Genomic DNA, 70727 nt, shown 5'->3' on the forward strand with positions numbered 1-70727 from the left:
ACAACACTTATCATAACAATGAAGATTATTTAGCCGTATGTAGCGAAAGCACTAGACTAAAATCCCGTGTGTCCTCGAGAACGTTTGGTCATTATAAGTAAACAAACCGGCTTGTCCTTTGTGCTAAAAAGGATTGGGCCACTCGCTGCAATTATTACTCTCGCACTTTACTTACTCGTACTTTATTCAACTGTTACACCAAAACCCCCTGAATACTTGTCTGTGAGCATTTACAGTGAATCCTTCATCGAAACTGCTTGTCAACACCTTATCGAAGATACTACGATACACCCCCTATACTTGTGGGTCATCAAGACTATTTTCTGGCGCCGTTGCCGGGGAGTGAAGCGCTATTGGTAAGTGGAATTGGTAAGGAAAACCTTCTTTGTTGTGCTGATTTTATTTCTTTCTGCTATAAGTCATTATGGAGAGATCTTCTCTTCAATTTCTATTTGGGAAATCTACTACTACTGCAACGGTAGTGGATGAGGCGCCAGGTGAGGAAGTGATACCATATAAAATACCTATGAAAATTATTGAACGTGTTATGGATATCCGCTATGAAGGGGATGGAACTGTCCATCCTGGTGATCATTTACTGTTTTTGCATGAATTATGCGGGTTATTCAAATGTGCAGGTATTGCTATGGATGAAGTGAGGAAGAAACTATTCTCTTTATCGCTATGCAGTAGCGGCGCATTGGTATAAATTACTGGATAATGGGGATTCTCTTGAATGGAATGATATTGTGCCCCGGTTTTATTCTAAGTTCTATCCTCCAAGTGAAATTCACAAGGATCGGAATCGCATATATAATTTTTGGCCTCATGATGGAGAGAGTATTGCCCAAGCTTGGGGGAGATTGAAGTCTTTAATGCTCAAATGCCCCATTCTTGAGCTTCCTGGTAATGTTATTATTGATAATTTCTATGCAAGACTTTCTTTTCAAGACAAGACCTTGCTGGATACTTCTTGTTCTGGATCATTTACACGCAACAAAGAAGAGTTTAAAAGGGACCTTCTTGATCGGATCCAAGAGAATACTGAAGGTTGGGAGAACGACAAGGATAAAGAATCAGGTATAATTTATGATTATAAATGCATTGAAGCTTTTATGGATACTGATAAATTTCGTAATATGAGTGCTACATATGGTCTTGATTCTCAAGTTGCTGCAAATCTTTATAAAGCTTTTGCCTCTCATTATGAATTGCCAAAGAAGAATTTTGATAAGTATCATGAACCGTATAAAGATAAAATTGATTCATCTATTAATAAATGCGTTGTAGTTGAAACTGCTGATCATGTTATTCCTGAAGCTTATATTGAAAAAACTCCTTTCCCTGCTAAAATGAAGGAGTACTCTGTTATAAATAGTGCGGTTCATAAAAGTGAAAAGAAACCTGTAGAACCTGAAGAACAAATAAAAGTTGAACCTGCTGTTGCAATAATTAAAGATCTTGTGACTGAAAATGTGGAGGATGGTCATATTATTTTCTGTGAAGATGCTTCTAATATTGTTTCCCATCATAATAAACCCAAACAAGCTAGTGTTCCTATGCTATCTGTTAGAATTGGTGATCATTGCTATTATGGATTATGTGATATTGGTGCAAGTGTTAGTGCTATTCCGTATGAGCTTTACACGGAGATTATGCACGAAATTGATTCATGTGAACTTGAAGATATTGATGTGGTTATTCAGCTGGCTAATAGAGAAACTATTTCTCCAATTGGTATTGTTCGAGATGTGGAAGTATTATGCGGTAAGATTAAATATCCCGCTGACTTTTTGGTACTTGGTTCTGCTGCTAGTGATTATTGTCCTATTATTTTTGGTAGACCTTTTCTAAATACTTGTGGAGCTATTATAGATTGCAAGAAAGAGAAAATTTTGACTAAATTTGCTGGTGAATCTTATGAGTTTAACTTCTCTAAATTTACTAAAACTCCTTATAAAGCTGATTTGCCTAGTAATGATTTTAAAATGGAACAGTGTGCATCTATTGTTCTTGTTCCTAACAATCCTTTGCAGCAACATTTGGAGGATAGCGAGAGTGAAGTTTTTAGGAAAGAAAGAGATGAGCTTGAGGAAATTTTTCTCCGCCAACCTATTCTCAAGCATGATTTACCGGTGGAAGATTTGGGTACAACGCCGCCACCAAAGGAAGATCCCGTTTTTGATTTAAAGCCTTTACCTGATAATCTTAAATATGCTCATATTGATGATAAGAAAATATATCCTGTTATTATTAGTTCTAAGCTTTCAGAGATTGAGGAAGAAAGGTTATTGGAAATATTGAAGAAGCACCGAGGAGCTATTGGCTACACTCTTGATGATTTGAAAGGGATTTCTCCTTCTATTTGCCAACATGCTATTAATATGGAAGATGATGCAAAGCCTGTTGTTGAACATCAGCGTCGTCTAATTCCGAAGATGAAGGAAGTGGTAAGGAATGAGGTATTACGACTTTTTGAAGCTGGTATTATATATCCTATTGCTGATAGTAGATGGGTTAGTCCTGTGCATTGCGTTCCCAAGAAGGGAGGAATGACTGTTGTGTCTAATGATAATGATGAGCTCATCCCTCAAAGAGTAGTTGTAGGGTATAGAATGTGCATTGATTTTCGAAAAGTTAATAAAGTTACTAAGAAAGATCATTACCCTTTACCATTTATTGATCAAATGCTAGAAAGATTGTCTAAAAATACTCATTTTTGCTTTCTTGATGGTTATTCTGGGTTTTCACAAATTGCTGTTAAAGCTAAAGATCAAGAGAAAACCACTTTCACTTGTCCCTATGGAACTTATGCTTATAGACGTATGCCTTTTGGTTTATGTAATGCTCCTGCTACTTTTCAAAGATGCATGTCTGCTATTTTTCATGGTTTTTGTGAAAGTATTGTAGAGGTATTCATGGATGATTTTTCCGTCTATGGGAATTCTTTTGATAGTTGTTTGCGAAACCTTGATAAAGTTTTGCAGAGATGTGAAGAAACTAACATTGTTCTTAATTGGGAGAAATGCCACTTTATGGTTAATGAAGGAATTGTATTGAGACATAAAATTTCTGAGAGAGGTATTGAAGTTGATAGAGCTAAAGTTGAAGCAATTGAGAAGATGCCCTATCCGAGGGATGTTAAAGGTATTCGTAGTGTTCTTGGTCATGCTGGGTTTTATAGGAGATTTATTAAAGATTTCTCCAAGATTTCAAAACGTCTTACTAATCTTCTTCAAAAAGATGTACCATTTGTTTTTGATGATGATTGTAAGGAAGCTTTTGAAACTCTTAAGAAAGCCTTAACAACTGCTCCTATAGTTGAACCTCCTGATTGGAACTTACCCTTTGAGATTATGTGTGATGCTAGTGATTTTGCTGTAGGCGCTGTTCTTGGACAGCGAGTAGATAAAAAGCTGAATGTTATTCATTATGCTAGTAAAACTCTTGATGCTGCTCAAAGAAATTATGCTACAACTGAAAAAGAATTATTAGCTGTAGTCTTTGCTTGTGATAAATTTAGATCTTATATTGTTGATTCAAAGGTTACTATTCATACTGATCATGCTGCAATTAGATACCTAATGACAAAGAAAGATGCTAAGCCGAGGCTTATTAGATGGGTACTTCTTTTGCAAGAATTCGATTTACATATTGTAGATAGGAAAGGTGCTGATAATCCTGTTGCTGATAATTTGTCTAGATTGGAAAATATTGCTTATGATCCTGTTCCTGTTAATGATAGTTTTCCAAATGAACAATTGGCTGTAATAAAGGTGAGCTCGCGAGACAGTCCTTGGTATGCTGATTATGCTAACTTTATTGTTTCCAAGTATTTGCCTCCAACCTTTTCAGCTCAGCAAAGGAGGAAATTCTTTTATGACTTGAGGCATTATTTCTGGGATGACCCACACTTATATAAAGAAGGAGTGGATGGTATTATGCGAAGATGTGTTCCCGAATATGAACAACAAGAGATATTGAGTAAATGTCATGGCAGTGCTTATGGAGGACATCACGCCGGAGAAAGAACTGCACAAAAAGTTCTACAATCAGGTTTTTATTGGCCAACTCTCTTCAAGGATGCGAGAAAGTTTATTTTATCTTGTGATGAATGCCAAAGGGTTGGTAATATCTCCAGACGTAATGAAATGCCTATGAATTATACTCTTGTTATTGAACCATTTGATTGTTGGGGATTTGACTTCATGGGACCTTTTCCGTCTTCAGAAGGTAACACTCACATACTTGTTGCTGTTGATTATGTTACTAAATGGGTAGAAGCTATACCTACAAAAAGTGCTGATGGTGAGACCTCTTTAAGAATGCTTTTAGATATTATTTTTCCTAGATTTGGAGTGCCTAGATATATTATGACTGATGGAGGTTCTCATTTTATTCATGGAGGTTTTAGAAAAACTCTTGCTAAGTATGGTATTAATCATAGAATTGCTTCCGCTTATCATCCTCAAACTAGTGGTCAAGTAGAATTATCAAATAGAGAGATTAAATCTATTTTGGGAAAGACCGGTAATAAAACTAGAAAGAATTGGGCTAGTAAATTGAAGGATGCACTATGGGCTTATAGAACTGCTTATAAAAATCCCATGGGAATGTCACCTTATAAAATGGTTTATGGGAAAGCTTGTCATTTACCTTTAGAACTAGAGCACAAAGCTTATTGGGCTGTTAGAGAATTAAATAAAGATCCTAAACTTGCCGGTGATAAGAGGTTGTTGCAATTAAGTTCTCTAGATGAATGGAGAAGTGAAGCTTATGAAAATGCTAAACTCTTTAAAGAGAAAGTTAAAAAATGGCATGATAGGAGGATTATCAAAAGAGAATTTAATATTGGGGATAAAGTCCTATTGTATCGGTCTCGTCTCAGATTCTTTGCAGGGAAATTACTCTCGAAATGGGAAGGACCGTATGTTGTCGAGGAGGTGTATCGTTCAGGAGCAATCAAAATTAGCTCTCTCCAAGGCAATGCTACGCAAGTGGTGAATGGACAAAGACTCAAGCATTATATCTCAGGTGATTCTTATAATGTTGATGTTGATATTATTCAAGTGGAAACACCGGAAGCTTTCATCAAAGGGCAAATTGACAGTCCGCCAGAACTCAACTTTGAATAGGTAACAGTACTGGTAATGAAAAGTACGCAATTTACTTTCCGAACAATATTTTCGCTGTTTTTGGAAAATATGAAAAATTACGAGTTCGAAACGGAGTGGAAACGACGCACGAGGGGGCGCCACCATAGGCCGGCGCGGCCAAGCCTGGGCCCGCGCCGACCTATGGTTTGGCCGCCTCGTCGCCCCTTTCCGACTCTGGTTCGATCTGGTACTTTCCGTTTGTTGTGAAAATTTTTGCTATATAATCCCCCGGACCCCTGGAGGTCCGTATATCGTGTTCTCGACGTGTTTTGTTTCGAGCTGTTTCTGCCAGGATCTGTTTTCAGTTTAGAAGCACCATGGCCTCCAACAACAAGGGCAAGGGGCGTTCGGAGGAAGAAGTGAAGGAGGTGCCCTCAAGACAAGAGCAGCAAGCCGGAGGGAGCAAGCAAATCTTGGTGGGATCTGTTGACACTCGACGTTCTTTTTCTCATAACCTGCAGGGACCTTTACCACCCGCTCTTAGCCTCGACTCCTTCCCCATGTTGGAAGAAGTTCTACGGACTACTGATGAGTTTTGTGATCAATATCGGGCTCTAAGAAGAGAAGTGGAGATACTCCAAGAGGAGAATTGCCGTCTCCGAAGAATGCTGGAATACCACTCGATTCGCATCACAAGGTCGTCATCGCCAACTTCAGATAACAATGAATCTCTTCGAATCTTAGTGCAGAATTGTCAAGCTGAGAAACTGAAGTTGAAGGAGTTTATTAAGAAGCGCGGGAGGAGTTCATCACCACCATCACCAAAGGAGTAATTCATCATCGGTATTGGCATCCCCTTGGTTTGTTCCGAGCTTGGGGGAGTGCCGCGGTATCACATTATCACTACCTTTTACTTTTATTGTCAAGTAGTGTCATATCATGAGTAGGGAAGTTATCATATAAGATGGGTTGCAGTTGGAAGTATCTCGCTTTAGTTGGTTGTCTATGTATCCCTTGGTGTGAGTTATCATTATAGAATATTAATGAGAAGTCTTATCATTTACATATTGCACATCTTATTTTAGTTTGCAATCTCTATTATATGATTTACCTTGTTGTTAGTATTGGTATCACTTTGGGAGCATTGAATAAATCTATTTGGTTTTGGCAAACTTAGCATTGGTCAATAGCAACAACACTTTGAGGTTTAAGTAGAAAAGAGAAATACATGTAGTTGTTTCATTGTCTTTCTTTCTTGTTAGCTCATAGCTTATTATTCTGAAGTTAAAATTGTTTGTGCTTACAAGGAAGATGCATGATTGTTTCTATCACATGTATATTTGTTTGTTTCCCTCAACTCTTATGCTTGCTAATTAACCTTGCTAGCCAAAAACCTGTACTGAGAGGGAATACTTCTCGTACATCCAAACCTTAACCCAAACCTATGCCATTTGTGTCCACCATACCTACCTACTACATGGTAATTTCTGCCATTCCAAGTAAATACTTCATGTGCTACCTTTAAACAATTCAAAACTTAGTATCTCTTATTTGTGTCAATGTTTCATAGCTCATGAGGAAGTATGTGGTGTTTTATCTTTCAATCTTGTTGGGCAACTTTCACCAATGGACTAGTGGCTTCATCCGCTTATCCAATAATTTTGCAAAAAGAGCTGGCAATGGGATTCCCAGTCCCAAACTAATCAAACTAAATAGACACTACTCCATGGTATGTGATTGATGGGCGGCACCCGAAGGATTCGGTTAGCCATGGCTTGTGTAAGCAAAGGTTGGGGGGAGTGTCATCATAATAATAAAACCAAAATAAAAAGGCGCTCCTTCATGGTATGAGATTGTTGGCAGGCACCCGAGGATTCGGTTAGCCATGGTTTGTGAAAGAAAGGTTGGAAGGAGTGCCACACAAAATGAAAATAATATGGGAGCCGCTCTTTGAAGGTTTGTCTGGCAAGGGGGTTAGAGTACCCGCTACCAGTCGTTGACAACAACAAACACTTCTCAAAATGTTACTTTTATTCTCTTATATGATTGCAAAACTGAAAAAGCTCTAGCACATGATTTAATCACTGCTTCCCTCTGCGAAGGGCTTGTCTTTTACTTTATGTTGAGTCAGTAAACCTATTTCCCTCCATCTCAAGCAAGCATTTGAGTAGTTGTGATCAAACCATTATATTGTGATTTGCTACATCATGTCTTCTATTCTTCTTTGTTTAGTACAAGTTTTATCCGAATGAATATAGCTTTGCAAGTTATCAATGATCATGAGAAGACCATTATGATTGAGTATGCAAGTTGTGCCTTATAAACTTTAACATGAGAGCGCTGCTCAATGAGATAAATATAATCTGTTCTCTGACCAAGAACGAAGTTTGCCATCACCAATTATGATTTCTTATGCACCTTTACTTGTGACTACCTTATACTTGTTTCAAGATGAGTTATAAGAGGTTGTTTACTATAATGTCCTGTGTGAATGAATATGATGCTTCTTGTCCGTATTTTATTTATCGACTCTTCACTCCATAAACATGTGGTCCTGTCTATCGAGTTCAGTTTCGCTTGGGGACAAGCGAAGTCTAAGCTTGGGGGGAGTTGATACGTCCAATTTGCATCACTATTTTATATCATAATTTGCTGTTATTCATTGATATATTTCATATTGGGACACAATACTTATGTTATTTCATCTATTTTGCATGTTTCATCATTATTGGAGGATCAAGCACCGGAGCCAGGATTCTGCTGGAAAAAGCACCGTCAGAACGCAATATTTCGGAAGATTAACTGTGGAAGGAAATTATACCAAAAATCCTATTTTTCAAGATGACGAAGGAAGCCAGAAGGAGGAGCCAGGAGGAGCCAGGGTGGGCCCACACCCTAGGGCGGCGCGGCCCATGCCCTGGTCGCGCCGCCATGTGGTTTGGTGGGCCCACGACCCCTTTCGCCTCCTTTTCTTCGCGAAATCCTTCGTCCCGAAAACCTAAGCCACAGGGGGTACCTCGCGAAGAGTTACAGCCGCCTCTGCGGGGCGGAGAACACCAGAGAGAAAAGAGCTCTCCGGCGGGCAGGAATCCGCCGGGGAAATTCCCTCCGGGAGGGGGAAATCGACGCCATCGTCACCGTCATCGAGCTGGACATCATCGCCATCACCATCATCATCATCTTCACCATCATCACCGCCGTCATCACCGCTGGACACCGTCACCGCCGTAGCAATTTGGGTTTGATCTTGATTGTTTGATAGGGGAAACTCTCCCGGTATCGATCTCTACTTGTTGTTGATGCTATTGAGTGAAACCATTGAACCAAGTTTATGTTCAGATTGTTATTCATCATCATATCACCTCTGATCATGTTCCGTATGATGTCTCGTGAGTAGTTCGTTTAGTTCTTGAGGACATGGGTGAAGTCTAAATGTTAGTAGTGAACTATGGTTGAGTAATATTCAATGGTATGATATTTAAGTTGTGGTGTTATTCTTCTAGTGGTGTCATGTGAACGTCGACTACATGACACTTCACCTTTATGGGCCTAGGGGAATGCATCTTGTACTCGTTTGCCGATTGCGGGGTTGCCGGAGTGACAGAAACCTAAACCCCCGTTGGTATATCGATGCAGGAGGGATAGCAGGATCTCAGAGTTTAAGGCTGTGGTTAGATTTATTCTTAATTACTTTCTTGTAGTTGCGGATGCTTGCAAGGGGTATAATCACAAGTATGTATTAGTCCTAGGAAGGGCGGTACATTAGCATAGGTTCACCCACACAACACTTAACATAACAATGAAGATTATTTAGCCGTATGTAGCGAAAGCACTAGACTAAAATCCCGTGTGTCCTCGAGAACGTTTGGTCATTATAAGTAAACAAACCGGCTTGTCCTTTGTGCTAAAAAGGATTGGGCCACTCGCTGCAATTATTACTCTCGCACTTTACTTACTCGTACTTTATTCAACTGTTACACCAAAACCCCCTGAATACTTGTCTGTGAGCATTTACAGTGAATCCTTCATCGAAACTGCTTGTCAACACCTTTCGCTCCTCGTTGGGACCGACATTCTTACTTATCGAAGATACTACGATACACCCCCTATACTTGTGGGTCATCACCACCATAACTACCTACTATGTGGTATTTCTCTGCCATTCCAAGTAAATATTTCATGTGCTACCTTTAAACAATTCAAACTCTATTATCTCCTATTTGTGTCAATGTTTTATAGCTCATGAGGAAGTATGTGGTGTTTTATCTTTCAATCTTGTTGGGCAGACTTTCACCAATGGACTAGTGGCACATCCGCTTATCCAATAATTTTGCAAAAAGAGCTGGCAACGGGGTTCCCAGCCCCAATTAATTAACTTTCATTAATAATTCTCTTCACATGTTTTGCCCTGATTCATCAGTAAGCAACTTAATTTTGCAAATAGACACTCCACCATGGTATGTGAATTGTTGGAAGGCACCCGAGGATTCAGTTAGCCATGGCTTGTGTAAGAAAAGGTTGGGAGGAGTGTCGTCCAAAAATAAAACTAAAATACATGTGTAAACAAAAGAGAAGAGGGATGATCTACCTTGCTGGTAGAGATAACGTCCTACATGGGAGCCGCTCTTTGAAAGTCTGTTTGGCAAGGGGGTTAGAGTGCCCACTACCATTCGTTGACAACAACAAACACCTCTCAAAACTTTACTTTTATGCTCTCTATATGATTTCAAAACTTAAAAAGCTCTAGCACATGATTTAATCCCTGCTTCCCTCTGCGAAGGGCCTATCTTTTACTTTTATGTTGAGTCAGTAAACCTATTTCCTTTTATCTAAGCAATTGAGTTGTTGTGATCCAACCATTTACATTGTGATCTATTTAATCATGTCTTTTATTCTTCCTTGTTTAGTACCAATTTTATTTGAATGAATATGACTTTGAAAGTTACCAATGATTATGAGGAGATTGTTATGATTGAGCATGTAAGTTCTGCCATATAAGCTCTAATATAAAGGCTTTGCTCGAAAGATAAGTACAATATGTTAATCGTTCTTTGACCAAGAACAAAGTTTGCCATCACCAATTATGATTTCCTATGCACCTTTATTTGTGATTTCCCTTTACTTATTGCAAGTTGAGTTGTATGAGGAAGTTGTTTAGTAGAATGTCTTGTGTGCATTAATAAATGTGATGCTTCTTGTCCGTATTTTATTTATCAACTCTTCACTCCATAAACATGTGGTCTTGTTTACCGAGTTCAGTTTCGCTTGGGGACAAGCGAGGTCTAAGCTTGGGGGGAGTTGATACGTCCATTTTGCATCACTATTTTGTATCATAATTTACTGTTATTCCTTGATATATTTCATATTTAGAGATGATACTTATGTTATTTCACCTATTTTGCATGTTTCATGATTATTGGAGAATTACTCACCGGAGTCAGGATTCTGCTGGAAAAAGCACCGTCAGGATACAATATTTCTGAAGATCAACAATTGACGGAAAATATACCGAAGCTCTTATTATTCCAGAAGACGGACACAGCCAAAAGGGGAGGCCGAGGAGGGCCGCCATGGGCCCCCCATAGGCCGGCGCGGGCTCCACCCTGGCCGCGCCGCCATGTGGGGAGGGGGCCCACGACCCCCCTCGGCCATCTCTCCTTCGCGTACTTCATCCCCCGAAAACCCTAAGGCGTGGGGGGCGATCGAGAATAGACACAGCCGCCTCTGCGGGGCGGAAAACACCAGAGAGAAGAGAGCTCTCCGGCAGGCTGAAATCTGCCGGGGAAATTCCCTCACGGAGGGGGAAATCGTCGCCATCGTCACCGTCATCGAGCTGGACTTCATTGGGATCATCATCATCATCATCTCCACCGCCGACACCATCATCTCCACCGCTGCACCTCATCTCCGCTGTAACATCTAGGGTTGAATCTTGATTATTTCATAGGGGAAACTCTCCCGGTATTGATTACTCCTTGTTATTGATGCTATTGAGTGAAACCCTTGAACCAAGGTTTATGTTCAGATTGTTATTCATCATCATATCACCTCTGATCATGTTCCATATGATGTCTCGTGAGTAGTTCGTTTAGTTCTTGAGGATATGGGTGAAGTCTAAATGTTAGTAGTGAACTATGTTGAGTAATATTTAATGGTTTGATATTTAAGTTGTGGTGTTATTCATCTAGTGGTGTCATGTGAACGTCGACTACATGATACTTCACCTTTATAGACCTAGGAGAATGCATCTTGTATTCATTTGCCAATTGTGGGGTTGCCGGAGTGACAGCAACCTGAACCCCCGTTGGTATATCGATGCATGAGGGATAGCAGGATCTCAGAGTTTAAGGCTGTGGTTAGATTTATCTTAATTACTTACTTGTATTTGCGGATGCTTGCAAGGGGTTTAATCACAAGTATGTATTAGTCCTAGGAAGGGCGGTGCATTAGCATAGGTTCACCCACACAACACTTATCAAAACAATGAAGATTAATCAACTATATGAAGCGAAAGCACTAGACTAAATTCCCGTGTGTCCTCAAGAACGTTTGGTCATCATAAGTAAACAAACCGGCTTGTCCTTTGTGCTAAAAAGGATTGGGCCACTCGCTGCAATTATTACTCTCGCATTTTACTTACTTGTATTTTATTTATCTGCTATATCAAAACCCCCTGAATATTTGTCTGTGAGCATTTACAGTGAATCCTTCATCGAAACTGTTTGTCAACACCTTCTGCTACTCGTTGGGTTCGACACTCTTATTTATCGAAAGTACTACGATACACCCCCTATACTTGTGGGTCATCAGGGGGCTACTGTTGTGGGTATACTTCATGGGTGTACCATATCGACAGTGCCTAGATCCGGCAAGCCCTGGTGGCCCATAGACGGTGATGGTGGCATATGGTCTATCGGGCGGTCCAGTTGCTGTAGATCAAGATGGATGAAGTCTAGCCCAGAAACAAGGAGCCGGATCCACCGACCAACTCTAGAAGTCGGATCTGGCCCATCAGGGGTAGCCGGATCCGGTACGATACGTAAGGAAAGGCGGATCCTTGGCGTGCATGGCAAGATAGTATACCGTAATTAGGCGACTTGTATTCCGGCTAGAACTTACCGTGTAAACCCTAGATCTTGGCGCTTTTATAAGCCGGATCCGGGGAGCCCTAGAGGCACAATCACAACTCATTGTAACAACGCGAAAGCGTCCAGATAATTGTAGACAAGCAGCAGTAGGCCTTGTCATCGTGCAGGTGTTCCGAAGCTGGGTAAATCGCGTACCACCGTCCCGAGGACTCTCCGCCCGATGACCCCTACTTCTTCTCCCCCTCGTGAGGATCCCTCCTCCGAGGTACAGTCGAATAGGCAACGACAAGAGATATCACTTGCATCCATGCCTTGTTAACTCGGCGATCTTTGAGACTCTGACATTAACTAACGCTTAACCAATGGGCCATTGCGCCGGAACTATAAACCGATGGAACAATACGGAGTAATGTGCATATCTTGAACGCTTAAACAATCGGCCAATCGCTAAACTTACGTTAGTACGTTACATTGCCTTACAAATTTTGCACGTGGAACAACTTCTCCATCGGAGATATATGGTGGGCGACCAAGTTGGTTTAGTTAGTTAACTAGTTGGTGTCGTAGGCGGCGTTGCTGTTCTTCTCAGGCATCTACAAATTGTATCTCTAGTTGGTAAGTTTTTTTTTTTTTTGCGAAACCTCTAGTTGGTAAGTTTGGGAAGTTGGAAAGCAAAGCCAAAGGAAATCTCAAAAGACATGACGAGACACGCGTGCTAGCGCTATACATGCCAAAGAAATATGGATCGATAATTGAAAGCTCACGATGTCGTACATAGGCAGATTACGTCTCATGGATGGATGCATGAGCTCTAATGTCAAGCTCGACACTTAAAGGATGCGCAGTTTGACGAGATGGTTGAGCAGTCTACGTTCGTTGAGAACCGAGACGGTGGGTCCCTTGCATGTTCCACACAAAAAGAGAAAGTAGAATAACTTTTCGGCAAAACCGCAGATACTAATCTTTACACAAAGAAAAAATTGGATAAATCTTCGCTATATTTTATGGATGGAGGGAGTATTGAATATTGGGTGTGACTATTTCTCAAAATTGACTGAGAACTAACTTCGTTCTCAGTCAGATGATATCATCAAATATCAGTTGCAACTCATGTTGCAAATCATGATTAACACGAATCACAAGGCAAATCAAATGTTGTAGGACTTAACTGAGCACGGAAGAGAACTAGCAAATCCCTTGAATATTACTCGTTTCGAAAAGTTTATCCTGGTAAAGTCAAATAGGTGAAAAAACTAAATTTACATTCGTTGTGTGAAACTAGGCTCTATTTTTAGTTAGTACTACTATTGTATATTTGCAGAAGGGAAACTGGTACAATGGCACAATCATCTCGCCATGCATGCCCTACCCTCGGAAAAGTAAATCGTTTTTGCTAAATTTCACAATTCCTTAATTTTTCGTCGAATTCAGAATAGAGGAGCCAGATCATGTTAATTTCTTCTACGCATTCAAGCAGGCTGGGGGGCATGTATCACTACGGGGAAAATTGCCGTTGTTGTGCAGGCAATCATTTGCCGTGCATATGGGCGTCTTTGCCGTGCGAAATGTCGCACGACAAAGAAGAGTTTTCCCGTAGTATATATGCATGCATGAGCATCTCTTGACTTGTTAATTTCTGTAATTTCTATGCTTGTGGGCTGGGACCGCGAGCACAAATGACATGCATGGTTTTGTGTGATGCATTTAGCCAATATGATTTCAAATATGGTGTCTTGGCTCCGGTTGAGTGGTGTATTCTTCTGTTCTCCTTCATGTGCTCTCCTATGGTCTCGTTACTTTCCGTGCTCTAGGGTGAGCTTCTCCATCTTTTGACGGTACGACGCTCTTCGAACTGGAGCGAGGGGGCAGGGGTCCCCCTTCGGAAGTGGAGACGGACGGTGACTCAACAACTTGGGGGGCGTGCTATGGTGGATAGCTGCAGGCTCTCTTCAGCGGTGCTCTTCGACATCTGGACAAGGCGTTTGCTTCACTAATGATCAGGGTTCGTTGCGGCTTTCTTCGCCTTGGAGCTTCCTCAAGCGGAGTGTCTTGTTTATTTTATTTTATTTGCTTGTAGTTTCTTGGTTGTGTAAGCTGATATCCTCAGAGCGTCTTGTACCATTTGCCTCGTGGCTTTATTAATTTAAAGCTAGGCTAAAGCCTTATGTTTAAAAAATACTCCCTGAACATGCAAATCAGCAAATGTGCCGTGGAATATACTCAAATGCTAAATTAGCTAGCACAGCGCAATCACTGTTTCGAACACTTGGCAGCCAAGCCTCTCCGTTTTTTTTTTCTTCTTCTGCGAGGAAGTGAAGTCAGGTGGCCAGCGTTGTCCTGCTCATGTCATTTTCTTTATTGTTCATGTGCTCTTCTGCAAGGAATATCCCGCTCCAACACGATTGAGACTCTTTTGGAACTCTTCCATCTCCATACTCAACTCCACTCTCAGGGACTGGTGGGGTAGCTAGCTACTGATCTCTATATATTCATATTTATACACATTGTTCGTCTCTCAGTTCTCCCCATCTCGGCGCTAGCTAGCAAGCTGCAGATTAATCCAAGCAAGCGAAGCTAGCGATCGCAAGAGATAGAGAGTTCAAAAGCAACTAACCTGCTATCCGTTGAAAATGGCGGGAAAGATCAAGACGGTGGTGGTGGTGGTGCAGGAGAACCGATCCTTCGACCACATGCTCGGCTGGATGAAATCCCTCAACCCGGACATCGACGGTGTCACCGGCGCCGAGACCAACCGCGTCGTCGTCGCCGACCCTTCCTCCAAGACCGTCACCTTCGCCGACCGAGCTGAGTACGTGGACCCGGACCCGGGACACTCTGCGCAGGCTATCTACGAGCAGGTCTACGGCACGCCCTTCGTCGACAACCAGACCACGCCGATGACCCGGCCTGACGTCCCCTCGCCGCCGATGAGCGGCTTCGCGCAGCAGGCCGAGAAGGAGAAGCCGGGCATGGCGGAGACCGTCATGAACGGGTTCAGGCCGGACGCCGTGCCGGTGTACCGCGAGCTGGCGCGGGAGTTCGCCGTGTGCGACCGCTGGTTCGCGTCCAACCCGGCGTCCACGCAGCCCAACCGGCTGTTCGTGCACTCGGCCACGTCGCACGGTCTGGTCAGCAATGACACCAAGACGCTGGTCGCCGGCTTGCCGCAGACCACCATCTTCGACTCACTCCACGACGCCGGCTACTCCTTCGGAGTCTACTACCAGTACCCACCGGCGGTGCTCTTATACCGGAACCTCCGCCAGCTCAAGTACGTCGGCAACTTCCACCCGTTCGACCTCGAGTTCCGGCGCCATTGCCGGGAGGGCAAGCTGCCCAACTACGTGGTCGTCGAGCAGCGCTACTTCGACCTCAAGATCCTCCCCGGCAACGACGACCACCCGTCGCACGACGTGTCCGAGGGGCAGAGGTTCGTGAAAGAGGTTTACGAGGCGCTGCGATCGGGGCCGCAGTGGGAAGAGGTGCTCCTCGTCGTCACCTACGACGAGCACGGAGGCTTCTACGACCACGTCCCCACCCCGGCCGTGGGCGTCCCCAGCCCCGACGGCATCGTCAGCGTCGCGCCATTCTTCTTCAACTTCGACCGCCTCGGTGTCCGCGTGCCGGCGTTCTTCATCTCCCCCTGGATCGAGCCTGGGACGGTGGTGCACAGGCCGTCGGGGCCGCAGCCGACGTCGCAGTTCGAGCACTCCTCCATCCCAGCCACCGTGAAGAAGATCTTCAACCTCCCGAGCTTCCTGACCAAGCGCGACGCGTGGGCCGGCACGTTCGACACCGTCCTCACGCGCGACACGCCGCGCACGGACTGCCCCGCCACGCTGCCGGAGGCGGTGAAGCTGCGACCGACGGAGGCGGCAGAGCAGGCGCAGATCTCTGAGTTCCAGGCGGAGCTGGTGCAGCTCGGCGCGGCGCTCAACGGCGACCACGCCAAGGACGTGTACCCGCACAAGCTGGTGGAAGGCATGACGGTGAGTGACGCGGCCAAATACTGCAACGACGCCTTCAGGGCCTTCCTGGACGAGTGCGACCGCTGCAAGAAGTGCGGCATGGACGGGTCCCACATCCCCGCCCTGCCACCGACACCGTCGCCGCCGGCGAAGAAGAAGAGTAGCTTCCCTTCCAAGATGCTGGCTTGCTTTGCGTGTGGCCGTTCGTAGGCGTCGCGCGCGATTTAGACGCCTCGTTGGATTGTTTGTTGGAGTTGGACAGTGATCAGGACTGGTCGGTTGCTTGCTTCACGATTGTTAAGATTGATGATGTTGAAAAGGAGTACTATTTAGTATTGTGGAGATTGATATGAATATTGTATACATATACATTAGTGTTGAGTAGTATGCTTATGCTTATCGCGTTCTCAATATTAACTGCAATTGTTCTTTGCACAAAATTTGGGTCTTACCATTCTAAACAAAAGTGTAAGAGAAGGTTTCTGTTTTATTTCAAATGAGTAAAAAGGGCTGCCTTTTGAATCAAGAACGGGGCTTGTCAATATCGCAGTGGACTCAGATTTTCCCACTGTTAGTCACCCAAGAAAAGTGTAACCGTAGTTCCAAGGAAAAGTGCAACTCATTGCAGTTGCACACTGGCAGTAAAAATGCAACTGGAAATGGCTTGCACTTATTTTTAAAAAATGTTGTTGTACTTTTTTTGGTGACTGAGAAATAGCAAATCTGCACAAATCATAAGGCAAACCGGATGTTTGCAATTTTCACAAAACTTAGACCATGTTGGAGGCCTACTATTGAAACATTCTAATTTTTATATTTTCTTTTGCTATATTCGATTGATTAAAATGAATACTTGGCGTTTTAAAAAATTAGATACAAACTGAAATACTACTGTGTGATAGACCGCTTAGAATACCATATTCATAAAGTACTCTATGTTTTATGTAGCTTCCAACCACTTCTCACATTGACAGGTGGATCCTGCATTCCTGGGTCAATATATTCATGACTCAAAGTAACCTAACTTAAAGTGAGCAAATTTGTGTCGCTCCCAACCCACATGTGCATACAAACTTGTATGTTGATGTAGGAGTGTATGAAAATCATTTGAACTATTTAACTATTAAGATATTATTAAGCTGGATGTTATAATATAAATCTCATATCAGAGAAACTCGTCACACTATTGTATAAATTTGACTTAAAATTACAAAGTTAAAACTAAATTTAACTTCTACCTAGGTACAGTTTGTTCGTGTTCATTGCACCCCTTCCTTCTTCTGCCAGCCATCTTACTCGCATGCATGATTCTTCAGAGGAAATGACGAGACTTCGTCGTCGTTGTCGTCCTCCTCGTCAGCCTTAGCTCCTCTAGTCCTCCTCATCCTCGTCATTCTTCTTGTTGGAGTTACTGGATGTAAGTAGGGGGTGACAGCGGAAGCCACAAAAGGTTGACCGAGTCTAGGCTACCAGGTGGAGTTTCAAAGCCCTTCTCGTTCGTCTGGTCCATTGACATGTTCTGAAGAGAAATAATGTACGATATTTTGGAGGAAAGCACAAAGAGATAGAGTAAGCAATTCCGGGTTGGGTGTTCTTGGATGGAAGAAAGGCCGGTCCATTTTTAAGATATATATTTAGTGTCGTAGTATTAACTCCCACACCAACACCGCTTGTAGATTGTATAGAGCTTGTTGCTTGCTTGATTTTCTTTTGGAGGTCCAAGGAAATCGGGGGTGACCTCTTAACTAAAAATGGCACATGTAAGCTTTGGTTTGTCTCGTTTCTAGATGCATGTACATATGTCTATGTTAGAGGAACCTTGCCCTGACACACTAGGCCATCTGTTACCGTAATACCACCCTCACCAGGGCGAGACAGAGAATCTTGGCGCGGTCTAGAGGAGAGAGGGGTGATGGATGGTAATTTGCCTTGCGCCTCTTACGAGGAGAGACATTACATTACTACGTGGACACGGTGTCTTGTGTCAGGATATCCTTGCTTCAACACCGCTAGGCTTGATCTGAAATCGCACATCTTCAAATCCTCTCGAGGCTACATTACTCTATCGATGTCCCCATTTATTCTTCCTACTCGCCTCTTCTAGCTCTTCACTTCTTTTCTCAATTATTAATTACCTAGTGCAAATGTAGTTTTTGAACTAGGGTTTTGCCTAGTACAAAACTATTTTAATGTTTTTAACTAGATTTTGTCCTAGTACAAATGTAGTTCATATTTTTTGAACTAGGATTTTCCTGATAGAAATTCAATTCAACAGTTTTGGGCTAGGATTTTTCCTATTACTCTCATTCAAACACTTTAAAAAAAGGATCTTTCCTGATACAAATATGTGAACTAGGGTTTTCCTAGCACTCTCATTCAAACTTGTCGAACTATGATTTTCTGCTTACTACTAGCAAAAATGTGTTTTATCTGAACCAACTATAAAAATTGGGGGAAATGACACCACTCACATAGGATGCTCAATCCCCAGGTTTAATGAATATTCTCGTTTCTAGGTACCTTTTGGCTATTATCAAGTTTTGATCAAATTTCCAGAAATAGTCCAAATTTGAACTACAAGTGTGTTATAGTTTTCTCCTAAAAATTTCCAAAAACCATTTTAAGGTATCCAACTAGGATTGTATGTAGTATATGCAATGAAATTTGAAATATTCAACCCTTTTCTATGAATGGTCATGCCAACAATTATGACCCCATTTTGGAGTCAACCAAAGAAAATGAAAAGAATGAACAAAGTGAAAAACTCATGCATGTAGTCCTTTTATTTTTAATAGTTGCGATAAAACTAACCAGCTTGTAATATGATTTTTTTGAAGTGTCGTCAACTGGTGGGTGAACAATTACAAAAATAACCTCACAGATAGAAAGAATTACAACTTAGTCTAGTACTTTGGCAGCCTAAAACGACCGTGGAAAACGCGATCGGATCCAAACTCGTCGACGACAAATCGCCTCCAGCCATGGCCACTCCTGCACCCATTGGGGACTCGGCCACTTGGAAGAGCATGAGACGATGTGCCAAGGTGCAAGTAGGTCTTCCGCTGCGAGAAGATGAATCTCGAGCAGAAGCTGCTGCCGAGAAAGGTGTGGCTAGCCTTCTGACCGAGGATAGCACCGGCGAAACGATACCGCCGCTAAGGAATCGCCATGAGGAGCACAGATTCCAGAAGCTTCCCACGCCGTAGCCCGCCACAAAACTCCCTTCTTTCTCTCCCTTGCCGCCATTTTGTATTTGTCAGGTTCATTTTGTATTTATCACATGAGCCAACGGATATCATTTTTATGAAAAAAAAGAGGCCGAAACGGTCTCCACACAAAAATATGTACTCCTCATTTTGATACTCCTATTGTTTGGAAATCATTTTGATAAAAACTTGCCAAAATTATCTGAACTCAAGGGATGGTACAAATAATTCCCAGGATTACTTGAACTCAAGGCCAAAATTATTTCTCTCGTGTGAGTTCAAACCAGAATTATTTGAACCCTTGAGTTGGGACGAGGAGGAGTCGAGGAGATAAACCCTGGTTTGACAGTTTAACCCCCGCGGGTGGAGGATAACGGTGGGGCTGACGAGGGTTTAAACCGTTTCTTCAGGACTTCCATTCCCGTCCATCCCCCAACCTACCCGTTCCGCCTCCGTCATGGCCATGGCCACCACCGCACTCCTCTCTTCGCCTACGAATCCCGCGGCGACTCAGCGCCACCACCCCATCCGCGGCCACCACATCCCTCTTCTCGGCCGCGGTCACCCGCGCGAGGCCGAGGCGGTGGTTGCGGAGCTCCTGCTGGACCACAGCGCCTCGCCCGCCGACGCGGCTGCCATCGCCTCGCGGGCGTCGGCCTACGCCGCCATGCTGGTCGACGCCGTCAGGCAACTCGACAAGCTCGGGCTCTGGGCGTCCTGGGGCGCCGGAGCGGGGCCCCGCGCGGGCGCCGGGATGGGCGCGCTCGGGTTCGGCAGGAAGGCGTAATTCATGTCGAGGAGCAGGCGCGCCGGCCGGGTGGTGCCGCTCGTCGAGAGTCTCGGCGTGCGCCTCTCCTCCGCCAAGCTCATCGCGCCCTAGGTCGCGGCCGAGGGCCTCTCCGTGCTCATCCACAGGGTGAGAAACTGGTCCTATTTGCGCCCTGTAGAAACTATTATTAGATGTATGCTTGAAAATTCTTAGAACCTGACCAATCAAGGAGGTCCGTCACCTCTTATTACATGTCTTTTGGAGATTATTCTAATCTAGCTAATTAGAAGCGGAAACTCAAAGTGGTAACGAAAACAATTGCTCGGACAGTGTTGTTCTTAGCTACAAGCCTGCAGCACAGATCATCAAGCTTCTAGTCTCCCGCAGAACTTGAGCTCAATAATGTTAGGTCTCTGCTCATTCTTTCGGCTTTTTTTTTCTATAATAGGAGCGACACAACCCCAGGTTCCACTATTCAGATAGAACAGAACATTTTTGAAAGTCTGCGCTGTATTTGCCACCCGCGGCGCCACCAACAAGCACCATTATTCGAGGCTATTTAATAAAATTCGAACTATTTGGTGGAACCATTTACTACTAGTCAAATCATTAGAGTGTAGAAGTTTTTGTTTGCACTAGTAAATGGTGGTGTCACACATCTGTAATATTGTGATAGTATGGATTATGACTGTGGTAGATACGGTTAATTCAGCAATTATAAGTGCCATATTCTATTCAGTAGGTTCATTTGTTCCTTGTGGTTTATTCATGTATAGGTTAGGTTCTTGAAACAGGTGTTATTTTCAAGCAGTGGTTATGAAACTCTAATCAGATGGAATGCTAACGCTCCAAAATACATTATCATTTTTCCAAAAAGTATGTATCGGAGCCCCGTTATGGCCCCTCATAAAAGTTCCACTGTGGTATACTCCGTATATCTCTCGAAATTTAATTTCAAATAATTGCTGGTGGTCTGAGCATATGTTGACACAAGGGGTTCTGTCCTTTCCCTATCTCATTGAATCGTTCCCAATGCATCTTCTCTGCTCAGAGGCCAGTCATCTCAAGCCATTAATTGATTTTCCTGGGTGCATTGGAATTCCAAAGCCAAAGATTGCATCAGTTCTGCTGTCATTTCTTCCTATCATCCTTTCTGATATTGCAGGGAGAAGGTATAGTAAACGTACATAATTCTCAACTGAAACATTATGTTTCTGATAACTTCTGGACCCTGCAATATTGGTGTATCTCTAGACAATAAGTTTAATAATGTAATGTTATCCTATATGAAAATCTTGTAGGCGGGCATTGGACAAGAATATATTGGTAAGATGTTGCTGAAGTATCCATGAATTCTTTCAACAAGTGTCATTGAAAACTATGCGCATATGCTTGTTTCTTAAAAGAAAACAGGTCATTTTCCTATTATAACAAACATGGCTTTAGATCCTATTATATGCTGTGTTTGTTTGTAGTTTAACATAATTGGAAAATGTGTTAGTAAATCTGGTTTTTTTCTTTCAGATTTCCAGTACAGTCCTCGGTATTGCTGTGAAAAGTTGGTCTCATATTCTGTGTTGTTCAACAAGAAGAATGAACTCAGTTCTGATGCTGTTTGAGGATCTAGGCGTCAGTAAGAAAATGTCGGTCCCAGTTCTTACATCAAGTCCACAATTGCTGATGAGAAAACCAAATGGAATTCTGCAGGTGTGTAGATATTCATAGGCTTTGCTTTCCACAACCACTGTTAATGATGGAAAATCTACTTTTACTTAGTTTTAGCTTTCATTTCCCTATTTTGGAAACACTAACCAGCTGTCACTAAAAAGGGATATTTTGTTAGACACTATTATAGCTGTTTCTTTAAGTTTCCATCGGTAACAGATTTCATCATTATCTTCTTGAGTTTTGCAATTTCACATTGTTCCCAACTAATCAAGATAATTTTTCCTAGGATTGGAATTTAGGAGGCATGAATGCGGTGGCCAACCTCACCGTCTGATATACATCTATTGCATCATTTCGTGTCACTCTGCAATAGTATCCACGGAGCAACAGTCTTTTACTCACATGGAGATCCAAAATTGGGATGATCTTCAGTCATTTGCTTTTCACCCGTGTCTATATCCTCTAATAGCTGATATCTTGTTGGTACTAACTCGTTTTCCAATTGTCTCAGGTTGTTAACTTTTTCGAGGATATGGGTTTTGAACTTTTCATAAGAAAGCAGTAGCAAAAATCATATGTAGATCTCTAGAAATAATCTGCTTCCGATGTTGACTATACTCTCAAGAAGAAAATAGATTTCTATTGACTTAGGTGTTTCTGAGTGTCATCTTTCTCATATCATTAGGAAGTATCAAGATCTTTTGTTGTTGGACATAAATCGCACATTGCTCCCCAGGTATGAACACGCAAAAATGGTTTTACTACAAAGGTTTAGTCAATGCAGCTGATATGTGTTAACTTCTTGCAGACTTGTAAATGTCTTCATCTCGCTGCTCCTCTAGGTACTAGTAGATATACTAGGCAGGCTATGTACCCTGCACCAGATATAGTCCTTAGAACTCAAATCCTGCGCAACTAACATGAATTTTACCTAAATTTGGGCAAACTTTATACAAGTCTTGCAAATAAATAAATACATGGCACTACTCTGTGAAATGTACCTAACAGCTCGAAAACTTTAACCAGCCATACTGCTCTGCTATCCACTTATCGATCCTTGCTGGTGAAGACCTGCTATTGAAACTACTAGCAAAGAAAGTGTGCCGCCAGTAAATTACTATTTGTAAAGCAGTTGAATTGCGCTTTTTACAAGATAGGATAAATTGCTTGTGTGGTCTGATTGTAGTCATAGCCTAATCTACTTTGGAGTCAATCTCCTATTCATGGTACTCAATTTCTGGTTTTACTGTTTGATGTTTAGCTTAAGTTCACTAGTCAAATATATACACTAATATGCTGTCTTGACTCTTTCAACGCTGCTCAATGATCTCAAGATTCTCCCCACTTCTGGGTTACAGTATCGAGCTTGCTATGAAACCAAAAGTTGAGTTTCTGTTACGAACCATGAAGATGACTCTGAAAGCGATTGTGGAATATCCTAGGTACTTGAGCTAGTCTCTGGAGAAGACAAAACCATGGTATTGGGGTAATTAAGGGCAGAATAATAGACTTCAGTCTGGCAGCCATATTTTCAGAAAACGGTGAGGTTTTTGCTGAAGAGTACTTAGGAATAGAAACATTACCTGTGGCACCTTCTCTACAATCAAGCAAAGGTGGTTAATCTCTGGACTTATATCAAGCGCTAACCATGTTACAATTCCTGATTATATAGCTTTATGCTTCCATCTGGGAATGTTTTCCAGATGGGAAGCCACTTCTCTGGTGTTCAGCATTCAGAAGGTAACGCACTAGTTACCTCATGAAACAGGAATAACGTGCGTTCTCCGCAGCAGGGACAATGTGTATAGGCTCTTGGAGATATTGTTTGGCACTTTATCTGTGGCATGAATGGTGACGGTACTACAGGATTCACAAGTTTGGCAAGAGCTGCTGATACAGTGAGTGCAAGGGTTGGCCTTCAGTTCCCGAGTCTGGTGTCAATGGCCATATCCAGAAGGACAAGGTCGGGGTCTGAAGATCATGCAGTGAAAGGATGTTATCTGGGGTTTGAGCTCATTGAGAGGCTTCGGTTCAACGAGAATGAGCTGATACAGACAAGAAGCACAAGGGTCATGCCTTCTGCCTGCCGACAAGGGCTCGGTCTACTTCTAGATCAGCCCTCCCTCCCTAGGCGCTATGGTGGTGGTTCACCAGCGCAGTCCTGGTGTCATGGTCTCAGTCTTGGGGATGCTCGGCAGCTGCCGTGAAGCGGGCTCGAGGCCCTATGCTCCGCTTCTTCGCCATTCATGGTTGGAGTCTGGGTGAGGGGAGTTTGATGTTGTTGTGGTAGGTTGGTTGATGAGAAAGGGTGTGTTCTTTTGTTTTCTTGGCCTATCAGCTAGCTGTTGCACTGGACATACTGTATATACTTTGTAATTGTTGGTGGGTTGCACTATGACTATCTAGCTCTTTTGTAACGAAAATGACACATTTCATGAAACTGGTTGATATTTCTGGAAAAAAAGAAGACAAATGTGCTTCTTGCCAAGGCATAATTCAGAAGACTTGAAGGTTATCAAGTGGATTTGCATGCAGATGGCTGTTCTATCATTTTTTTGATTTCAATGGAACTGCTTGTTGTATACTATAGAGCTTCTGCGTCAACAAACTCAAGTGACATGGGTAGTGGTGATGTAGAGCCAGAGAATATTGGCAAGGATGACAACGCAGGTTCAGAGAAGAATGCAGAGATGGGTGATGCTGGGAGTGCCCAGGGAAATTGCGAGGAGTCAGGTAGGCCTGAGGCACTTGGGCTACGGACTAATGGAAGAAAGATACACTGGAATTCAGAAGTTACAATTATTACTGTACACATTCGTTGACGACGGTGGAGCAAAGCCACACGACGGGTGATGATTCGGTTTTTGGGAACGGACACATGAATAATGGCGGTGGTTTCTCGTGTCGACAGTGTAGTATCTTTCCTTTCCTGGAGACTCCAGGGAGTGATTCCTGTGCCGTTTTGAGTTCCTCTGTTTTATCATATTTGTCGTGGAGAACCTTGTATTGTTTAGCTGTATTGCTAGAAGTGTTTGTAGATACATAGCTGAGTCGACGGAATTTATCACGTTACTGTATCACATTCTCATCGTTATTTATATACTCCAGCGATTAGTCCAGCTATTTGTCACGTTACTGAAGCAGAACATGTACGAAGGGGCCACAAATTGTGTCACCTGGAGACATCTCAATCAGCAATAAAAAACAACTACTTCCTTAGTTCCTATTGTGTTTTGTGTGCATGCTCATTATTCACATCTGTTTTTCCAGCAATGCTTCATTGCTTCTCTTCTAGAAACACAATTCATGCGTTTACTAGGCACTCTGTTTCCAGATGAATAGAACCTGATGACCTTTGCCAGGAAAGGCAACATCTGCTATGATATTGAAACAGATAGGATTTTTTTTTACAAGACTTCTAGTAGATTTTTTTTAGCCTTTTGTGGTTCCATTTATGTATCCCAGCATTTTGAGCCATTCGTGTACTCTACGACATTTTGACTAAGACAAATACTATTCCCAGTCCCCAGCTGAAGCAGCAAATGGACCATTCATGCATGTCTCACGGAGAAAAGTTCATCAACAAGAACTAAGGTAATCCCAATCAGCAGTAAGATTAAATTTGTCTCAACAAGAAATAGTCAAGAATGGTCTAGGAGGAGAATATGGTCCAGTATTTGCCCAAAGAAAGTCGTCTAACGGCACAAATTGTTCATCGGTCAGCTACTCAGCTCTCTCATCCCATGTCAGGGTATAAGAGAGTTAATTAAAGCCACACAGAGCATAGATAGACCGAACGCTACACGTAGCTACAGCTCTATCTCCGACTTGCGGATCACATAGACCATCATCTTGAGACTCTTGGTGTCGCCATCTGCTAGTTTGAAGAGGCAGATGTCGTCCACCTCCAGGCCATTCTGCAGGGCGAACTCCTTCCAGCCTTTGTGAATCCGCCTCACGTTGTTGCTCAGAACGCACAATGTAGCGTCCCACAGCTTCGTCTTCCCCTCCATCTGAAGGATGAGAGCTTGTTTCATGCCTGGGAGACGCGCCGCCGAAGCATATTCCGCGCAGAAAGCCTATTCAAAAGGTGCACAAGTGTCAGGTTCTTGAAATTCAGATCGATGATTAATTAAGTAGAAACAGTTCGCGTACTTCCAGTTGTATATAAAGAAGTGTAAACTCACAATTATGCATGGCATCATGCCAATGCGATAAACATTGGATGTGGTCATCACTTTCACATAAATAGGAAGCTCAGATCGAATTGCATGGACTTTCTCCTCAACTTTCCTCTCCACTTGCAAAGCTAGAGTTGCCCCCCGGGCTAAAATGTATGACTGCTGGGAAGCCCCCCCAAGATTGGTAGAACGAGGTTCCGAAACAACTCCAAGATTCGCTGGTGCTTGATGATGCGGCTTGCGATCTTCGTATCCTGTACCATACTTTCTTTGGGTGAGCATAGAATGAACAGAATTTAGGTGAAATATGGTACAATAAAAAAATATGCATAGGCAACAAGAATACGATGGACCTGATTCAGTAGAAGGGGAGGATGTTGAATTCATCTTCTGAGCTTTCGCAGAACTACGTGTCACCCACTTTTGCACCCTGCAAGATTCTCTCGTGCCTTTTCTCACGATGTCATCGTCATCAGAACTGCTCAATTCAATAACTTCATGAGGGGGTGGATCAACAATGTGAACAGAATCTCCAGACATTTCTTTGGTACTGGAAGAATTTTCTGCTGCATGAGGAAGTGGATCAACACTGTGAACAGAATCTCCAGACGTTTCTTTGGTACTGGAGGAATTTCCCATGACAAAACTTGAAGAGGTCTTTTCATGGCCGCTTGGGTCAATGATGAGAACTTCGAGGCGACTATTCTCCGTGCTTCTGAAAATAAGGAGGTCCTTCTCTTGTATGTGGTGGGAGGCTACAAAACTATTCCACTCAGAATCGAGGACTATCTGATCATCATTAAGCTTACTTGCTCCAACACTGTATATCTTCTTGTCAGGAGCTTCGAGTTGAATTGTAGATTTAGTTTTTCTGTCCTTGAAATGGCCCAGTGCAAGTTGCAACGGTATGTGCTGCAGGATCAGAAAAATAAGAAAAAAATAGATTAAGAATATAGAGCCTTGAACAGCAGGAACATGCCATATGGACAAGAAATTATCTGGGAAAGGATGAAACTTACAACACAGGAGTCCTTCAAGTCTACATTTCTTTTGTTCATGGCTGCCACATGCAGAGGGATATCAGGCTTCTTGCTACGAGCTATTTCTTGTACTTTCTCATCTTGTGCTTTCGTCAGACAGCACCCAGGTAACGTGGTGTAGACAATGTCATTCGAGGTATGAAAATGTTCAGGATCAGGCACCACGTGTTCTGTAGATCACGTACATTGTTACAATGATTAGAAAAGCACATCAAAAACATTTGACTTTAACATTCAAATTCATTGTACCATTCAACAAATGATGAGCGCAAGGAGGAGCGGCTCCAAATATCCCAGAAGTTGCTTGAGGACAGGAGGAAGACTTCTCGTGACCTCCAACCTTCTGCGGTATGCACACTTTGGTTAGGGTTATAAGTATTACGGTTTGTGAGCATTTAGTTTTGTGCTATTTGCAGGAAATGAAGACATAATTCAGATGGCATGACTACCAAAGGACATGGAAAACAAATGAAACAAAAAAAATATATGTCCAAAACACACATCATTTTGAAGTCAGTAGTGGTACGATTTTTCCCACCTGATGACCTGAATATGAGCACACTCATGGTAGTACACTAGCATTTTACTAATTATCTTCATACGAGCTTCACACACATATTTCCTCTGACTATATTAATAAAATAGCAATCTCATGATCTTCACAAGAGCTTTACTTGCAATCCTGCTTGCGGTATTAGTAAATAGTTTTCATGCATGTACAGAGTATTTTCCTGCTACCTTTGATATGTTCTGAAACATTTTTTCAAAGGAAATTACCCTAATTTTTTTTGTATCATCTATACGGATCTAACAAGATACAAAATCATGTTTTTTTTTGTCTTTCTCATGTGTAGAACTGAATTACCTCAGACCAAAGGTACTGGCCTTTTGTTGGAAAGACTTAGTTCAGAGTTAGTTTTGACTTTTGACAAGGGTAGTGCTATATATAAGGTAGCTCATTGCTGCCAGCATTCTGGACCAAATTGACCAATTTTCCAAAAACAAATTCCGACCAAATGGGTGTGTTTTTCTCTAAAAGGAAAAAAAGTTTCTCCTGTTTATTCTTTAGATAGGAAAGCTTGTGGTCTAGGAGTTTTCAGTTTTGAGCATCATCTTTCCATGAAGTTTTTACAGAAAAAAAAAGCAGGGTAAATTAATGATTTGAAGAGCTTCGCTTGCAATAATGCTTGCAAGAGTAGTAAATAGTGTTTTTCATGCATGTACAGAGTGCTTTCCTGCTACCCTTTTATATGCTGTGAAACAATTTTTAGGAAAATACCCTGAAACAGTTCTGCCATCTATGTGCCATCTATTCCAGGCAAATTTTATTATCAGGCACATAGCTAAGAACGAAATTAGTATCGGGAAAAAAAACCCCAAGCGCAACCCTTTAATCAAGAAGGGGTTGGTCGGAAGCAGCATCTCTCGCTGTCTCTGGTAACAATTTTTCAGTGAGATTTCGAACACCCCAAAAAAACCCCAAAGCCTTTCCCAGGAGCAGCACCGGAAGAAAACGGTGGTGGCTGAGAAGGAACTGAATCAATGCGGGAGGAAAGGGGTGGCTAGCTCTCACCAAGCTGTCGCTGCAACCGTCGGAGGCCACGACGAGGAGCTGCTTCCCGCCGTCGCTCTTGTGGTTAGCTAGGTCTCTCCACATCGCGCAAACCTCGCAACGGCCGTCGTCGTCCATCTCGTAGCCTCCACCGCCGCCGCTCCCTGATGATTTTCTCGGCGACCAGACCACAAACAGCGGTCAGAAATCAAGAAAAGGAGACGGTTTTTAATTTCTCCCCGTACATGGGAGCGAAGTGACCAAGGTGAACCCTTGCCTAGGAATCAAGAAGGATGTAGGTCGTGGTTACCTGGGTTAGAGCCGTCCATCGATCGCCGCCGCACGCGTCAGTGCCCGGCCCGCCGCTATCGCCTGCGTCGCCGTGGAGAGTGGAGTGGGGAGTGGGAGGGGAAAGAGCCTGTAAACCCAACGTGGTTTCTTTGATGGTTTTGGGCAAGGTGATGGGTAAAGTTGCTAGGCTCCCATGCCGGAAGAGGAAATGTTGCAGCCCGACTAGCTCGTGAACAGTGAACGAGTTAATTTGGGCTGCCACTCTCTCATCAATTATTCACCCACCGTGGGAGGGGGTACATAGGCGCAGACCTCACCTTGACAATGGCAGGTCAGTAGGTGATGGGATGCACAACAATTGATGGATAGAGGATATGAACACGTTTTCACGCAACATCTTCCAATCGAGCTTAAACCACTCTCTCCATTTAACCTTCTCCACCTCATGCTCTACAGACCCACACTCGAGGTGAGTGTGTCCTAAGAAACCACGTGCACCCAAAAATGAAAAAGCCACCTTCTCATACTGAATTTGTAGAATTCTCTCTGTCCACCACTTCAAACCGTGACAACACGGCCCAAATGTTTCATGACATCAATCTTTACTCAAACACGCACAAAGTTACAAATGTCGGGTACTTCAGTTTCTACCCCCCGAACTTCGCCAAATTTTGTCTTCGTAAGATTAGTAGTCAGAGCTTTATTCATGTAGCCTACCAGTAGTTTATGGATTTGAATCCAAACAGCGATCGAGTTCTAATATATGGAGTACGGGGAGATCAAGCCATCATGCTTTTTAATTATAACAACATGTTAAGACAAAATATCCAGGGCTCTCCTTGTTCTGCCTTGAGACGATCTCCAAGATGGAGACACTGGATGCTCATGCTTCCATAGACCACCAAATCTCAAAAGAGTGTAAACCCGGAGAGATATCGTGGCATTTTTTACTCTCAATCACCCTACCTTTGGTTCCAAACATATACTATTATTTAATCTTAGCCGCCCTTGTGTTTCACTCATGAAAGCGTTTCAGCCTTGGGATCTATGGAAGCACAAGCCAACACTGGATAGTGAATAGGTTCTCTTACAAAGGTTGAAATTTCACCTCTTTCGCAGGGCTACACGCAATTCGCACATGTTGCTCGATCGTATGCGGATGGAAGTAAAAAAAAGTTTGCAGGTAAAAAAAAAATTTCAGGTCTAGGACCGATCCAAACCATAGTTCTAGATTCTGTTCTTGCAAAATTTGCAAGACAGTGGCTAACCTTATTCTACGACCGATCCACTTTTACAAAGGATACATTTCTAGTGTCATTAGCTAGTGGTTTGATTTCAGAGATAATACGCCTGATGGAGGAGCGGTCTTGAGACCCGTCGTTAATCGCCGTGATGAGGCCAACACAGTCTATCCGTGTATGAACTCTCGCATGGCATCTACTTGATGCCTCTTTCAAAATATGAGATTCGTCCTCGGAAATCAGATCATTGGCCTCGCCTTCCTCAATACCCAAGCGCTGAAGTATGTCATCGAGTGCCTCAGATTTCTTCTTCTACAATCCACTGGCATGATCTACAAAACTTGAAGCTAAAATCGCGGACATGACTGAACCTTGCAGTTCAAACCCTAGCGGGGATTAGGCGATGAGATCAACTTACTCAAGAGAAGTAATCCCAAAGTTTTTGTTCTGATGTCCTAGAAAACACAAGAGAGAGACCCTAACCGAAAAACAAAATGATTTCCCAGTTGAACAAATTTGGGCAAAGGAGAAAAGAAACTCTACTCACATGCAGTCACCTTCGAGAGCTAGGTCTTGTTTTTTCAAAATGTTAGTATTAATATTTATTTTTTCAGAATGGCGTCTGAATTTTTTATTTATAAGAATCATGCTTTTTAATGTAATTTTAAGAATCATTTGTGTGTTTCGCAAATAAAAAAAAGAATCATGTGTGTGTTAAATATACCTTTCCCATTATTTTAGCACCCATATGGGCCTTTTGTGTCCAGCCCAGTATTACAACCTGCGCTTCATCACTTCACAATGTTCGCACTCAAACTCAGGGACTTTATGCTCAAAAAAAAAAAAAAAAACTCAGGGACTCAGGTCTCAAGTCCACCGTTTCCTCAAAAAAAAGAAAAAAAAAAAGGTCTCAAGTCCACCACACACACCACTGACTAGGGCGAGATGACAGCCAGCTTCAGCCGCCGCCGCCGCCCCCGCTCGCCGGCGGCAGCCTCGCTTCTCTAGGCACTAGATCCATTCGAGTCCACCACATCCCGCATCTTTTTCCACAAAATCAGTGAGTAGGGCGAGATGAGCACGCTCTGCTGCCGTCCCCGTTCGCCGGCGGCGAAGACGCCGCTGGAAGACGACGACCTCCTCTCCGAGATCCTCCTTCGCCTCCCGCCGCAGCCCTCCTCCCTCCCCCGCGCGTCCCTCGTCTGCAAGCGCTGGCACAGCCTCGCCTCCGACCGCGGCTTCTCCCGCCGCTTCCGCATCCACCACCGCCGCAAACCTCCCCTCCTCGGCTTCTTCGACGGGGTGCACGGCTACTTCCAACCTACTCTGGAGGCCCCCAATCGTATCCCGCGTGGCCGCTTCACCTTGCAGCACGGCGACCGCTTCCGGTCCCTTGGAAGCCGCCATGGCCTCGTACTAATCTTCGACTTGACGGTGCTCCGTTTCCTTGTGTGTGATCCCGTCACCGGCGACCAGCATCGCATCGCCATTCCCCCGGGGCTTGAAGCACGTGCAGAGGAAGATGTAATGATCAACGGGGCGGTGTTTCGCAACGGCGGAGATGCCCACTTCCAGGTGGTCTTGACAACGGCAGACAACCACGACAAACAACACAGACAAGCGCTCTCCTGTGTTTACTCGTCGGAGACCGGCTTATGGGGCGGGCTCATCTCAACACCGCTTCCGTGCGAGGTTCCTAGGAATGATTATCTCCCCACCCTACCCACCTTGGTTTTTCCTGGTAAACCTGCTGTGGTTGCTGGGAATTCCATTTACTGGATGCTTACTGGAAATTTTGATGGAATTCTTGAGTTTGATTTGGAAAAGCAAAGCCTAGCTGTGATACGGGTGCCAGTGCATCTGCTTGAAATAAACGAATTCTGGATTGTGCGGGCAGAGGGTGGTGGCCTTGGTTTACTCTTCCTCACAGGAAGCAGCATCCAATTGTGGAAGAGGAAGACTGATCATGATGGTGTCGCTACATGGATGCTTGGAAGAACTATTAAACTGCATAAGCCACTTTCCCTGAAGTCAGCAATAATGCTAGGTTATGCTGAGGAAAATAATGTGGTGTACCTGTGGGCACGTGGCGATGTATTTATGGTCCATCTTGAGTCATTGCAGTCCAAGAAGCTATTTGAAACCAAATGCCCCTCTCATTATCATCCATTTGAAAGTGTCTACACTGCAGGTAATAGCACACCTTCACATATCTGTTACAACAAAAACAAGTTAATTTCCAATAACTGCTTGACGGTTCTCATCCTTTCATGTTCAGTTAACAATTTTAAATAGTGTTGTATCACTTGTTTCTAATGCTGCTTGGTGACCTCTTCAACATATAGCAACATTGTTTCCGCACTATCTATGATTTAGGGGAAAAAAATCTGTTAGTGCCATCTAGTTTTTCTTTTTTGCCCGGTAGGCAGGGGTGGCAATGAGTCTACCATTAGCTTTGTTTCTGTAATCTTTTGTTGTTCAAAGCAGATCTAGCAATCTTCCTTTATCATTTCATTGTATGAATATCCATATAATCAAACAATAAACACCAAGATTAACAGATTATTTCTATAACATTGAACTAAATTGCCCTCTTGCATTCCTATTCACATATGCAAGAAGCGAATAATTTGAAATGGCGGATTTAGTGCATAGCTGCGGTGGAGTTTTTTCACAAGATAAGATAGATAATATTTGGAAGTTGAAGACAACTACATGAAAAACTAGCTTGAACCAATTGAACTGTCAAATAGGTTGCTCAATAGGTATTTGGAAGCTTTTAGCTATTTTTATTTCTTTCATTCAATATTTATAATCTCTTCTAATCTTGCTAATATTATTAAACCCATAATGATGAACTTCTCTGAATTTACAAATATTGCTCATTTTAGCACTTTAGGAGAGTAATACTGCAAGTGGCAAGTCCATTTATACCTGGGAAAACTAATATGTGGTGTTCATATCCGTTTTCGCGGTAAATCTGTTTGAAGCTAATCTAAATCAGAATACTGATGATCATGTTTGCGCTATGCTTTATTAATATGATTTTATTCTTATTTTTTTGGGTATGGCGTGGAACGAGCTTGTAATTCTGGATAACTTGTCTCTCACTGAGCAGCTAAATGTCTAAGTGCACATGCTCTTCATTGTACAATATTAGTCAGTATATACTGTTCTTAGAATATCTTTAAATTTGACCATATGTGTTGTTTTGTTTGTCTTTGTGTAATGTTCTACAACACGTGTTTTTTTGCTTTGAATTAAAGCTGCGAGTTTACTTAAATATCTCATTGATGCCTCCCTCATATATCTCCTCATTGGTTTGATATTGGTTGTTACTTGTTTGACTTCTTATGATTGAAGAAACGGGCATTGGTGATGGACATGATGCAGCTGATCTTGTGCACCATACATAAGATGATTGTCTGATTAAATATGCTGTTGACCGTAAAATTGAGCAGGTATGCTTATCTTCTGTATGTACGTTGAGACATCTGAACAATATGTATTGCCTTACTTTTTTTACTGCCATTTCTCAAGTACCAAATTTCAATAGACGAATGTAAGATTCATCTCTTTGATTGGCTGTTCACCTGGCCAACCCCTCTTTTTTGACCGCGCATGTGGCCGCCTCTTTGCTTTGATGGTAGGCTGCATCTTGGATCTTGCCTTCACTCCTTACTTCCTCATCCCTTTCTCAGCAGCTCTCTATTCTCTTTCTTATGCCTTTAACCACATGCCTTCTCTTTTATTTGCTGAAGTTCTACCCCATCTCTACTGGATGTGCACTTTCCCTTGCATTTCCGTTCCATCTAGCTGCCTTGTTTTCAGTTTATTCCATCCTTAGTACTCCCCCGGTTCATTCTGGTAATGTGGTTTCTTCTCTCTGAAGACTCATGACTCAGGATCCCTTTTCGTGTATATGTCAAGTGGTAGCATAATGAAATGCATCTTCTTTCATGTTATTTATGGAAGTTTTTTGTTTGTTTAATCTCTACCAGTTGCTACATGCCTTTTTTAGTTTTTCATGTTTATATGGATCTAACAAGTCCTAGTGTGATTTAAATGTAGTTATGTCTACGGAAGTACTAGTTGTTAACTGATAATGCATGTGCATGAGCATTTGCTTCATAGATCCTGTACTAAAACGGGATAACTATGCTGTTTCAAATTCCTTTTTTTTTATCATTATGGTACGTAGTGAATTGATGATTGTCCCAATACTCGAAGAGCACACTTTCATTGAACGGTTATATTACTATTTACCTTTTTTGGTTGCAGCGATTGCAGCTTTATTTGATGATTATTCTAGTGCTAGGCAGTATGCTTAAATATTTTCTCAGCATATTTGTCAGTCTCTCTAATTTGCATACATAATTGGATAGTATCCACTATTCCCACTGTAATTCTGTATAGGATTAGGGGGGGTGGGGGGGGGGGGGGGCTTATATTCCCATACAGAGATATCTAACCATGCTTTGTGGGTAGTCCATTTTCTCCGCTTTTGGTCACTTCATTAAACACATGATCGAAATGGCATGACTAGATTCACCATTAGTACCGCTTTCATCACAAATTGAATGCTTTACTAATGTATCAATATTATCACTGAAACTAGTGGTTAAAGTTTGTTTTTGATGTTGTGGATAGAAAAATAGCATCTATTTTAGGCCGAAGGAAGTGTGTATTAATAAGATGATGCACGATCCCTTAGTTGAGACATCTAACAGGGCCGGGCTGGTATAATCCGGGGCCCCGTGCCAAACTTTAAAATGGGCCCCTGATCCCACTAAAAAATCTAACTAATGAATAATACAACTGCCAAGGGTAGGAAGACAACTACCAATGTGTAATACAACTGTCAATGTGTAATTGATCTTTCATGTGTCAGATTTTAAAATTTTGAAACACTACATACACCTATACCTTGAGTTTTTAAAAACGACGATGGCCAATGGCAGATCCAGGAGTAAAGATTTGTGGGGGCATACAAATTACAAAAAAGAAAATTACATTTGAAATTTGGAAGGGGCAAGGATAAGTTTACCCTTAAAAATGGTGCTAAATATATCTGAATTTCAGGATACAAATAAAACAAACAAAAAATTATAAAGACGGACCCCTAACTCTTGAATAAAATGTCGGCTGAATTTTCCAGGAGAACCAAAATGTGTACATGGATCTTTTTTAAAGCGGACGTTTAGATTGAGCTGATTTGTTTTATGTATGGGCCTTTTCACTTAAGCTGTTAAGCCCAAGAGGCCATCATCTTCCCTATGGGCTACAGTCATACCCCTTCGACCTGGAGCAGAAAGCTTCAAGCCAGACGTCCATGGCGCTGCTCCCTGCGGGGCCGCCGCGCTGTTGGAGGCTACGTAAGGATGTTATCCTTCTCGGCCGCGGGAGACCCAGGGCGGCCGCCGCCGCTCGTCCCTGGTTCGCTGCTGCTGACTGCCTTCTGACAAGTATCAAATCGAAACTTGGGGCCCCAAAAAGTTTAGGGCCATCTGCGGCCGCACCAGTCGCACTCCTATCCGCCCGGCCCTGACATCTAACTACATGAGGTTAATTAAATTTCTAAAAAAGTATGTCTATAAAGTGAGAATTGCTAACAATACGAGTTATAGGTGTGGCAGTACATTTTGCAAACTAACTATTCTCCTGTAGCTGTTCTCTGTTTCTAATGTTGGTTTTGAGGAACAATGCTGAGACGATTCAGTTTTGGAGCTTTTGGCACAAATTCCACAAATAGTAGTGAAGTTAAATGTTTACTGTTTTTTTTTTTTTTTTTTTTTTTGCCTCATCCATTAATTAAGAAGAAGGTGCTCGGTTTTTAGGAGAAAACCGGGAAAAAACCTACAACAACCAGGCCAAACCCGCACAAACAACACACCCACATAGACCACAATGCGACCCCAACAAACACTCAACACGACACTCCAACACCGCATCGAAGAAGACATGCCATGGCAATGGGAGGCACCCGTCAACCAACCGCGGATCCCTGGAAGGCAACGGCCAAGGTGGCGAGAAACTCGGAAACCTCTCTGGCAACGATAGCTCCGGGCACCATTGGCATCAACCCCGACTTAGCAACCATAGCATCAATATGAGCCATCTATCTGCCGGACTCAGCCGAGGAAGAGACTGCAGCGTCAACATCACCACACTTCTCAGAGGCAAGTGCCTGACACGGTGGAGAAGCCACATCCGAGAACTCGTGTGAGCCGGACCTCACTTCCTCGACGTGAGGAGGCGTAAGCACACCACCAAACAAGACTGCAGCGTCAACACCTGTCGGAGCCGTGACTGTCGAGCTCGCACCAACACAAGGAGAGAAACAACCACGAGGAGAGAAACAACCGTAGAGACGCTCATCCTCAACTACAGACTACTTCTGCTCAGCGGAAACAGGCGGAACCAAAGCATGCGCATCCGTCGCCTCCATGGCAACACCATCGTGTGCCAACAACCGCTTAAGCGTTGCCACCTCCTCACGAAGGGGACGTACCACCTCCTCGATGCGGACGTCAACCAGCTGAAAGAGCTCCAACCGCATCAACGCAACCTGTGACTGAAATAGGGAGTCCAAACTGGCGTCGACCTTGAACTCCCTGCAACACCTAGGAGAGGGACTTGGCGGCACCGCTGCACACAATGGTGATTGGGACACGACCTCAGCCCAACTCCGGGACAACGTGGGACGACGAAGCTGAGCGGACGGAGAGTGGCTCCGCTGGAGAGGAGCATGAGCGTCCGGAGAGCGAGCACGAGTGTCCGGAGAGCGAGAACGAGCGGCAGGAAAGCGCGCACGACAGAAACGCTCTCGATGACCAGGACGACGGCAGCGGATGCATCTGAAGGGCTCACGACATGAGCTGACTTGGTGGCCACGCTCGAGGCACCGGAAGCATCTCCCTCGAGCCCAACGCTTGAAGGCGTGGCTGCGCTCAAGACCTTCATTGCGAAGCAACGACAAAGGCTCATGACCAGGGCGGTTACCCCGACCCACCTGCACCCAACCTTCCTCAACACCAAGAGCCGCAGCTGCAGCTGCAGGAGAGAGGCCGTCGCAGAGCTCTTCCAGCGCCTTCCCACCATGGTACACATCAGCGGCATCGCAAACCGAGCCAGGGACAACACCGTTGGTGGAGACCGACGACGTCGGCGGGGCCAACACTTCATCATCGCCCATCTTCTCAGGCGCCATCTCCTCAGAGCGCATATCGCCGAAACCCGCCACCTTCTCCGGCGCCCTTTCCCCATCGCACACACTGACGGAGCATTGGGCATCACCGGAGACATCGTCGTTCATGACGGGCAACGACGGTGAGGGAGCTTGGAGAAACACCTCAAGCGGTGGCAGCGACAGGCATCCAAGACCCTCAACCACCACGGCAGGATCACGCAACTCTTCGCAGGGAGGGCGAGAAGCAACGGGATACGCCATCCCAAGCTTGCGGAAACGACGAGCACGACGCATCTGCCCACCAACGGCTGGGTCTGACCTGCGGCGAGCGAGGGCGGCTGCAGCAAGCACGGCGGCGGGCTCCGGAGGCAGAGAAGTTGGCCCGGCGGACGGGGTTGCCTGAGGCCCGAACGCCTCCACAGCGAGGGCAGCGAAGCGAGCACGGGGCGAGGAAGTCGAGGTGAGGCCGGCGCTTGACGCGGCAGAGAACAGGGCGGCGGCGGCGGCGTGACGTCCACCGTCGCCTCCAAGGCCGTTGCTCCGTGGGCTGCCCCATCAGCTACATGCCGCACACGGGTGGAGCGGCCAGCGGTCGTGCAGGGCGAGGACGGGCGGCCGACGAGGATCTGCGGCGGGGACGAGCTCCGGCGACGCACGAGGCGGCGGACGTCGGGGCGGAGCTTCAGGAGCGGCACCAGGATGAAGCCGAGCTCGGAGGGGAGAGGAGGAGCAGGCGATGCAGGATCTGGACTCAGCTGCGGGAGAGGAGGCCGGACGGGGGAGATCAGGCCGCCGCCGGCGGCAGCTCACCCCGCGTCGCCAAGGTCGCGAGAGCCCCCCGCATATCCCGTACCGTAGTTCAACTACCTCGTTTCACTAAACTTTTGTTGTTCTCAACAATGACCAAATGTTTACTGTTTGAGTCATGCCAAATTGTAAGATATTACTGTAATGACATCTCCAATAAATTTTACAAATTGGTTTGGCTGATGAAATTGGTTGCTCTGCAGGTATCTATCTAGGATCACAATCCGGTGGCTGAGCTTCAGAAATGGTGTGTGCGCCCGTGGGTTCTTCAGCCTTTGGTATCTATCTGGGAGTAATGAATTGAGTTGGGATCTTTTTTTGGGAATACTTCCTTTGGTAACTTACCGTCTAGTTATCTAGTCTCTGTAGACATTAGTCAGCTGGCATGAAACTTAGTCAGCTGGCATGAAACACACAGTGACTTGCTTGGATTAGCGAGTCGTTGATGGCCATGTCTGTTAATCCTTGGATTTATCGCTTTATGCCTTCCAAGAAAGCACATGTTGAGGCAGGTCGCGTGTGACTGAGTTGTACCAAGTGTGCGCGTCTTGTTCCAGTATCGTTTGGTTTGCGTCTCATGTGTGAGGTTGGGCATCCATCCAGCCAGGCATGATTGTTCTAGGACACCAGAGACGCCCCATAACTTGCAAGTTCATGGGCGACACAGTTGCAGATGCGGGGAAAAGGAACTTGAACCTCAAGGTTACAGAAGATGAGTCGACGAATTTCCCTGATGGATACATTTCCGCCGTCAATCATCTCCAACTCCAATGGATTCTTGGAGGTTCACTGCATCGGTTACCACTGTCACTCGCACCACACCCATGCCCAATTGATAGAGCCATCGGTATTAAGCTTAACTGAGCCCTGCTCATGTCGGTTCCAGTGTTAATGCACATGCAGGTCTGTAGATATGTAGGGGAGGGCTGAGCAAAAGATTGCTCAAAAAATAACTGCAAAGGCATACTAGTACCGCATTGTCTTGAGATTCAGAAAGTCTTCAGGGTGTTCTTCTCATTCGCAACTTCATTCAGATATGAGCAACAGGACCGATAGAGGATAGCTGCAATTAGCAAGTTGCAGCCTGGCACTAGGCCGCATTATCTTTGTCTTGTTGCACTTGAAAAAGAGGGCCTGCCCTGCCACAGAGAGGGCGAACTGGGGTCAATATTAACACCTCTTCTCTGAATAACCCGCATAATAAGAAAGACTTGTGCGCAAGCAAAGCACCAAGCGAGGCGAAGCACTCTAGTTCAATGTCCATGCGTTGCTACGGTTTTGATGTTTTCTAGCAACATATCCGTACAATACATGTAAAAATTCATGTGTATGAAAAAGCCATAATATATTGCAAAACCTAATACAACTCAAAGGATAAAAATGTATAAAATAGGAGGAATCATCATCATTTAATTATGTACCTCTAAAAAATAGACAAATAGTCACTCTGAGGACAAATTATTTGGATAGAAGATGTCAGACAATCTCAATCAGTAGCTACACGACAAGCTTCAACCCAGGAAAGATTTTCCACAAGCAGTTTGTGGAGCTTCATTAGTAGCGATAATCTTCTCTCTTGTTCTTTCTCACCGCTCGCCCGCCCCTCTGCTCATATGCCACCACAACAAAAAATAAATAAATGACAGTAATAGTTCAGCACAACAACCAATTAGATGAAACCTGATGACAATTCATAAAGCTGTCAATTATTTACTATGGAATCCAAAAAAAAAACAGTCATGAACACAAAAGTATTGCTACACAAAGGAGTGTAAATAGGAAATCAAACGGTACTCACCAATGGCCAAGATAAAAATTAGAAAATCAAGTAAATGTACCTATCCTACTTTGGAAACTATTGAAGCTTTAAAGTTTGCCTTGAAGTTGAGAAGAAAGATTTTTCACAAGAACTCACAAAGTACTGGGCATTGTATAACGAAAAGGAAGATGAACGCTACAAAGAAAAGTGAAGTGAGAAAGCGTATAGGTGTCAAGGAAAACCACAAAATGAAGCAGCTAAGGGTCATCCTTTTGAATCCGAGTGTAACTTTAAGTGATCAACCCAGAACTACACCAACGCTATGTTGCTCGAATCGTCCCAAAATGCAGCAAGAAGGCTAGTTTTGACTTTAGCAAGACACGGCACGCACCTCAATCCTCTTGATTGCCATCTTGTTTTCCGCTTGAGGTGGATGTGCATCCTCACCTGTAGGAAAGAAAAACTTCCTAGAATGCAAGATCTCACAGAATAAAAGTACACGGAAGAAATGAGGCTGGTAGGTAACCTTTGCTTGAGGTTAAGGTCAGGATCTTGGGATAGGTACTGAGGTTATTCTTGGTGTTGATGCATGATCCTTTGAAGGTTGATCAATGATCATTCATTTCATAATAAGAATAAAGGAAAGTAAAAGAGGGTTAAAATAACTCCACAGATGATACAATAATAAGTCTATGCCCACAGGGTTTATTCCATTCAGGATTCATCTCACATAGAAACCGTGAAGAAAAACGCAACATTCGCGTGGAGACGTGGAGACAAAGCACCCAGCAACATAGAGATGCAATCCTCAAAAAAATCTTAACTAAACAGACATTGTCAGCCTCTTCTCATTATGCGCACATTAACGGCTTTCGCAGTCATGAAAGCAGCGACAACTTCTACATGGGGTGACATGCTTGATACTAGCTCACATGCGCTCACCTCCAGCCATGAAGGCACCGATCGAGCCACTTCAAACTGAAGAATGGTATATGATTTCAGCTCAGCCGTGAAAAAGGTAATATTATTGCTTAAAAGGATGAAAAATGCAATATTTGAGTCGCTTACCAGAACGGTGCACTCTGGTCTGTCATCTAATCAGGGGCCTCAAAAAAGCATGGCATGGACATATTCTGGGTGTGCACCTCTTCCCTTCATCTGAGATTGTTGTCATTCAACAAGCAATAAGACTTTACTGGAAGTGCTAGTATAAAAAACTGCTCTAGATGGTCTATAAGTGCAGAAAAAAAGACACATGCTACTGACTCGAAGCAAGATCTACTTCAAATTTTCCTTATTATAGAAGATAATTGTTGAATACCTAAAATCATAAAAATAATCATGATGTACTATCAAAATATGCACACAATTCATTATTTAACATGCCATTAGCTAATATACATTTTGATGAAAAGGATTGATCTGATTTTTCCATCTCCCATGCATATCATAAATGGTCCGCGGACAGCAAGACACCGACCTACATGGTTCATGCAACAACAACTGATTATTTTTTAAATCAATCCAAACAACAGAAGAAGTAAGTATATAAAATAAATAATCGGAATAATGAAACCTTTAGATATTACAATGCATACCAAAGTACTTGATCCATGTAGGTATAGCCATATAGAATTACTAACAATAACTATTTTTATAACAGCTGAGTGGTAATATGTAACATCCCAAGTGAGCCACCATCTTTACTTTCCATGTTTATGCATCATATTTGCATCATGCATGTCATATCATGTCACCTTTGATTTTTTTTATCAAATTGCATTTTGGTTTTTGTTGTTCTTTATTTTAAGTGTTGTTCTCCCTCCTTCTTCCTCTTGTTTCATCTCACCACTTGTGATGTTACAAGAAAAGCCAAAGCCTAAACCTATTTCCTATCACTTGACCTTTTTCAAAAATGTCATGCCAATTTTTCTAGTAAATATGGGTTGATATTAAACCCCTCTCTTTAATATCTTACTTTGCAATTAATCAACTTAAGCATGTATTTGCAATGTTCAAAATGTTTGTCTTGTTTACAAATAAAAATATTTATGTTGAAACTATTCCTCTCACTTGTCTCTATCTTTGTTTCAAATCCAAATTTGTTTTCCAATGGTTCAAATAAAATCTGAGAAAGAAAAAGGAATAAAAGAAATAAAAGAAAATCAGCCCAAGCTCTCTGTTCTCTTCCTGGAGCAAGCCCATATGACCATTTTGTTTTCTTTCTTTCCTGGAACGACAAGGCAGCGCCCTGCTCCTTGCTTGCGAATTTTTTTAAAATAATACGAATTTTTTATTTAATTCCAGGACTATCACGCGTTTTTAAAATTTTCGAAAAGTGTGACTCGGTCGGATGACAGCAGGCCGATCGGCCGGCAGCAGGCCGATCGGCCGGCAGCAGGCCGATTGCAGGCCCTGCAGTGGCCGCAGTGGCCGACCAGAGGGGACAGCACCCCCGTCGGACTGCTGCTGTCCGATCGGACGGGAGCAGCCAAACTGGCGCATGCAGCATGCACGCGTCGCGTCGGGTCGGCCGGCCACGCGCAGACGCCCTCGCCCGGCCACGCGCAGACGCTCCCCCGGCCCCTTTTCTTCTTTCTTCTTTCTTCTGTCTTCTTCCTCCTCTCTCCTCTCTTCTTCCCTTCTCTCTTTGCTGCATGCTTTCTTCCCTGGCTGCACAAGAACAGCTCGAAAACTTCAGCATATTTCGCAGATCCCTAGTGATTTAGCCAATAAAACTTCAACATTTTGCTGCTATTAGTTGAGGGAAGCTCGATCTACAGATGGGTTAGGTTTTGGAGAGGATTGGTGGTGTTGTTTAGCAGCAATGGTGATGAAGTGGTGGAGGTTGGTGGTGGTGTAAGGGGCTGAGCTGTTGCTGGTTCGTGGTGGCGCTGAGGTGCCGCGTGCTGTTCGTGCTGCTCGTGCTGCTACAGTTGGAGAGGCTGCTCACGCTACAAGGGTAAATCCTAATCTTTGCATAGTAGTGTTAACTGTGTAGGTTAATGTGGGCTGGTTTTAGTGTTAGTGTATTTATCTGGGCTGGTTTTAGTAGTTGACGCGGATGGAATTTTTTTTAGGTGAGCAAAGATGACAGATGTAGTGAAGATAGTATTTTACTATGGTATGGGTAGTGTCCGATCAAATGAAATGGGAGTTGATCTGAGTGAGTTCAAATCTGTAGAGATGAATATGACTGCTCCTAGAACATGGACAATTGAGCAGGTGAAGGACTGGTTGACAGAATGTTTCGGGCTTAATCTGAAGTGCACACAGTGGGTGTGCATGCATTGTGGACTAAGTCGATATCAAACATTTCGTGGTATCTGAGGCCTGTAGATGATACCTCTAAGTGGGTGAGCTGGTTAAAAGGGGCTGAAAGGAGAGGAACTAACCCTGTGGCATTAGTTCTTCCGGTGGAGAAGGAGGTAGCGCCTCCTGAAGGCGGTTACAGTGGAGGAGGTGGTTACGAATCAGGCCAGAGCAGTGAAGCACCCGGCGGTGGCGGTGGTTACGAGCCTGAACAGAGCAGCCATGCGGAAGATGTTTATATCGGCCAGGGTGATGGTTACAGTGGAGAAGACGGTGAGGTTGATGGTGACGAAGAAAATGGATACAGCCAGAACCAGATGGAAGAGGAAGATACAGAAGGTGAAAGTGATGCTGATGATTCCGATGAGTCTGATGATGGGGAGGAGGTGCCTATTCCAGGCAGATGGAATCATAACTTTTCGTCTGCAATGACAATCAACGATGGTCTTGATTCTAACTGGGAGTATCACCAGAACAATGTCGCCGTAGGGGCCATGTTTCCGTCGAAGCGACATATGCAGGATGCAATAATGAAGTGGGCAATGGTGAGTCAGAGGCAGCTGAGAACAACCGTGTCATCTGGAAAATTCCTGACGATGGAATGTGTGGATATCAATTGTCCCGGAAGGGTGCATGGGTATGTTCCTAAGTATGACACAACATGGCGTGTGAGCGACTTTGTGGCACATAGTTGTGAGCTTGCAAGTATCCTCAATGATCATTGCAACTTTGTCGTCTAATCTCATAGCTCGGCTGTTGTACACTGAAATTGTGGAAGGGCAAGCCATGAGAGTAAACGCCATCCAGAAGAATGTTAAGAAGCATCATTTTTACACCATATCTTATGGCAAGGCTTGGAGGGCTAAGCAGAGGGCGATGGAGATGAGGTTTGGTTCGTTTCGAGACGCATACGACGCTGTTGTTCGTTTGCTGCAGACGCTGCACGAGGAATCAGAACACATATGTGAACATCCAGGACATGTTTTTGCCGGAGTACCCATCTTACGGTGGTTCTGCATAGAGTCTATTTCTCGTTCGGTGTATGCATCGAATCATTCGGTTTCTTGTCGACCCGTGTTATGTGTCGACGGCACGTTTCTGACTGGTCAGTACAAGGGTCAAATCTTAACCGCCATTGGAATGGACGGAAACAATCAAATCGTGCCACTCGCTTTTGCTTTCGTGGAGAGTGAGAACACCGAAAGCTGGTTATGGTTTTTCAGGCAGTTGAAGATTTCAATTGTAAAGGACAAGCCGAATGTTTGCATCCTTCATGACGAGGCATGCAGGTATACCGAAAGCTATTAAGACACTGAAAGAGCCTGGGCAAGAAACGCCATGGATTGACATTGAGAGCCGTTGGTGCATGCGCCACCTGGGGGCCAATTTTTACACACAATTCAGGAACAAGCCCCTTATGAATGTCTTCAAGCGGTTGTGCATCCAGAACCAGCAGTGGAAGTATAATTTTTTGCGTAGCAAAGTGCAGGAGTTAACGAAGAAACTAGTTGTGCAGAGGAAAGGAGCTCGAGATGCAAACATAGCAGCACATATGCAGGCAGTTGCAGCAGGAACAACAGCGGTAGAAGCACCAGTTTATGAGGCACCCGAAGGTCTGTGCGACTTGCCCGGATTTGACCCGCCCGGAACAAGGAGAAGGCAGGGAAGGCAGATTAAAAACTTTGAGCAGTGGATAGAGCATGAGCCTACAGAGAGGTGGTCTTTGTTGCACGACACACATGGAGCTAGATACGGCGTCATGACAACCAACCTCGCAGAGTCGTATAACTTTGTGCTGAGAGGCAACAGAGCTTTGCCACTTACAGCTATAGTAGAGGGTATTTTCATGGGCACAGTTAAATATTACAGAGAGAGACGTGAGAAGGCTCAGATGCACATGGTGAACAGACCAGCCACACCATATTGTTCAAAGATTATGGAGTACATGCATAAGAAGAAGGAGAAAGCTAAGCATCTCGCTGTTGTTCAAATTGGTAATGTGGAAAGAAGGTACGAAGTCCGCTTACCTACAGATAGGTTCGGGTGTGGGAATCCGCAGCGAACACATGATGTGAAAATCGGCAATGAAGAATGGCCAACTTGCGAGTGCACATGCAACAAACCAAAGTTGCTTCATCTTCCTTGCTCACATGTGTTAGTTGTTTGTGGTGTCCTGGGGATGTCGGAAATCTCGTTCGTCTCTCCGTATTATCTGAAGGAGGCCGTGCTCAACACCTGGACCGGTGAGCTGGAAGGATTTTGGTCAATGGGAAATTTCAACACTGTAAACCCTGGTGAAAGGCGATATATCCCAAACCCAACGCTACTGAGGACAGGCATCGGTAGACGGCCATCGCAGCGCATCCGGAATGATATGGATGAATCTGAAGCTGGAGGGCCAACGAGACAATGTTTCCTATGCAATCAATTTGGCCATTGGGACACTAATTGTACAACCTTCGGCATTGGCCCTGCAGGAAGGGGGCAGCGAGGTAGAAGGGGACGTCGCGGGAGGGGAAGAAACTAGGCGGCGAGGCGCTACTTTGGAACTTATTTGCAATTTTATGTACTGAACAACGAATTTGTAATAAGTATGGAACTACTTTGCAATTTCAAATGTGAAACTATGTTACTTCAATTTATGTACTGAACAACGAATTTGTAATAAGTATGGAACTACTTTGCAATTTCGTAATTTATAGTTTTGCACGAGTACTGACTATTTCTCTTTGCAGAGACGATTTGCTCGCGACCAGGTCAGGAACTGCTACCCTTCGTTCACCGAGCAGTTCGACGTGCTCGATGATAGGGCGGTGATCTGGCAGCCCTATATGGCCGCCGCCGTGCATGAAAGGTACCCCGGCGGGATCTCTAACCTCTGTTATAGAGATTGTGCGTACTGGATGACACAGTCGAAGATCATCTTCGATGTGTCCGTGGAGATAATGGCCCAGCAGAGGATCATGAGGCAGTTCGGCTCTCGGCAGCTGGTCGATCCTCCACCACCGATAGCACCTCTCCCTGCCTACGTCCACAAGTAAGTTCTGAGCGTCGCTAAGTTTATGCCTGTTCATCATGGTTCGACTAACTCTCACAATTATTTTCTGCAGGTACAACAGGAAGGGTACTAGCCACTCGTCGACATGGTGGCTTCAGCGCGTTGGCTCGTATGTTGCTGAGTGGGATGGCGCGACAACACACGTCTGGCCGAACGATGAGCAGTTTGACCCACAGGAGTTTGCCGCATATCTGCAGAGGTACACTGCAGCCACGCGAGTGCGCCTCATCGCGCCGACTGATCCAGCTCAGGCGCCACCTGCGTCTATGCACGATATGTACCCGACTCAGTCCACAGCCGGTAGTCGACAGCATGCGGTACGTACAACTTTCTATTCCACCCTCATACTTGTCGTTTATCTATTGGGTTCTACGATTTATATGCTACCATGATTTTTCAGGGTCAGCTGACTGCGGACTTACAGGATGAAGTCGCTCGGTACACACGTCAAGTGTCCAGTGCACCTCTTCTGCAGCGTGACCAACATGTGTCCTGGTTGAGGCGTCTCGAGGACAAGCTACGCGGGATCTACTCGGCTATCACATGCAGCCGTAGTTCCGACGTCGTTCAGCGCCACCTCCTTCCACCGCGACCCTCCACACAGCAGCAGCGACGGCCACATCTCACACCGACCGCAACACCCAGACCACCACCTCCTGATCGGGCAGGAGGTTCGTCGTGGCAGCAGCACACTCCTTCCGTCGATGACTATCAGTACCAGCACCACGGATCACGGCCACGTCTCACACCGACGCCGACACCCAGACCACCACCTCCTGACCAGGCAGGAGGTTCGTCGTGGCAGCAGCAGCACACTCCTTCCGTCGATGACTTTCAGTACCAGCGTCACGGTTTCTTCGACGACTTTCAGCAGCAAGCTGCTTTCGACCAGTGGCAGCAACAGCAGGCCCCTTTCATGGGAGGAGCAGGATACACACAGGGTATGTACTATTCTATATATTGTGTTCCATATAGACTATACTCCACTTAGTTTGACATCACTTATGTTTCGTGGCACAGGATACTCGCAGCACACTGCGTCCAATCCTTCATGGGGAGCTAGTGATCAGGATCCTGAGCACATGGAGTACTACAGCACGCAGCAGAACTATGTCGGTATGCAGACTCCTCCACCACAGCCCACACAGGAGACACAGTACGACCCCGAGTCCGGGTCCTGGATCCCTGCTCGCATAACCAGGGCCCGGGACAGGTTCGGTTGGACACCCCGTACTACGCCGCCTCCACGAAACCCCAGACGCCGTCCATAGTCTCAGACATTTATGTATCTATGTATCAGACATTTATGTATGCATCACCTATGTATCAGACTTCATGTATGAACTATGTATCAGTATGTTGTACCGCTTAAAAATGACGCCATAAGTACCTTCAGCTATACCTCTGCTAACCATAAGCTGCAAACGAAGAAAATACATCCATGCAAATAATCTAACCAATTGGTCTGTAGCAAACCAATTGGTCTGTAGCTGACCAACTGGTCTGTAGCTGACCAATTGGTCTGTAGCTGACCAGTTGGTCATCTATCGACCAACGAGTCTCACAACCCGACGGCCCCCTGCAGCCGACACCCAGTCGGCCTGCTGCCGGCCGATCGGCTTGCTATAATCCGACCGAGTCACACTTTTGGAAAATTTTGAAAACGCGTGATAGTCCTGGAATTAAATAAAAAATTCGTATTATTTAAAAAAAATTCGCCTCCTTGCTTTCCGTACAGAGCACGAGCAGTGCGTGCTCTTTTCTTCCCCACCTGCTCCAAGCACTTTCCCCTCTCTCCTTGAGCAACAAAATCATCCCAGCAAACCCTACCCATCTTCCTTTTCCTCTCCAAGCCGCCGCCACCGTCTCTGTCTCCTCCCAAAAACCCTCATCGTGAGAAAACCCCGCCATCTACCTCGTCGACGCCGACGCCATGGCCACCCTCGGCCTCGTCTGAGCGGTGGAATTGAGCCACCGTTCCTTCCTCTCCGTCCTGGTCCGCTTCGCAGAGCTGGAGACGCCGCGGCTGCTCGAACGTGCCTCCACTTCTGCCTCGTGTGCCCCGGCTTCACCTTCATCTACGACGCCGGCGACCTCCCCTGCCGTTTCTTCCTCTTCGTCGACACCTCCAGGGTGAGCAGCCACATGCCCTGACCTTCCTACTTGTTTCCTTGCTTCATCTGGTCCGAGTTGAGAAGGAGATACGAGATCAGGCGAGATCGAGTTCACATAAAAAAACGCCCAGTTTTTCTTCTCACAGCACCTGTCTTTCGACACTTCTCCTCGCCAGCACAGGCCACTCCAGCTTGCGTTATTCACACCGTTGGAAATCTGAGACGAAGGGCTACAACTTTCGTTTTGGAATCAATCAATTTCGTTTCCTGTAGACGATGCCACATTCGTTCAAAGATCTGTCCAGAAAACAGATTCTGTTTAGTTTCAATTTTCGCCGTGTCTCTGTTCCATTCTCCGACGAAGCTCACCGGCGTTCCAGGTCGTTTCAGCACGCGCTTCTTTTACCTCTAGATGCACAACATCTCAGGCTTCATCTCTGTTTTTGAATCACCCAAATCGGCGCAGAAACGACGTCGCCATTGTCGTTCAAAGTTTGGTCCAGAAACAGATTCCAGATTTCAGTTCAGCTTGCTGTTTCGTCGGTCAGTTTCCCGGCGAGTCTCCCCGTGTACACAGTGCACCAAATCTACCCAAACCTGTCCTATTTGAATCTTGGTACCTTCTTCTTGCTCAAATACATCGAAGCGCCACCTAGGTCTGCCCAGATTCATCGTTTCCGACGCTTTAAAATCCGTGCAGAAATGCCTCTACAGGAATCGCAAGTGTCACAGTTTTCAGTTCAGCTGTCACGTTTTTCAGTTAACCCGGAGACCTACTTTACCTTATTTGTAACCTGGTCACTTTTCAAATCTTTTAAAACTACACTTATACTTGTCCAAACTTTGCAAACTTTATATCCAAGTTGTTCAGAAAAACATGATCTACTCAACCATGAATTTTGTTTCAGCTTTTGAACAAATAAAATTTTGACCACTTTCAAATCTGAACTAAAATTGACAAATCTTACATAAACCATAACTTGAGTTCTATAATTCCAAATTTAATAAACTTTATATCCTTATGCATCAGAAAAACATGAGGAATTCAAATATCAACATTTCATGCATCATTGTCCGCATCCCTGGTTCGGCCAAATTAGAATTGCAACTTGAACTAAATGTTATGTGAGGGTGTTTATCATTTCTTGTGACTCTTTGCAAACCCCACTTAATTATGCTACGTATGAAACCTTTGCATCTCATGCATCATACTGCGCATTGCATTTTCTTGTATTGATTTGTGCTATTACTTTCTTGTATGTGCTATTTGGTTCTTCTCGAGTAGACATCGACACCGAGCAGTTCGGGAGGAGTTCCTCTACATCACCCCTGAAGATTGCGTTCGTGTTTCCTCTTCCGATTTGACAGGCGAGCCCACCCCTTCACCTATTTTACATTTACATGCTCTTTTGATCTATTGCTATCCCTATGTTGCGATTCTGTTGTGTCACGTGTCCTATTCCACCTGTTACCCTATATCACCGAGTTACACCTCCTCGCCCTACCTATTGTCTGTTGTTTGCCAGCTTTGCGAGTCGTAGGCGAGTTTAGGGTTATTGTTGATATCTCGAAATGTTCGGGATATCTTGTTGGGTAGTTGTCTTACTTGCTATATTCTGTTGTTGGAGATAAACATGGCTCAACCTAATGTTAATATTAAAATGGATAAGAAGAGGCATCGGTGGGTCAGCTGTATATTTGGTTTTACCATGGCTCACTTGTGTCCAATTTTATAATTAGGACGAGTTCTTGTTTTCTGATCCAAGACTGAGCGCACTAACCACACGTGGGAGGTTTCACTGGGCCCCCCTCGACCTATTACCGGAACTGCTTCCACTGTCCAAGTGCCACAATTAGTTTTGTAACGTTTTGTTTCTCCCGAGCGTGCAAGCTTGTTTCTTTGTGGTCCGATGATATGGTGTTACTTTTGGGGAAGCCTTTTGTGCCATGTAACCCCATTGTCTCTTGCACGCTCGTAGGCGCGGTACGTATTGTTAAGAGGTCATCCTCTAGTGGGCTCTGATCCTTCTTAACCGTAGACGCAAACAGCTAGGTCCGCGTCGGAGTTCCGATCGGGCTCTGAAACGGGTTTAACCTAGATAGGTGGCTTCTTGGACTTGGTCTGTGGTGAAGGGAGGGGTTGTGATGCGAGGTTTCGCTGGCAAGTTTTCTCAAAACCCTTGCTTGTGGAGTCGGACATGCGTGTATGGGTACAGTAGTGCATCCCTGCAGGGTGAAATCTTATCGATAAGCCGTGTCCGCGGTTATGGACGACTTGGAGATGTTTAACTCGATCATAGAACAACTTACACCTTATTTTCCTGTTGTTAATAATTTGCTAATAAAACTCTTTCAAAAGTGTGAGTGCCTTTGCAATACCTCTTGGCGAAGGGGAATCGCATTGGCTGGGTTTTGTTTGCAGAGTATAGAACTGCTAGATTATGCGCTCTCTCATCTTCTCTGATAGACGAATGTTGTAGCGTGTCTCTATTGGTTAGTTGCTTTGCTGCCGCTAAACCCCACATATAGCCGGGCGAAGTTTACACCGCCCACCAGCAAGCATAGCTGGTCTTGTCTCGCAAGTACGTGCCAACGGTACTTACCCTCGTTTTTCTTCCTCTTTTTCCGGAACACGCTTTTCGACAAACAGGTACGACAGATGATGGGCAGTACGCAGGTGGCTACTTTGTCGAGTTCACGGACGACGACTTCGTTGCGTAGCAGGATCGTTCCTAAGGCAGCAGCCTGTGGCTTGTTGGTTATGGAACACCGCTTGATTATCTTCAGGACTCTTAGTCCCATTTGGTTCTTGTCTGTACCCAGACTTTTTGGCTATCTTATGTATGATGTAATGTTGGGATATGTTTCCCTATTGAGTGTCATTTGGATCTTGCTCATTAGAGCGTTGCTATATATATGAACCTTATTTCCATCTTTTGTGTCATACATAGTCATGTTGTGATATTCAAGCTGTATTCTACCCTCGTATCCTGTGCACAGTGTGTGTATGTGTGAAGTGCACAGGAAGGTGAAGCACTCAGGCTTGGAAAGCCTATCGTGAGCCTTTGAGGTGGGTGTTGTGTGCATGGGCGTGTCGAGCTGTTGCTTGGCCTACCCATATGCCTGGGAATGCGAGGCGACCTCACGGTCCTTTGTAGTGACCTCATGCACATAAACCCCTCTTACCTGCGCGCTCTGGGTTTTTCCTACTCCTGGGGCTTACAGACTTGGTATCAGAGCAGGACTGCCTTTAGGAGCCCTTGCAGCGGACGAAGTTGTGTCTAGAAACTCATATTTTAGTAGCTACATAGGAAAATTATGCGCGAGAGTAGGAATTCTGCTTTTATTTCTTACCCCACCCACCCATCCTCTGGTAAGGACGTGTAACGGTTTTACTCTATTCTTATCTTGTTTCACCTAGGTTTGGACGTGTTCGGGGAAACCATAGTGCCATAGGGAAAAGTGTTTTTTGAAAATTTTCTGTACTATGGTTGCTTCAATATCATTTGCTATCAATCTCCACCATATAATCTGTTCCTTTGCAATGTTGGTATTTTCATGCCAACATGCTCTCTCTGTTGTGTTGGTGCTATCTCGACCACTTCTTTGTTCCGGTGCATACATCAACCTTCCTTCTCCGGAGTTGTTTCGTCAAGCTTTTACCTTGTTGTTCTCCTCCAATATGCATAACTAGTGTCAACACGACCTAAGTTATTGACACTTGTTAATGCTGAAGTTCTGTATAGCTACATATCACTATCTTGCGAGATCTGTGAAATATTCTTGTTGTTATCGGCTAACCTTCTACATGTTATGGCTAGCTCTCGTGTGCTTGAATTCTTGTACATTGATGATAGCTATGTCTTGTCTCTTGTTATCTTCTGAAGTTCCTGTTAAGCACTAATATTGGGTTTTTCATTATCCATGATTGTGCTAACCTTGGTGTCTTTACTCAGAATGGAGAGTGGTGAAGATGATCCTCCACCTGAAGTGGACCAAACTCTGGTTAAAATGGCGCAAGTCCTAAATCAGATGCAGCTAAACCAGGACAGAATCAATGGTGGCAATGCACGTGTCACTATTCAGGAGTTTCTCCAGCTCAACCCGCGCACTTTTGATGTCACCGCAGAGCCAATTGATGCTGATGATTGGTTATGCGAGATGAACAAGACTATCACTGTGGCACATGTAGCTGATGAGGACCGTGTTCCTTATGTGACTTATCTTCTTCGTGGAGTCTCAGCCGCATGGTGGGACAATCATCTGCTGATGAAAGCACCAGATGCAGACATTACCTGGGATGAGTTTCAGCTTCTCTTCAAGCGTCATCACATCCCTGACAGCATCCTGGAGAGAAAGCGAGAAGAGTTCTGCAATTTGTCTCAAGGCAGCAACACTGTGCTGGCTTATAGAGATGCTTTCTTAAAACTGGCTCGTTATGCTGGAGATGAGGTATCTACAGATGCCAAAAAGCAAGCCATGTTTCGCAAAGGCATGAACCCAGAGATCAAGTATGCTATACTCTTGGTCAAGTGCAATACCTTCGAGGAGCTCGTTAACACAGCGCTCCAAGAAGAGTATGGTCGTGCAATGCTAGAAGAGTCTCGTAAGCGCTCTCGTGAAGCAGCTTCTTCCTCAGCAACTGCTATGCCTCCTCGGAAACGTAGGATTTGGGTTCCTTATGCTGCTCCTGCACAACCCACCTACATGCCTGAATCGAGTGGTTTTGTTTCCCGCCCTCCCACCCCTGTTGTTGTTCCAAGGGGATCTCAAGTTCATCAAAGGTCTGGCAATCAAGCTAAGCAAAGTCACCGTGTTGATGCTCAGCAAAGGCCTAGTTCTGAAGTTCTGGCAAGACCAATGGGTCCTCGCCCTTCTGCAAAAGTTTGCTTCAAGTGTGGTGATCCAGGACACACTTCACGCAATTGCTATCAGAACAAGTCTCTACAACCGTCAAAGGCTTTCAACTATAACAATAAGCCTGGTACGAGAAGTGTATGGGTAAACAATGTCACAGCTGTCCAAGCTAAAAGGGCACCTGACATCATGCTTGGTGTTCTTCCTGTGAACTCGATCCCAGCAAAAGTTCTGTTTGATACAGGAGCGGCACTTTCTTTCGTGTCCTCAAGTTTTGTTCAAAAGCATGAGTTACCTATGGTTCCACTGCCCAGTAACCTCACGGTGAATTCCCCGGGAGCGCAGTTGATAGTTTCCAAGATAAGCCATGGGAATCAGATTCTCATTGGAGGCTATATGTTTCTTGCTTCACTCATAGCTCTCGGCAGTTCGGACATTGATGTCATTCTCAGCATGGATTGGTTGAAGGCCAACAAAGCTGTTATTGATTGTGCCAAGCATTCAGTTTCCCTTCCTACTTCGACAGGCCACATAGTCTATTCACCTTCTGAGACACCTTCCGTTCAGCTCTTCGCTTTGAATCCTAGCTCTCTTCCGGAGCTTGAGTCTATACCGGTGGTTTGCGACTTTCCCGATGTCTTTCCTGAAGAACTTCCGGGTATGCCACCTGACAGGGCTGTTGAGTTCGTCATCGAACTAGAACCTGGTACAGCTCCTATCTCCAAGCGGCCTTACAAGATGGGTCCCAATGAGTTAGCTGAACTCAAGAAGCAGCTTGACGAGTTGCAAAAACTTGGTTTCATTCAGCCAAGCACTTCTCCATGGGGATGTCCTACCATCTTCGTCAAGAAAAAGGATAAAACTGATCGATTGGTGGTTGACTACCGCCCTCTCAATGAGAAAACGATCAAGAATACATATCCTCTTCCTCGCATCAATGAACTCTTTGATCAGCTTGCGGGTGCAACTGTGTTCTCTAAGATGGATTTGAGAAGTGGTTATCACCAAATCAAAATCCGCAAGGAGGATGTACCCAAGACAGCCTTCAAAACTCGTTATGGTCTCTATGAATACACCGTCATGTCCTTTGGCCTCACTAATGCTCCTGCCACTTTCTCTCGGTTGATGAACTACATTTTCATGGAGTACCTCGACAAGTTTGTGGTAGTCTATCTCGATGATATCCTTGTCTACTCCAAGTCCAATGAGGAGCATGAAGAGCATCTTCGCCTCATCCTCATGAAGCTTCGTGAACATCGCCTCTATGCCAAGTTCTCCAAATGCGAATTCTGGCTTCCTCAAGTTGTCTATCTTGGCCATGTCATTTCGGGAAAAGGAATTGCTGTCAATCCTGAAACAGTGAAGGCAATCGTTGAATGGCTTCCTCCGAAGAATGTCAAGCAAGTGAGAAGCTTCCTCGGTTTGGCAAGTTACTGCCGCCGCTTTGTTGAGAATTTCTCCAAGATCGCCAAGCCTCTTACAGATCTCCTGAAGAAAGACAAGAAGTTCCTTTGGTCTCCTCAATGCCAAGAAAGCTTTGACCTCCTCAAGCAGAAGCTCACTTCCACACCTGTCCTTGTTCTTCCAGATACTTCTAAGCCTTTCCATATATTCTGTGATGCCTCTCTTCATGGCCTAGGCGCCGTCCTCATGCAAGAACGTCAAGTTGTGGCGTATGCTTCTCGTCAGTTGAAAAAGCATGAACTCAACTATTCCACACATGATCTTGAGCTTGCAGCCGTGTTACATGCTTTAATAACATGGCGACAATACTTGTTAGGCAACAAATGTGAGATCTTCACTGACCACAAGAGTCTCAAATACATCTTCACCCAACCCAACTTGTGAAGGAGATATGCCCTAGAGGCAATAATAAAGTGGTTATTATTTATATCTTTATGTTTATGATAAATGTTTATATATCATGCTAGAATTGTATTAACCGAAACATTAGTACATGTGTGATATGTAGACAAACAAGAAGTCCCTAGTATGCCTCTTAAACTAGCTTGTTGATTAATGGATGATTAGTTTCATAATCATGAACATTGGATGTTATTAATAACAAGGTTATGTCATTGTGTGAATGATGTAATGGACACACCCAATTAAGCGTAGCATAAGATCTCGTCATTAAGTTATTTGCTATAAGCTTTCGATACATAGTTACCTAGTCCTTATGACCATGAGATCATGTAAATCACTTATACCGGAAAGGTACTTTGATTACACCAAACACCACTGCGTAAATGGGTGGCTATAAAGGTGGGATTAAGTATCCGGAAAGTATGAGTTGAGGCATATGGATCAACAGTGGGATTTGTCCATCCCGATGACGGATAGATATACTCTGGGCCCTCTCGGTGGAATGTCGTCTAATGTCTTGCAAGCATATGAATGAGTTCATAAGAGACCACATACCACGGTACGAGTAAAGAGTACTTGTCAGGAGACGAGGTTGAACAAGGTATAAAGTGATACCGAAGATCAAACCTCGGACAAGTAAAATATCGCGAGACAAAGGGAATTGGTAATTTATGTGAATGGTTCATTCGATCACTAAAGTCATCGTTGAATATGTGGGAGCCATTATGGATCTCCAGATCCCGCTATTGGTTATTGGTCGGAGTGAGTACTCAACCATGTCCACATAGTTCTCGAACCGTAGAGTGACACACTTAAAGTTGGATGTTGAAATGGTAGCACTTGAATTATGGAATGGAGTTCGAATATTTGTTCGGAGTCCCGGATGAGATCCCGGACATCACGAGGAGTTCCGGAATGGTCCGGAGAATAAGATTCATATATAGGATGTCATTTTATGTGAAATAAAATGTCGCGGAAGGTTCTATGGAAGGTTCTAGAAGGTTCTAGAAAAGTCCGGAAGAAACCACCAAGGAAGGTGGAGTCCACAAGGGACTCCACCTCCATGGCCGGCCAGCCCTAGTGGGGGTGGAGTCCCAAGTGGACTCCACCATAGGGGGTCGGCCACCCCCCCCCCACATGGGAGGTGGGAATCCCACCTTTGGGTGGGAGTCCTAGTTGGGCTAGGTTTCCCCCCTCCTATGGAAGGTTTTGGTTTCGGGTCTTATTCGAAGACTTGGACACCAACACTTGGGATCCACCTATATAATGAGGGGCCAAGGGAGGGGGCCGGCCACCCCAAGACCATAGCTTGGCCGCCCCCCTTGAGTGGCCGGCCACCCCCTCCCAAACCCTAGCTTTGCTCCTCCACTTCATATTGCCCGCGTAGCTTAGCGAAGCTCCGCCGGACTTCTACACCGCCACCGACACCACCCCGTCGTGCTGTCGGATTCAAGAGGAGCTACTACTTCCGCTGCCCGCTGGAACGGGGAGGTGGACGTCGTCTTCATCAACAACCGAACGTGTGACCGAGTACGGAGGTGCTGCCCGTTCGTGGCGCCGGAACCGATCGTGATCAAGATCTTCTACGCGCTTTTGCAAGCGGCAAGTGATCGTCTACCGCAGCAACAAGAGCCTCATCTTGTAGGCTTTGGAATCTCTTCAAGGGTGAGACTCGATACCCCCTCGTTGCTACCGTCTTCTAGATTGCATCTTGGCTTGGATTGCGTGTTCGCGGTAGGAAAATTTTTGTTTTCTATGCAACGTTATCCTACGGTGGTATCGAGCCGTGTCTATGCATAGATGGTTGCACGAGTAGAACACAATGGTTTGTGGGCGTTGATGCTCTTGTTATCTTTAGTTTGAGTACTTTGCATCTTTATGGCATAGTGGGATGAAGCGGCTCGGACTAACTTTACATGACCGCGTTCATGAGACTTGTTCCTCGTTCGACATGCAACTTGTATTGCATAAGAGGCTTTGCGGGTGTCTGTCTCTCCTACTATAGTAAAGATTCAATTTACTCTTCTATTGACAACATTAGTATCAACGTTGTGGTTCATGTTCGTAGGTAGATTAGATCTATATCGAAAACCCTAAACCACGTAAAATATGCAAACCAAATTAGAGAGCGTCTAACTTGTTTTTGCAGGGTTTGGTGATGTGATATGGCCATAATGTGATGATGAATATGTATGAGATGATCATTATTGTATTGTGGCAACCGGCAGGAGCCTTATGGTTGTCTTTAAATTTCATGTTGAGTAGTATTTCAAAGTAGTTGTAATAGTTGCTACATGGAGGACAATCATGAAGACGGTGCCATTGACCTTGGTGCTTCGCCGACGATGATGGAGATCATGCCCGAAGATGATGGAGATCATGTCCGTGCTTTGGAGATGAAGATCAAAGGCGCAAAGACAAAGGGCCATATCATATCACATATGAGCGCATGTGATGTTAATCCTTTTATGCATCTTATTTTGCTTAGATCGCGACGGTAGCATTATAAGATGATCCCTCACTAAAATCTCAAGATAATAAAGTGTTCATCCTTAGTAGCACCGTTATCAAGTCTTATCGTTTCGAAGCATCTCGTGATGATCGGATGTGATAGATTCGATAAGTACATACAACGGGTGCAAGACAGTTTTGCACATGCGGATACTAAGGTGGCCTTGACGAGCCTAGCATGTACAGACATGGTCTCGGAACACGTGATACCGAAAGGTAGAGCATGAATCATATGGTTGATATGATGAACACTTTGAGTGTTCGCCATTGAAATCACACCTTTTCTCGTGATGATCGGGTTTAGGTGCGGTGGATTTGGTTCGTGTGATCACTAAGACAATGCGAGGGATATTGTTTTGAGTGGGAGTTCACTTAGGTTTTTAATTATGTTGAATTAAAATTTGAACTCAATTTGTCATAAACTTAGTCTAAACTATTGCAAATATATGTTGTAGAGATGGCGTCCCCAATCAATTTTAATCAGTTCCTAGAGAAAGAGAAACTTAAGAGCAACGGTAGCAACTTCACCGACTGGTTCCGTCATGTGAGGATCTTCCTCTCTGGCGGAAATCTGCAATTTGTGCTTGATGCACCGCTAGGTGACCCTCCTGCAGAAGATGAATCCGATGAAGTAAAAGCTGTTTACGCGACTCGGAAAACTCGGTACTCTCAAGTTCAGTGTGCCATCTGTGCGATCTGGAATCCGATCTTCAAAAACGTTTTGAGCACCATGATCCTCATGAGTTGATGAATGAGCTGAAAGCTATATTCGAGACTCATGCGGCGATGGAATGCTATGAAGCATCGAAACATTTCTTCAATTGTATGATGGAAGAAGGCAGCTCCGTTAGTGAGCACATGCTCGCCATGACCGGGCATGCGAAGAAACTCAGTGACTTGGGAATAGTGATTCCTAACAGATCGGGATTAATCGTGTCCTTCAATCACGCCACCAAGTTACAAGAACTTTGTGATGAACTACAATATGCGAGAACATGAACAAGGAGTTACACGAACTCTTTGGCATGCTAAAAGCTGCTGAGATTGAGATCAAGAAAGAGCACCAAGTGTTGATGGTCAACAAGACCACCAGTTTCAAGAAACAGGGGCAAGTCTAAGGGAAAATTCAAGAAGGGTGGCAAGAAAGCTGCCACGCCTCCTATGAAACCTAAGAACGGCCCTAAGCCCGATGCTTTGAGTGCTATATGCGCAAGGAGAAGGGACAACTGGAAGCGTAATTGCTCCATGTATCTGGCTGATCTGAAGAGCGGCCTTGTCAAGAAGATGAAAGAAGTTTTATCTGATTTACATGTTATTGATGTTTTTCTCACTAGTTCTCGTTCTAGTACACGGGTATTTGATCTGGTTCGGTTGCTCATATTTGTAACTCGAAACAGGAACTAAAGAATAAACGACATTTGAAAGATGAAGTAATGATGCGCGTTGGAAATGGATCCAAGGTCAATGTGATCGCGGTCGGCACACTTCCTCTACATCTACCTTCGGGATTAGTTTTAAGCCTAAATAATTGCTATTATGTACCTGCGTTGAGCATGAACATTATATCTGGATCTTGTTTAATGCAAGACGGTTATTCATTCAAGTCTGAGAATAATGGTTGTTCTATTTTTATGAATAATATCTTTTATGGTCGAGCACCACAAAAGAATGGCTTATTTCTGTTAGATCTCGATAGTAGTGATACGCATATACATAACATTGATGCTAAGCGAATTAAACTTAATGATAATTCTACTTATATGTGTAATCGCTGCCTTGGTCATATTGGAGTGAAACGCATGAAGAAACTCCATACCGATGGATTACTTGAATCACTTGACTTTGAGTCACTTGATAGATGCGAAGCATGTCTAATGGGAAAAATGACAAAGACTCCATTTTCGGTATGATGGAGCGAGCTCGACTTATTGGAAATCATACATACCGATGTATGTGGACCAATGAGCGTAGCATCGCGCGTGGTTATCGTTATGTTCTAACCTTCACGAGATGATCTGAGTAGATATGGGTATATCTATTTCATGAAACATAAATCCGAAACTTTCGAGAAGTTTAAGGAATTTCAAAGTGAAGTAGAAAATCAACGTAACAAGAAGATCAAATTTCTACGATCTGATCGTGGAGGTGAATATCTGAGTTATGAGTTTGGCATGCATTTAAAGAAATGCGGAATACTTTCACAATTGACACCGCCGGGGAACACCTCAACGAAACGGTGTGTCCGAACGTCGTAATCGAACTCTCTTAGATATGGTTCGTAGTATGATGTCTCTTACTGATTTGCCGTTATCATTTTGGAGTTATGCATTAGAGACAGCCGCATTCACTTTAAATAGAGCACCATCAAAATCTGTAGAAACGACACCGTATGAATTATGGTTTAATAAGAAACCTAAGCTGTCGTTCTGAAAGTTTGGGGTTGCGAAGCCTATGTAAAGAAGTTACAACCGGACAAGCTAGAACCCAAAGCGAGAAATGCGTCTTCATAGGTTACCCTAAGGAAACTATAGGGTACACTTTCTATCACAGATCCGAAGGCAAAATCTTTGTTGCTAAGAACGGAACCTTTCTTGAGAAAGAATTTCTCACTAAAGAAGTGACTGGAAGAAAAGTAGAACTCGATGAGATTGATGAATCTATACTCGTTGATCGAGTAGCGCGATCGGAAGTTGTACTGTACCGCCTACACCGGCAACAGAGGAAGCTAATGATAATGATCATGAAACTTCGAACGAGGAAACCATCGAACCTCGCAGATCGACAAGGGAACGTGCCACTCCTGATTGGTATGATCCTTGTCTAAATGTCATGATTGTAGATAACAATGATGAGGACACTGCGACGTATGAAGAAGCAATGATGAGCCCAGATTCTAACAAATGGCAAGAATCCATGAAATCCGAAATGGGATCCATGTATGATAACAAAGTATGGACTTTGGTAGACTTACCCGATAGCCGAAAGGCTGTCGAGAATAAATGGATCTTCAAGAGAAAAACAGATGTCGATGGTAATATTACTGTCTATAAAGCTCGATTTGTCGCAAAGGGTTTCCGACAAATTCAAGGAGTTGACTACGATGAGACTTTCTCACTCGTAGCGAAGCTAAAATCTGTGAGGATTTTGTTAGCAATAGCTGCATTTTTCGATTATGAGATTTGGCGAGATGGATGTCAAAACGGCGTTCCTTAATGGAGACATTGAGGAAGAGTTGTATATGGTACAACCCAAAGGTTTTGTCGATCCTAAAAATGTCTGACAAAGTATGCAAACTTCAGCGTTCAATCTATGGACTGAAGCAAGCATCAAGAAGTTGGAACCGACGCTTTGATAAGGTGATCAAAGACTTCGGGTTTATACAGTGTCATGGAGAGGCCTGTATTTACAAGAAAGTGAGTGGGAGCTCTGTAGCATTCCTGATATTATATGTAGATGACATATTATTGATCGGGAATGATATAGAACTATTAAGCGATGTTAAGGGTTATTTGAATAATAGTTTTTCAATGAAAGACCTTGGTGAAGCATCGTATATATTAGGCATCAAGATTTATAGAGATAGATCAAGACGCCTAATAGGGCTATCACAGAGTACATATCTGGACAAGATTCTAAAGAAGTTTAGAATGGACGAAAGTAAGAAAGGGTTCTTACCTATGTTACCGTGCAAGGTATTGAGTAAAACTCAAGGACCGGCTACGGCAGAAGAAAGAGAAAGGATGAGTAACATCCCCTATGCCTCGGCGATAGGATCTATCATGTATGCCATGCTATGTACAAGACCGGATATAGCACATGCTGTTAGTTTGACTAGCAGATATCAAAGTGATCCAGGAATGGAACACCGGACAGCGGTCAAGAATATCTGAAGTACTTGAAAAGAACTAAGGATATGTTTCTTTGTTATGGAGGTGACCAAGAGCTCGTTGTAACAAGTTACACCGATGCAAGTTGGAACACCGATCCCGATGACTCTAAGTCACAATCTGGGTACGTGTTTATATTGAATGGTGCTGCGATAAGCTGGGCAAGCTCGAAGCGGTGCACGGTGGCGAAGTCTTCAACAGAATCGAGTACATAAGCGGCTTCGAGGCTTCATCGAAGCGGTATGGATGAAGAGGTTCATTGTAGAGCTCGGTGTGGTTCCTAGTGCATTGGACCCATTAATCATTTCTTGTGATAACATGGGTGCCATCGCCAATGCACAAGAGCCAAGGTCACACAAGAGGCTGAAGCATATCAAGCTGCGTTACCACTCGATTCGCGAGTACATCGAAGATGGAGAAGTAAAGATTTGCAAAGTACACACCGATCCGAATGTAGCAGATCCGTTGACTAAAGCTCTCCCTAGGGCAAAGCATGACCAACACCAAAATGCCATGGGTGTTAGGTATATTACAATGTAATCTAGATTATTGACTCTAGTGCAAGTGGGAGACTGAAGGAGATATGCCCTAGAGGCAATAATAAAGTGGTTATTATTTATATCTTTATGTTTATGATAAATGTTTATATATCATGCTAGAATTGTATTAACCGAAACATTAGTACATGTGTGATATGTAGACAAACAAGAAGTCCCTAGTATGCCTCTTAAACTAGCTTGTTGATTAATGGATGATTAGTTTCATAATCATGAACATTGGATGTTATTAATAACAAGGTTATGTCATTGTGTGAATGATGTAATGGACACACCCAATTAAGCGTAGCATAAGATCTCGTCATTAAGTTATTTGCTATAAGCTTTCGATACATAGTTACCTAGTCCTTATGACCATGAGATCATGTAAATCACTTATACCGGAAAGGTACTTTGATTACACCAAACACCACTGCGTAAATGGGTGGCTATAAAGGTGGGATTAAGTATCCGGAAAGTATGAGTTGAGGCATATGGATCAACGGTGGGATTTGTCCATCCCGATGACGGATAGATATACTCGGGCCCTCTCGGTGGAATGTCGTCTAATGTCTTGCAAGCATATGAATGAGTTCATAAGAGACCACATACCACGGTACGAGTAAAGAGTACTTGTCAGGAGACGAGGTTGAACAAGGTATAAAGTGATACCGAAGATCAAACCTCGGACAAGTAAAATATCGCGAGACAAAGGGAATTGGTAATTTATGTGAATGGTTCATTCGATCACTAAAGTCATCGTTGAATATGTGGGAGCCATTATGGATCTCCAGATCCCGCTATTGGTTATTGGTCGGAGTGAGTACTCAACCATGTCCACATAGTTCTCGAACCGTAGGGTGACACACTTAAAGTTGGATGTTGAAATGGTAGCACTTGAATTATGGAATGGAGTTCGAATATTTGTTCTGAGTCCCGGATGAGATCCCGGACATCACGAGGAGTTCCGGAATGGTCCGGAGAATAAGATTCATATATAGGATGTCATTTTATGTGAAATAAAATGTCGCGGAAGGTTCTATGGAAGGTTCTAGAAGGTTCTAGAAAAGTCCGGAAGAAACCACCAAGGAAGGTGGAGTCCACAAGGGACTCCACCTCCATGGCCGGCCAGCCCTAGTGGGGGTGGAGTCCCAAGTGGACTCCACCATAGGGGGTCGGCCACCCCCCACATGGGAGGTGGGAATCCCACCTTTGGGTGGGAGTCCTAGTTGGGCTAGGTTTCCCCCCTCCTATGGAAGGTTTTGGTTTCGGGTCTTATTCGAAGACTTGGACACCAACACTTGGGATCCACCTATATAATGAGGGGCCAAGGGAGGGGGCCGGCCACCCCAAGACCATAGCTTGGCCGCCCCCCTTGAGTGGCCGGCCACCCCCTCCCAAACCCTAGCTTTGCTCCTCCACTTCATATTGCCCGCGTAGCTTAGCGAAGCTCCGCCGGACTTCTACACCGCCACCGACACCACGCCGTCGTGCTGTCGGATTCAAGAGGAGCTACTACTTCCGCTGCCCGCTGGAACGGGGAGGTGGACGTCGTCTTCATCAACAACCGAACGTGTGACCGAGTACGGAGGTGCTGCCCGTTCGTGGCGCTGGAACCGATCGTGATCAAGATCTTCTACGCGCTTTTGCAAGCGGCAAGTGATCGTCTACCGCAGCAACAAGAGCCTCATCTTGTAGGCTTTGGAATCTCTTCAAGGGTGAGACTCGATACCCCCTCGTTGCTACCGTCTTCTAGATTGCATCTTGGCTTGGATTGCGTGTTCGCGGTAGGAAAATTTTTGTTTTCTATGCAACGTTATCCTACAACTTGAACCTCCGTCAAACGAGATGGATGGAAACCATCAAGGACTTTGATCTGTCTATCAGCTACACTCCAGGCAAAGCTAATGTCATGGCTGACGCCCTTAGTCGCAAGTCCTATTGCAACAATCTCATGATTCAAGAAAGTCAACCTGCTCTTTATGAAGAATTCAGGAAATTGAATCTTGAGCTTGTTCCCCAAGGCTACCTTGCAAACTTGGTGATCACGCAAACTCTTGAAGATAAGATACGAACCGGACAGTTAAGAGATGGTTGTATCAAAAACATCAAAGAGAACATGCACAAGCCCAAGTACAAGTCCTTCTCTATCGACGATCAAGGAACTCTCTTCTTCCAAGGTCGAATTGTTGTTCCGAAGGATCCAAACCTCAGAAGCCTCATTCTCAAAGAAGCTCATGACACTCCTCTTTCTATCCATCCTGGCAGCACAAAGATGTACCTCGATATCAAGTCTACCTATTGGTGGACTAGGATGAAAAGTGATATCGCTCGATATGTTTCAGAGTGTGATGTCTGTCGCCGTGTTAAAGCAGAACATCAGAGACCTGCCGGTGTCCTCCAACCCCTGAAAATTCCTGATTGGAAATGGGATAAGATTGAGATGGATTTCATAACTGGTTTTCCAAAGTCTCGCAAAGGCAATGATGCTATCTTCGTGGTGATCGACCGTCTTTCCAAGGTTGCTCACTTCCTTCCTGTCAAAGAGACAATATCTGCTAGTCAGTTGGCTGAGCTCTACATCGCAAAGATCGTCTCTCTTCATGGTGTTCCCTTGGAAATAAGCTCTGATCGCGGAAGTATCTTCACTTCCAGGTTTTGGGCTAGTTTTCAGAAAGCTATGGGAACTAATCTGCTCTTCAGCACAGCTTACCATCCTCAAACGAGTGGGCAAGTCGAAAGAGTCAATCAGATTCTCGAGGACATGCTCCGTGCCTGTGTTATCTCCTTCGGCATGAAATGGGAAGAATGCCTTCCATTCGCTGAGTTCTCTTACAACAACAGCTATCAAGCTAGTTTGGGCATGGCACCCTTCGAAGCTCTCTATGGTCGCAAATGCAGAACACCTCTAAACTGGTCTGAAACCGGTGAAAGGCAAATCTTTGGCCCCGATGTCATCAACGAGGCTGAAGAAAAGGTGCGAATCATTCGTGACAATCTGAAGATAGCACAGTCTCGACAGAAAAGCTATTATGATAGCAAGCACCGTGATATGTTATATCATCCTGGTGATCAAGCCTACCTTCGTGTTACTCCTATGAGGGGCACTCATCGCTTCGGTATCAAAGGCAAGCTGGCGCCAAGATACATTGGTCCTTTCAAAGTTCTAGCAAAGCGTGGTGAAGTCGCTTACCTCCTTGAACTCCCTGAGAAGCTCTCCAAAGTGCACGATGTCTTCCACGTGTCACAGCTCAAGAAGTGCTTCAAAGATCCGGGCCGTGCAGTTGATCACGAGTCCATTGACCTCCAAGAAGACCTCTCATACAAAGAGCATCCCGTTCGGATTCTTGATGAAGCTGAACGTCGAACTCGCAACAACTCTGTCAAGTTCCTCAAGGTGCAGTGGTCGGACCATTCTGATAAAGAAGCAACTTGGGAGCGGGAAGATCAACTCCGTTCCGAGTACCCGTCCTTCTTCTCTTCTACCTGAGAATCTCGGGGCGCGATTCCTTCAAGGGGGGGCGTTTGTAACATCCCAAGTGAGCCACCATCTTTACTTTCCATGTTTATGCATCATATTTGCATCATGCATGTCATATCATGTCACCTTTGGTTTTTTTTATCAAATTGCATTTTGGTTTTTGTTGTTCTTTATTTTAAGTGTTGTTCTCCCTCCTTCTTCCTCTTGTTTCATCTCACCACTTGTGATGTTACAAGAAAAGCCAAAGCCTAAACCTATTTCCTATCACTTGACCTTTTTCAAAAATGTCATGCCAATTTTTCTAGTAAATATGGGTTGATATTAAACCCCTCTCTTTAATATCTTACTTTGCAATTAATCAACTTAAGCATGTATTTGCAATGTTCAAAATGTTTGTCTTGTTTACAAATAAAAATATTTATGTTGAAACTATTCCTCTCACTTGTCTCTATCTTTGTTTCAAATCCAAATTTGTTTTCCAATGGTTCAAATAAAATCTGAGAAAGAAAAAGGAATAAAAGAAATAAAAGAAAATCAGCCCAAGCTCTCTGTTCTCTTCCTGGAGCAAGCCCATATGACCATTTTGTTTTCTTTCTTTCCTGGAACGACAAGGCAGCGCCCTGCTCCTTGCTTTCCGTACAGAGCACGAGCAGTGCGTGCTCTTTTCTTCCCCACCTGCTCCAAGCACTTTCCCCTCTCTCCTTGAGCAACAAAATCATCCCAGCAAACCCTACCCATCTTCCTTTTCCTCTCCAAGCCGCCGCCACCGTCTCTGTCTCCTCCCAAAAACCCTCATCGTGAGAAAACCCCGCCGTCTACCTCGTCGACGCCGACGCCATGGCCACCCTCGGCCTCGTCTGAGCGGTGGAATTGAGCCACCGTTCCTTCCTCTCCGTCCTGGTCCGCTTCGCAGAGCTGGAGACGCCGCGGCTGCTCGAACGTGCCTCCACTTCTGCCTCGTGTGCCCCGGCTTCACCTTCATCTACGACGCCGGCGACCTCCCCTGCCGTTTCTTCCTCTTCGTCGACACCTCCAGGGTGAGCAGCCACATGCCCTGACCTTCCTACTTGTTTCCTTGCTTCATCTGGTCCGAGTTGAGAAGGAGATACGAGATCAGGCGAGATCGAGTTCACATAAAAAAACGCCCAGTTTTTCTTCTCACAGCACCTGTCTTTCGACACTTCTCCTCGCCAGCACAGGCCACTCCAGCTTGCGTTATTCACACCGTTGGAAAGCTGAGACGAAGGGCTACAACTTTCGTTTTGGAATCAATCAATTTCGTTTCCTGTAGACGATGCCACATTCGTTCAAAGATCTGTCCAGAAAACAGATTCTGTTTAGTTTCAGTTTTCGCCGTGTCTCTGTTCCATTCTCCGACGAAGCTCACCGGCGTTCCAGGTCGTTTCAGCACGCGCTTCTTTTACCTCTAGATGCACAACATCTCAGGCTTCATCTATGTTTTTGAATCACCCAAATCGGCGCAGAAACGACGTCGCCATTGTCGTTCAAAGTTTGGTCCAGAAACAGATTCCAGATTTCAGTTCAGCTTGCTGTTTCGTCGGTCAGTTTCCCGGCGAGTCTCCCCGTGTACAGTGCACCAAATCTACCCAAACCTGTCCTATTTGAATCTTGGTACCTTCTTCTTGCTCAAATACATCGAAGCCCCACCTAGGTCTGCCCAGATTCATCGTTTCCGACGCTTTAAAATCCGTGCAGAAATGCCTCTACAGGAATCGCAAGTGTCACAGTTTTCAGTTCAGCTGTCACGTTTTTCAGTTAACCCGGAGACCTACTTTACCTTATTTGTAACCTGGTCACTTTTCAAATCTTTTAAAACTACACTTATACTTGTCCAAACTTTGCAAACTTTATATCCAAGTTGTTCAGAAAAACATGATCTACTCAACCATGAATTTTGTTTCAGCTTTTGAACAAATAAAATTTTGACCACTTTCAAATCTGAACTAAAATTGACAAATCTTACATAAACCATAACTTGAGTTCTATAATTCCAAATTTAATAAACTTTATATCCTTATGCATCAGAAAAACATGAGGAATTCAAATATCAACATTTCATGCATCATTGTCCGCATCCCTGGTTCGGCCAAATTAGAATTGCAACTTGAACTAAATGTTATGTGAGGGTGTTTATCATTTCTTGTGACTCTTTGCAAACCCCACTTAATTATGCTATGTATGAAACCTTTGCATCTCATGCATCATACTGCGCATTGCATTTTCTTGTATTGATTTGTGCTATTACTTTCTTGTATGTGCTATTTGGTTCTTCTCGAGTAGACATCGACACCGAGCAGTTCGGGAGGAGTTCCTCTACATCACCCCTGAAGATTGCGTTCGTGTTTCCTCTTCCGATTTGACAGGCGAGCCCACCCCTTCACCTATTTTACATTTACATGCTCTTTTGATCTATTGCTATCCCTATGTTGCGATTCTGTTGTGTCACGTGTCCTATTCCACCTGTTACCCTATATCACCGAGTTACACCTCCTCGCCCTACCTATTGTCTGTTGTTTGCCAGCTTTGCGAGTCGTAGGCGAGTTTAGGGTTATTGTTGATATCTCGAAATGTTCGGGATATCTTGTTGGGTAGTTGTCTTACTTGCTATATTCTGTTGTTGGAGATAAACATGGCTCAACCTAATGTTAATATTAAAATGGATAAGAAGAGGCATCGGTGGGTCAGCTGTATATTTGGTTTTACCATGGCTCACTTGTGTCCAATTTTATAATTAGGACGAGTTCTTGTTTTCTGATCCAAGACTGAGCGCACTAACCACACGTGGGAGGTTTCACTGGGGCCCCCCTCGATCTATTACCGGAACTGCTTCCACTGTCCAAGTGCCACAATTAGTTTTGTAACGTTTTGTTTCTCCCGAGCGTGCAAGCTTGTTTCTTTGTGGTCCGATGATATGGTGTTACTTTTGGGGAAGCCTTTTGTGCCATGTAACCCCGTTGTCTCTTGCACGCTCGTAGGCGCGGTACGTATTGTTAAGAGGTCATCCTCTAGTGGGCTCTGATCCTTCTTAACCGTAGACGCAAACAGCTAGGTCCGCGTCGGAGTTCCGATCGGGCTCTGAAACGGGTTTAACCTAGATAGGTGGCTTCTTGGACTTGGTCTGTGGTGAAGGGAGGGGTTGTGATGCGAGGTTTCGCTGGCAAGTTTTCTCAAAACCCTTGCTTGTGGAGTCGGACATGCGTGTATGGGTACAGTAGTGCATCCCTGCAGGGTGAAATCTTATCGATAAGCCGTGTCCGCGGTTATGGACGACTTGGAGATGTTTAACTCGATCATAGAACAACTTACACCTTATTTTCCTGTTGTTAATAATTTGCTAATAAAACTCTTTCAAAAGTGTGAGTGCCTTTGCAATACCTCTTGGCGAAGGGGAATCGCATTGGCTGGGTTTTGTTTGCAGAGTATAGAACTGCTAGATTATGCGCTCTCTCATCTTCTCTGATAGACGAATGTTGTAGCGTGTCTCTATTGGTTAGTTGCTTTGCTGCCGCTAAACCCCACATATAGCCGGGCGAAGTTTACACCGCCCACCAGCAAGCATAGCTGGTCTTGTCTCGCAAGTACGTGCCAACGGTACTTACCCTCGTTTTTCTTCCTCTTTTTCCGGAACACGCTTTTCGACAGACAGGTACGACAAATGATGAGCAGTACGCAGGTGGCTACTTTGTCGAGTTCACGGACGACGACTTCGTTGCGTAGCAGGATCGTTCCTAAGGCAGCAGCCTGTGGCTTGTTGGTTATGGAACACCGCTTGATTATCTTCAGGACTCTTAGTCCCATTTGGTTCTTGTCTGTACCCAGACTTTTTGGCTATCTTATGTATGATGTAATGTTGGGATATGTTTCCCTATTGAGTGTCATTTGGATCTTGCTCATTAGAGCGTTGCTATATATATGAACCTTATTTCCATCTTTTGTGTCATACATAGTCATGTTGTGATATTCAAGCTGTATTCTACCCTCGTATCCTGTGCACAGTGTGTGTATGTGTGAAGTGCACATGAAGGTGAAGCACTCAGGCTTGGAAAGCCTATCGTGGGGTGTTGTGTGCATGGGCGTGTGATGTCTACGCCCCCTCCTTTTCCTGTAGACAGTGTTGGGCCTCCAAGAGCAGAGGTTTGTAGAACAGCAGCAAGTTTTCCCTTAAGTGGATCACCCAAGGTTTATCGAACTCAGGGAGGAAGAGGTCAAAGATATCCCTCTCATGCAACCCTGCAACCACAAAGCAAGAAGTCTTTTGTGTCCCCAACACACCTAAGAGGTGTACTAGTTCGGCGAAGAGATAGTGAAATACAGGTGGTATGAATATATATGAGCAGTAGCAACGGTGCCGTAAAAATAGCTTGCTGGCGTGTAGTTGATGGTGGTAGTATTGCAGCAGTAGTAACGCAGTAAAACAGTAAACAAGCAGCGATAGCAGTATTTAGGAACAAGGCCTAGGGATTACACTTTCACTAGTGGACACTCTCAACATTAATCACATAACAGAATAGATAAATGCATACTCTACACTCTTGTTGGATGATGAACACATTGCGTAGGATTACACGAACCCTCAATGCCGGAGTTAACAAGCTCCACAATTCAATGTTCATATTTAAATAACCTTAGAGTGCATGAAAGATCAATTCGACTAAACCAAGTACTAACATAGTATGCACACTGTCACCTTCATACTATGTAGGAGGAATAGATCACATCAATACCATCATAGCAATAGTTAACTTCATAATCTACAAGAGATCATAATCATAGCATAAACCAAGTACTAACACGGATGCACACACTGTCACCATTACACCGTGCAGGAGGAATAGAACTACTTTAATAACATCACTAGAGTAGCACATAGAATAGTAGTGATACAAAACTCATATGAATCTCAATCATGTAAAGCAGCTCATGAGATTATTGTATTGAGGTACATGGGAGAGAGATGAACCACATAGCTACAGCGGAGCCCTCAGCCTCGGGGGTGGATTACTCCCTCCTCATCATGGAGGCAGCGATGGCGGTGAAGATGGCGGTGAAGACGGCGGTGGAGATGGCTCCGGGGGCAATTCCCCGTCCCGGCAGGGTGCCGAAACAGAGTTCTGTCCCCCGAATTGGAGTTTCGCGATGACGGCGGCGCCCCTGGAGTCTTTCTGGATTTTCGTCAATTGGTACTGCGTTTTTAGGTCGAAAGGGGTTTTATAGGCGAAGAGGCGGCGC

At 44.3% G+C, this 70727-nt stretch overlaps 6 protein-coding genes and 1 long non-coding RNA gene across 8 annotated transcripts; 6 read left to right on the forward strand and 1 right to left on the reverse strand.

Annotated features, from left to right (window-relative positions):
- Positions 1-14683: 14683 nt before the first annotated feature.
- LOC127293595 (non-specific phospholipase C4) lies at positions 14684-16533 on the forward strand. Its single transcript, XM_051323238.2, has one exon. It carries the CDS (start codon positions 14815-14817, stop codon positions 16360-16362), a length of 1548 nt encoding a protein of 515 aa, XP_051179198.1. The 5' UTR covers positions 14684-14814; the 3' UTR covers positions 16363-16533.
- A 3250-nt stretch (positions 16534-19783) lies between these two features.
- Positions 19784-25014, forward strand: LOC127293596 (uncharacterized). The gene is made up of 4 exons (XM_071818743.1): positions 19784-21299; positions 21429-21540; positions 21652-21834; positions 22082-25014. The coding sequence occupies exon 1, from the start codon at positions 19816-19818 to the stop codon at positions 20143-20145; it is 330 nt and encodes a 109-aa protein (XP_071674844.1). The 5' UTR covers positions 19784-19815; the 3' UTR covers positions 20146-21299; positions 21429-21540; positions 21652-21834; positions 22082-25014.
- Positions 25015-25374: 360 nt separating this feature from the next.
- LOC127293597 (B3 domain-containing protein Os03g0620400) lies at positions 25375-29094 on the reverse strand. 2 transcript variants are annotated; one of them, XM_051323241.2, is made up of 7 exons: positions 28879-29094; positions 28590-28732; positions 27266-27359; positions 27020-27186; positions 26330-26888; positions 25983-26230; positions 25375-25874 (listed from the first exon to the last, which is right to left on the reverse strand). In XM_051323241.2, exons 1-7 carry the CDS (start codon positions 28895-28897, stop codon positions 25605-25607), a joined length of 1500 nt encoding a protein of 499 aa, XP_051179201.1. In that variant the 5' UTR covers positions 28898-29094; the 3' UTR covers positions 25375-25604. The 2 variants fall into 2 exon arrangements, with proteins under 2 accessions (XP_051179201.1, XP_051179200.1); XM_051323240.2 differs by having other exon boundaries at positions 26996-27186.
- A 1901-nt stretch (positions 29095-30995) lies between these two features.
- On the forward strand, positions 30996-38607 carry LOC127293598 (uncharacterized). The gene is made up of 3 exons (XM_051323242.1): positions 30996-32291; positions 33464-33561; positions 38300-38607. The coding sequence occupies exons 1-2, from the start codon at positions 31175-31177 to the stop codon at positions 33514-33516; spliced, it is 1170 nt and encodes a 389-aa protein (XP_051179202.1). The 5' UTR covers positions 30996-31174; the 3' UTR covers positions 33517-33561; positions 38300-38607.
- A 5833-nt stretch (positions 38608-44440) lies between these two features.
- LOC127347069 (uncharacterized) lies at positions 44441-47568 on the forward strand. The gene is made up of 6 exons (XM_071829114.1): positions 44441-45451; positions 45903-46204; positions 46278-46542; positions 46626-47166; positions 47246-47438; positions 47556-47568. The coding sequence occupies exons 1-6, from the start codon at positions 44441-44443 to the stop codon at positions 47566-47568; spliced, it is 2325 nt and encodes a 774-aa protein (XP_071685215.1).
- Positions 47569-47959: 391 nt separating this feature from the next.
- On the forward strand, positions 47960-51327 carry LOC139830508 (uncharacterized). The gene is made up of 2 exons (XR_011742738.1): positions 47960-48358; positions 49625-51327. It is a non-coding gene; the product is annotated as an uncharacterized lncRNA (long non-coding RNA).
- A 969-nt stretch (positions 51328-52296) lies between these two features.
- LOC139839068 (uncharacterized) lies at positions 52297-54835 on the forward strand. The gene is made up of 2 exons (XM_071829115.1): positions 52297-54069; positions 54785-54835. Exons 1-2 carry the CDS (start codon positions 52297-52299, stop codon positions 54833-54835), a joined length of 1824 nt encoding a protein of 607 aa, XP_071685216.1.
- Positions 54836-70727: the final 15892 nt, after the last annotated feature.

This window comes from Lolium perenne, chromosome 4 (genome assembly GCF_019359855.2).
Source record: "Lolium perenne isolate Kyuss_39 chromosome 4, Kyuss_2.0, whole genome shotgun sequence".
Lineage (NCBI taxonomy): Eukaryota > Viridiplantae > Streptophyta > Magnoliopsida > Poales > Poaceae > Lolium > Lolium perenne.

Excerpts from the sequence above, each read along its gene's own strand:
- LOC127293595 (XM_051323238.2), top strand. The coding sequence starts at position 14,815 with ATGGCGGGAAAGATCAAGACGGTGGTGGTGGTGGTGCAGGAGAACCGA.
- LOC127293596 (XM_071818743.1), top strand. The coding sequence starts at position 19,816 with ATGGCCATGGCCACCACCGCACTCCTCTCTTCGCCTACGAATCCCGCG.
- LOC127293597 (XM_051323240.2), bottom strand. Across the intron at positions 27,360-28,589 it reads ACGGTTGCAGCGACAGCTTG|AAGGTTGGAGGTCACGAGAA; the intron begins GTGAGAGCTAGC and ends TGCATACCGCAG. Across the intron at positions 26,231-26,329 it reads CTCCCCTTCTACTGAATCAG|GATACGAAGATCGCAAGCCG; the intron begins GTCCATCGTATT and ends AGTATGGTACAG.
- LOC127293598 (XM_051323242.1), top strand. The coding sequence starts at position 31,175 with ATGAGCACGCTCTGCTGCCGTCCCCGTTCGCCGGCGGCGAAGACGCCG. Across the intron at positions 32,292-33,463 it reads TGAAAGTGTCTACACTGCAG|AAACGGGCATTGGTGATGGA; the intron begins GTAATAGCACAC and ends TTATGATTGAAG.
- LOC127347069 (XM_071829114.1), top strand. The coding sequence starts at position 44,441 with ATGACGAGGCATGCAGGTATACCGAAAGCTATTAAGACACTGAAAGAG. Across the intron at positions 46,205-46,277 it reads CTCCCTGCCTACGTCCACAA|GTACAACAGGAAGGGTACTA; the intron begins GTAAGTTCTGAG and ends TATTTTCTGCAG. Across the intron at positions 46,543-46,625 it reads CCGGTAGTCGACAGCATGCG|GGTCAGCTGACTGCGGACTT; the intron begins GTACGTACAACT and ends ATGATTTTTCAG.
- LOC139839068 (XM_071829115.1), top strand. The coding sequence starts at position 52,297 with ATGGAGAGTGGTGAAGATGATCCTCCACCTGAAGTGGACCAAACTCTG. Across the intron at positions 54,070-54,784 it reads AGGATAAAACTGATCGATTG|ATACTTCTAAGCCTTTCCAT; the intron begins GTGGTTGACTAC and ends TTGTTCTTCCAG.